This window comes from Papaver somniferum, chromosome 2, assembly GCF_003573695.1.
Source record: "Papaver somniferum cultivar HN1 chromosome 2, ASM357369v1, whole genome shotgun sequence".
Classification (NCBI taxonomy): Eukaryota; Viridiplantae; Streptophyta; class Magnoliopsida; order Ranunculales; family Papaveraceae; genus Papaver; species Papaver somniferum.
In genome coordinates, this window is record NC_039359.1 from 3,840,316 (window position 1) to 3,894,126 (window position 53,811).

A 53,811-nucleotide genomic window follows, 5' to 3' on the forward strand; every position below is an offset into this window, starting at 1 on the left:
CCACTACAATTTATTGATTCTCTTGCGGAATACAAATTATGCTTATGCAGATTCAGTGATCCTGGTGTCGGGTCAGGGATTATTTGTACAACTAAATTAAGGATAATTTACTACAAATGCCCTTGTCAAAAACTCACCATCAACACCAACTCGCCACTCCTGCTGTGTAGGTTGGAGGTGAAATTTACTTATATGCGAGTCTAAAGTCCATGTCGTATAAAATAACTAATTCTACATTCTTTGTTGGAGATGCTCTTACCATGTTTGACTTATTGTGAATCGGCCTTCAAATTTCCTTTTCACAAGCCTTTCAAGGATATTCTCCCAAATACTTTGAGTTTTATTTTTTAAATCAATAATATTTATGAATACTCTCCTATCCATTATCCTGATAAAAGCTTAATCACCCTTTGCAAAATTCATCTTCTAAAACTCTACATCATGTACCTCATCAAAGTCAAATCTGAAATGATTCCAAGTTTTCAAAGTGAGGTCATAAATATCAGTGGACTAATTAAAAGTATAATTTCGGAACAACAAGAAGATGACAACAACAAGGTACACACTTGGTATATAGTATTAGTTTGAAACCGAACCTAACTATATGGATCAACCCTAGTGTTGGATGAACCTATAGTGTATTTACTTATAATTATGAATAAAACAGTATCTATAATTACGGAAAGTAATAGTAAAGACACAACAAGATTTTGTTAACGAGGAAACCGCAAATGTAGAAAAATCCCGAGACCTAGTCCAGTTTTGAATACTCTCAAAATTAAGCCGCTATACAAAGACTACTACCAACTTCGTATAGTTGAAACCAAGTAAACTACCCCTAGTTAACTAGTTTCCTCAGTATCCCTGCGTCTACGACCAATATGGCCAATGCACGTGAATCCTAAGATAGATTCCACCATCTTAAGTTGCTTCAGCCGTTGTGAAGACTTCAAGCACTCAACTCTTTTGGATCGTTTTCCTAAACAATAAAAGAATAATCTGTTCGGTAACTGATCTTTCAATCTCAAGAATTAAATTAGAGATTATAGTTGAATCAAACAAAGGCTCTTATATTTAATCTAATAAACTCCATTGATGGGTAAGATCAACTAAGAACTAAATTATCAAGATAACGACATCTAGGTCTACAAAATATCATATTCGGATACTGAAGAATACCACCAAATGATAGTTTGTCGATCTAACACGACTATCAATCAATTGTCTATCAAAGATAAACAAGATCTAATCGGATCGGATCCCAACGGATCAAGTATGTACTCAAAGTAAATCACAAAGACATGACACCAATAAGAAAATCTTTTTGTCCTCAAATCTTCAATATCTTCAAAGTACCTACACAAATAAACTTGATTCCACTAATGATCGATCATACACAGTACATAGTCTGTTAACGATGAATGATCACGAGTCTATCATCAGATCTAAAAATAAATCTGAACAACCGTTAGTCCCTTGATCTAGTTTGAGTGACCTTATGTCAGAAGAGAAGGCTCTCATGATAGTCAAACCAGGTGTAATCAAGGTTTGACATTTTTATCCAATCAAATAAATAACCGAAAACTAAAATAGCAATGCAAATTCTAGATTCCAGCCAACGGTACTATCTAGACGCTTCTTGATCCCACAAAAGACTTAAAATTTGCAGACGTAAGAGATTTCGCCTAATTAGGTTACTTTCTTCTCCAAGATAGTATTACAAGTAATATTATTAATCGGCTATAGAAGTGACTACAAAATGAAGTGCCTTCCTCAGGATAAGTTTGTAAGAAGAACAAACTTCACTATTTATATACCAAGGTAGATCGGACACTAAGGAATTTCTATAACTGAAAATATTCTCAAGATATGCAATAAATATATAAATTTGGTTTTGTCTTATTCCAAGTAATATACAACTATAAAACCGACATCCTTCTTTGATTACAACTCAATATTAACTAGCATACAACATACTTAACTAATATATCTTCCAAAGATATTTTTGCTTGCTGGAAAAAAAAATACATATATATTTGAAAATCTCAACAAAAAGATTCTCAAACATTTCGGTTTTGTATCTCACCTTGCGTAATAAGGAATATCTTTGAACAACAAAAAATAAGATTTGTGCACATGTTCAAATTACTCATTATGTCGGCTTCTTGAACTTTACTATTTTGCAAACCAAATTTCCAAAATCACAAACCCTAAAGTGTATGTGTCGTTAAAAATTGGTTTTTTTATGGGGATTGGTTCTACCATAATTCACCATATAGGTAGGGGTAGGCTCTACCTTATTTTCCCATATAGGTAAGGATCGGTTTTACCTTAGTGAAAAGATCGAGGGTACAAGTACACCACCAACTTTTTCGTTCGGAAACTTGTACGGACTAAACTCAAATACAAGTCCGAGGGTTACAACTAAATGAATCTCAATCAAGGAATAGTAAAGAGTCTATTTCTCTTTCTCTAGCAATCAGTAGTAAAACAGAAACAAGTTCGTGAACCTGTTTATACCGTGAGAGTACTTGGACGATTCCAAAGATCAATATCCAAGATCAATCAAGTCGTATCCAACAAACAAGGATGTATATAACTTTGTTTGATTAACATACAAACTGTTATATTTCAATTATATAGATAAACAAATATAATGCGGAAAATAAATAACACAGGTAACAGAAGTTTTGTTAACTAGGAAACCGCATCTGTAGAAAAACCCTAGGACCTCGTCTAGATTTGAACATCAAACTGTATTAAGCTGCTACATAATCTATCCTACTATCAATAACTTCGTACTAGAATGTAGTTGAGATCGAACCCACAGTCATGGCGATTTAGTGATGGTCGCGTTCCTCACTCCTCTTGAATATCACAAGACTCTGATCAATTGATTCCCTTAGCTAATGTCCTTTACAGCATAAGAGTTGCTTCAACCTAAGCGAAGACTTTAAACCAATCTGTCTCCCACAGATAAGCCTATTTTGATTTCCATTTGATCATTAGATCAGGTAAGATAGGAAATCGTTTGCAGTGGAGTTAGTCCAGCAAACCTGAAAATCTGGTACTTACGATTCCCGAAGAGCATCCTAGATTATTATTCACCTCGCAAGAAAGACCTACTTGATATCAATTAAGAATATCGTGATAGAGGTAATGTCTTGTGGAATCACATAGTCTAAGACGAAGAATTTGTGATTTCTATCAATATTACCTGTTGGAGCTAGAGGCTTAATCATCAGTAGCAAGATCCGGATACACGAACTATCAAAGATAATATAGTCGGAGCGAAGTCTTTAAGTCGTTAAACCTAATTATATTTCTCAGTAAAATTGGAAACCTAGGTTAAGAGACAAGGGAAGCATTGGGATAAAATTTCCCAGCTGCTCGAGCTTTTTTTTATGTAGACTTTCATGATCGAAGGTTGCTTACGATTTAATCTAAGATAGATTTGTAATCAAGCAGACACTTTTCACCGTTAGATGAAATTCGACTTGATATTCAAGCTAAGATGACTTGGTAATCAAGTGATCATTCTTCACTGTTAGACGATTTAGCTTGAGATAAACACAAATAGAATATACACTTGGATAAGGATGAACCGTAACCAAACTGTGTACAATGGGTTTGTTCAAGAACGGTTAACCAAAGTTAGCCATACAAACATAATAAGCTTAGCCATTTTCATCAAACACTTTAAGATAACTTGATATACAACCATAACTTAATAGGTGATTAGTTATGTCTTATGTGTGTTTCAGAGAATTATTCAAATGCCAAATATCTCATATAAAAACTTTGAAATGCATCTGAAACTTAGCCAGTACCTTGGCACAGTGTCTCATGAAATGGAAGTATTTCATATAATTTAAAGCCCACTTAGTCATACGACTTAGTCTAATAGATAGAATTTTTAATACTTGAGTAAATAGGAATGCCTCAGCCTTCACATACCTTTTGCCGATGAAATCCTCCAAAGTCTTCAGTTGATCTCCATCTTCAATTGGTGAACGCAGTGAAGTATGGTACTCAACTAAACACTTCTATCCTAATCCGAGACATGACTAAAATGTAAACTACAAATCAAGTTACAGTTTTGATCAACTAAATTTGACAACAAGTTTGATATAGCAACACTTGTGAGTTCGACTGAGCGATGCTCTAACACTTAATTCCCCATATAATTAAGTAGGGATCATTACTTCCTTAGATCTTCAATGAAAATCGTACCACCAATCCACTTGATTTCTTTCAACTACGATACAAGCTTATAAGTCTACTTATTTAAACTCATGTAATCAAACATAGTTTTGTAGGCAATCAATCATAACTTTTAAGTTTATTACACAATCTAGTAATTACGAAGATTATGTTTATGCCGCAATTAAAAAGTTCAAAAGTTAATCGTTATACTTCGTAATTCAATATACCTAACTTGTAAAAAACTTGTATATTCTTCCCTGACACTTTGATCATAATAAGATGATCAAGTATCTAATACTAGAGTTTCATGTATGTAACTTCACATGTTATGTTTTCAATCTAAAAAACTTGAAAGTAACGATAGACATGAAAACAAATCAAGTCTTGTATTACTAACCTCAAGTGGAAGAATGATGTCGTCCTTGTTGTTGCTACGTCTTCGGATTCTTCGGGTTCACAGTAATACTTGTATGTCTCAACATTTCTAGGCTTCCTAGTCTAACCTAACGAAGTTGACTCTAGCAATTTAATCAAGCGACTTTTGATTTTTGATACTGAATATGACAGCCGACCTTGACATACCAACGCTTGAGGGGTTCAACTGAGAAATGCTCAAACAGTCTCCCCCTTGTCAACTTTAGTGACAAAACTCTAAGCATGAAAATCTTAGCTGGGAACTGTCAGGGATCCAAGTCTAAAGTGATTAGAGACTATCTGAAACAATTAGCTAAAACTCATAATCCTGATATCAAACTTTTGTCTGAAACTAAAATAGATGTTGCCGAAGTTATTAGTCTCTTTAAATTTCTTGATCTCCCAAACAGGATCTTTGTTCTGTTATTGGTCTTGTTGAAGGTCTCCTTTTCTTATGGAAGGATGGATTTCAACATCCTAAATTCCTCTAAAAGTATGATTCACTATATGATAAAGCATGATCCATCTAAGAAAAAACGTCTTATGTATTGTAACTATGGGTCCACCTTAAATGAAAAATAGGGAATACATTAAGAATCTAAGTTTTGTTGTTATTGGATCCTTATAGGAGATCTTAACATCACTTTCAACAATGAGGAGAAATTCAATAGGAACAATGCCTCTATCTCTACCTCTCCATCCATTATTCAATTTATTAATTATATTGGCCTTGTCAGAACTGGAAGTTATTTGTTTTTTTAAAAGGACTCTACTTGCAAGGATCAAGTCCATCTTGCATTGAAATGCAATGTAAAGGGGTCATATGCCTTTAAACTTCGAAAAGGTTGTGTGCAACCAGAAAGATTATCTCATAATGGAACGTCTATTTTTGGAAATATCTAAGAGAATAGTAAAGCTCTTTGCACAAGGTTGATAATTTGCATCTAATCTCTACTCTTGGCCAAACCTCTTTTATCATTCAAATAAAAAATGATATTGAGAAACGAGAATCCATTAACCATGAATAATGGAAGTTGTTAGAGCACTGCTCGGTCGAACTCGCAAGCGTTGCTATCTCAATAGTGAGTCTTGATTTCTAGTCTACTAATAACTAAGTATTGGACTAGGATAGAAAGTGTAGTTGACCTCTAGACTCCATGGTGTTCATCATGCAAAGACGAAGAACTACTCAAGGAACTGGTAGAACTTCATCGACAAAAAGTTATGTGGAGACTTGAACTTATCTATCACTCAAAAGTCTACTTTATCTCATATCTTGAGACAAAAGTCGTATTGCTATATAGACTGTGATTATACACATGTACTATTTACAACTGAGTTTATCTCGCTTATCTATTTCTCAAAATATGTGTTGGTAAGATTTCGTTTTTTCCAAGTTCATCTTTACTAGTGATGAAAGTCATATTAGTTTCAATCACTTGAAAATCGCTTTGACGAAAAATAGTTTGTGAACAACAACTATATAACGTTCTCTAACAATGTTTCAATGATTGAAATGAGAGTTTAGAATACATAACCATGGTTGGATATAAACACTGTGAGACAACTCATATGTGTGTAAGTCCAATATCCTTGAACCAAAGTATGCGTACTTTGCTGCTCAGGATAACCGGAACTAAAGTCCGCGTACCAGTACGCGTACTGTCGGAAGTTCACATCCCGTGAATTTCTGCTCGAGTTTGTGAACTGAAAACAAACTTATTCTAGTTACTTAAGTCCACATACCATTATGCGTACTTAAGTAGTTTATTTTCTAAAAACAGTTTAATTTGTGAACTAAGACATTTATATTTTAAGGAATGCAATCTATGCAAACCGTGGCTATAATGTTCATGAATCGATTCGAGTGATTCAAAACTGTTTTTGTTTCGATTGTGTATTGTATACTTCTATGATATCTAAGAAATTGAACAACTCTCTAACTAGTTCATTTGAGTCATTTGAACTAGTTGTGGTAAAGAAGAATATGTTTGATATGAAAGTGATCATATGGATAACCTATGGTTAACTACTGTTGAACCAACAACTTGTACACGTTTAGGTACGGTTACTCAAACCTAAATGAAGTTGCATTTCATGTGTGTATAACAATCTAAGATTCGATCTAACGGTTAAAATATTTAGCTTGAATCTAATCAGGTTTTCATCTAACGGTGAATATTGAATGCTTTGTTATCAAGGTAGCATTGATCACAAACCCTGATTTGAAGACTATATAAAGGAGAACTCTAGCAACTGGGAAACCTAATCCCCACACCTTCTGTGTGTTACTAGTTGCATAACTAGAGTCGATTCTCCTTTAACCTTAGATTTTTATCGAGACCCTGTAGGTTAACGACTTGAAGACTTCGTTGGGATTGTGAAACCAGACCCAACTATTTTCTCTGTAGTTGCGTGATCTGATCTTGTTGTTTCTATCGTATTTGAGTACAATCGTAAGATTGGCTTGAGATTAATTTCTCTGATAGGCAAGATAGAAAAATAGTCACAAACATCTTCGTCTCATCGTTTGTGATTCCACAATATCTAGTTTTACCATTATACGATTTAGATTATTGTGAGGTGATTGATAATTTTAGGATGTTCATCGGGAATATAAGTCTGGGTTATCGATTGGTTCCTGTTCACCTTGATTTATCAAAAGACGGAACAAAACTCATAGGTATTTCTGGGGGAGACAAATTTATCTATTACCGTAGACTTTTCTGTGTGATACAGATTTGTTTATTAAAGTCTTCGACTTTGGGTCCTAGCAAATCTTAGTTGTGGGGGAGATCATCTAAGGGAATCAAGTACATAGCATCCTGCTGGGATCAGAGACTTAGGAGCATAACTGTACCTTGGATCAGTGTAAGATTGATTGGGGTTCAACTACAGTCCAGACCGAAGTTAGTTTGTAGTATGCTAGTGTCTGTAGCGGCTTAATACAGTATGTGTTCAATCTGGACTAGGTCCCAGGATTTTTCTGCATTTGTGGTTTCCTCGTTAACAAAACTTCTGGTGTCTTTGTTATTTCTTTTCCGCATTATATTTTGTTATATAATTGAAATATCACAGGTTGTGCGTTGAATCGATCGATTGGTAAATCCAACCTTCGGTTGTTGATTGAAATTGATTGATACTTGAACATTGGTCTTTGGTACCGTTCAAGTGATTTCTCTTATATTCAATTAGATTCGCAAATTTATATTTGCTTGAGTAAGTATTGAATCGAGAAATTGAGATATAACTCCTTGATATACTTTTTATTAAGATTGAGTCTGACTGTCTAGTTGATTCTCTTAAAAGTATATTCGAGTTAGTCCATACAGATTGCTAAGTAAAATATTGGGTGTGGTTGTTAGACCCCCGCTTTTTCAGAAGTAAACCAACAACTATAATTTTAAGGATGCAGACAAGAACACTAAGATCCATCATGTTAATGCAAATAAAAGAAGGTCCAAAAACATGATAGACTCTCTTCATAATCAAGATGACACTTGATGCAATGACATATATAGTTTGGAATATTTTCTTACAAATGATTTCAAAAATATAAGTACTTCTTTAAATCTTGTAGTTGATAATGACTTTCTCAACAACATTCCTTCTATCATCTGATGCTGATAATGGAGGATTCGTGTTGGAATTTCAGCTTCATAATCATCTTTTATTAACTTAAAATGATCATATAACCCATATGCTGAAGAGATATTAAACATATTCTCCAAGCTAGAAAACACATATGTACAACTATTAATTCATGTAATAATGGTTCATCTTTTTACTTCTAATTTAGCTACAATATTAATATGACTGAAACCACAATCAATACTTGGTTATTTCTGAATTGATTAATATCAATGAGCTAAACAACAATATCATGTGAGCATTATACAAGTTAAGTAGAAGTAAAACAAAACATCATAAATCAAAATAAATTCAATGATTTAGCTTTCAACTTCTACTTCCTCTTGCTTGACTAATGATAAATCAGAAAATTCTGGATATAAAAATAAGAGGCTGGAATAGGGCTTAGTCATTACTTTCTTAGCTATGTGTTGTCTAACTTGTCTATCATTATATGTACGACATCTCACTAGGTGAATCATGCTTAGTCAACATGACACCTAAGCTAACATTAAGCTAATATTAAATCCTTGATTTGGCATATACTTAATCCAACTTAAATTAGAACTAATCAAAGAATAACTTAAGCTAAGCATGATGTGTTGCTAAACCAACATAAAGTCTAATAATTAATGGCTACACCTTTTAAAGATGAGGTCGATAAAACCTGAATGAGTATGGAGCCATGGAAGGAACACAGGCCAAATGGATTTCAATGTGGTTTCAACCTGACTCAACGTGAAATTTTGGGTGATGATGTAGTTCAAATAGTATAAGACTTCCTCAATTCTGGATATCTAAGCAGGCAGATTAACCAAACTAAACTTAGACTGACTCCTAAAGTAAAAATAAATTCTAAAGCTACATACTGCAGGCTCATAGCCTTATATAATATTTCTTACAAGATAATATCCAAGCTTATGGCTAGAAGAATGAAGACAATCATGGATATGATCATCTCTCCTATTCAATCAGCATATGTTCAAAGTATAATAATCTCTGAGAATATATCACTAGCTCATAAAGTTGTTAACAAACTCAAAATGACCAAGAAGCAAGGGGATACTGCTTATTTTTCTTTGAAGTTAGATATGTCAAAGGCCTTTGATAGGCTTAAATTAATTTTTCTCATTGTTTTCATGTAAAAAATGGGATTTGGGAAGGAGTGGTGTTCTCTCATCATGCAGAACATCAGTACCACACATAATTTTTTTTATGTTGCATGAAGCTACTTGCTCACTTTTTTCATCCTACAATGCAAGGTGACCCAATTTCCCCCTTACTTTCTTTCATTATTATTATGAAAAATTTTAGGTTGCAGAATCTAAAATACAGATAAAGGGTGTTAATATTGCTAGAAGAGCTCCACGAATTAGTTACTTACTTTCTACAGATGACTGTTTAATCTTCCTTAAATCTGATCTCAACAATACTAGGAATCTTCAATCCATCCTGGATAATTTCAGCAGTTGCTCTGGCCAATTAATAAATTTTCAAAATTCAAGCATACGTTTAGCAAAACCTAAGTACTGAAGGATGTAATGAGATCACCAATCTTCAAGTTAAGAACTTGGACGAGAATCAAAAATACTTAGGTATACTATTTTTCATGAAGAATATTTTTTTAATGGCTTAATTGATAACATGAAGAATAGACTCATTAGATGGAAAAACAAGATATTTCATCAAGTTGGGAGGTCCATTATGGTTAAATATGTTCTAAATTTTGTGCTCATTCACCAAATGAGTAATTTCAAGCTCCCTGATGCTCTCGGATGATACGATTAAATAAATGAACTCCCTTCAGCTTAGATTTTGGTGGGGGTAACCAGATAAAAAAAGGTGGCTTTTCACTTCTTGGTATAGCGTTTGTAGAAACACTGCAAATGAAGGACTTCATTTCAGAGGTTTATCATGTTTCAACCAAGCTCTTCTGGCTAAATATGCATGAAACATATTTACTTCAAAAAATAGCGTAAGGGCTAACTCCTTAAAAGCTACATACTTCCCATCTAGATCCCACTTTTACATTGACTATAATAAAAAGGATTCTACATGGAATTGGAAAAGTATTAGCAATAAGTTTAACTTCATTTAAAAATAAAAAATTTGGTGTCTGAGTAATGGTAAAGATATCATAATATGGAAAGATAAATAGATTATGTGCATTGATACTCTTCAAACTCCTAACACTTCGGGTGAAGACCCCTACAACTATACAAAGGTTGCAGACTTAATTGATTACTCCAATCATAAATGGAGGTATGACTTGGTCTCAATTCTCTTTGATCAACATACAACTCATCTCATTCTTTCCACGAGGATTTCAAAATGTTGTAGTGATAAACTAATCTAATTAGAAGCAAGAATGGTTGTTTCTCTGTTAAAAAAAACTTACCATACTCTCTATAATATCAAGTACCAGATAAATATGAATGTTAAGCCTAAACATCACCCCAAGAGTAAATCTCTTCTTATGGAAGCGTGTCAAAGACGTTCCGTCTGCCAAAGAAAGAGTTACTAAATACTTCTGCATTGAAGATCGATTTTGCAATAGGTGTAACCAATTGAAAACGTCCAAGCACATTATTCTGGAATGCCATATATCTAGACTCATTTAGTTCACAATTAATGTGATTAGAATATCTAATACTACATGGAATTCACTCAAGGATTGGATATATAGCTGGCTGGATAATGATAATTTTGAAGAGGATAATAAGATTCAGATAGCCAAACTGCTTGGTACTTTGGAAGGAAAGATGTATACTGGTCTTTGATAAGAAAGTAGTTAAACCTGAAAGCATTGTCAAGAAAATTCAGATTTTCGTGCATAACGCTGCTTCCGTCGATGATTCTGCGAGCCATAATAATCGAAGTAGAAGAGGTTTGAGTAATATTATTACATGGGAGCCTCCTAACCGAAACATGATAAAAATTAATTATGATGCTTCTTTTGTAATAACTAATTCCCTCCAATTTTGTAGATGACCATTTTGGGTCCAAAATATTTTTGCATAAATACACGGCTTCACTTCAAAGTAAAAGACACGCTTAGTAAGAGAAAAATACAAGAGCTCGTACCTAAAATATTAAGCTTGATATACCTAGTTAAATTACTCGCGCTTAGTAGTAATCAAATAGCTCCATTGTGATCAAAATACTTTGTAATTCATATCCAAAATCATAATACAATCATATATCATTTCCCGCTAGACGAAGGCGAAAGCCGAACCATGTAATTTTGTGTGAGTTGTTAACTTGGTTGTATTTACATTATTTTTCATACTTGGTTAATTATTTACTTAATTGTATAATAACTTATTGTATTTAGCGAGTTTATTTTCGTACACACTCCTCTAAAGAATGTATATGTAACATGTTAATTTGATTAGTCGATTAGTTAAGGGATGTTCATTACCCATCATCCATGCTTAGAATTTTGACACTCGTTACATAACTTCCCAAATTTGATTACCAACGCATATTTAACTCTTAGAGCAAGTCTTATGGTGGAATCCTTCTATCTTCCATCTTCCACGCCACCTCAGCACTTGGAACTATGGATGGAAGCGCAAGTGTAATGGTGGAATAGTAGAAACGTTATTCTTAATGAAGCTAAAAAAACGCAATTAAGAATGAAGCTTTTTTTTCAGCCGTTAGATTTCAACAACTCATTTTAAATCTATGGATAAAAAAAACGCAATTCTTAATTTTGTTTTTTTAGCTCCATTCTTAATTGCGTTTAATGCTATTCTTATTGGCGTTCAGATGGATTCCACGAAACCGTGGAACCTTGCTTGGATTTTCTGTGGAAGACCCCAACTTGGAAGCCACTAGACTTGACATTCCACGATTTTTCCACACTTGGAATAGTTTGGATTCTACCGTAAGACTTGCTCTCAGTATCAGTGCAACGGACACATCTTTACTTACCCGAAAATTAGTACATTTCAGGAAGAGAGATTGATTCATCTTCCCGTCCTAATAGAAACCAAATGATAAGTGTTAAACAACGAATGAAATAACTCGGTTTATTTACTTTCTCTCCCAATGTTACAGTTCCAAACTTGAATTAAGATTTAAAATTTGATTTCCAGGTTTTTCCTCATCATCGTTTGATACCAACGCTTCAGATTTTATTCTCGAAATTTCTGACAACTCATCACCACTGCCAGAATTAGTACCCAATCCCAGAATATCCAAGTTGCAGCTCTCATTGTTATCGTCCTTCGCACAGTCTCTAGTGCCGGAATCTGAAGGAATCACTGATGGTAGTTTAGATAACAGAACTTCAAGACTACAAGACATATTAGTAGTTGGCAGAAGAGATGGTATTGAACAAAAAGGAATTCCTCCTTCACTGTTAACATGTGGACTATTCCATCCAACATTCATGGATTTGTTTGGATATTCATCTTCAATTCTATCTCCATAACATCTTTTTCCTCCTCTCAATTGAAGCTTCTCATCCTCAATGCAGAAATCTGTCATTTGGGTATGGAGCTTGAATGTATTTGGGTATGAATGAGGAGGCATTAGATATGGTCTTTGCATTGTGAATGCACTTGGTATGCTGTGAAGGTAGCTGAATATCCTTTGTATGTTGATCACTAGATTGAGATCTTCCATAACCTGATGAAGAAACCCATTAGACCATTAGTTGAATGAGTGAGTGGGAGAATGAGAGTGAGAAAAGACCTTTTCCAGTGAGCCTAATTGAATTAAGCCTTCTCTAACTGAAATAATAGCAACAGTCTGAAAAGAAACAAAAAGAAAAAGTTATCTTAAGAATCCCCAAGGCCTCAAGGAAAATTTTGAAGTAGTGACATATGAAAAGCGAAACAGTATGTTTGAAGCAACCTCAAAATTCCATTGAGGTTGTTGATCTAAGTAAAAAATTGCTCTTACAATTGCCAATAGGCACAAAAGTAGTTGCTGCAACTTTGGCCACGTAATTTTAAAAATAAAAAGGAAGATGGTGTTCTTTGTTTCAACTTACTTGAATGCCTGAACTGAACTGAAAATCCCAAGCTCTCGGTTGCTGTTCACAACAAGAATTAAAGAGAAAAGAACATTATTCTACTTAAAGCAAATTTTACATATCTTGAAGAGAAAAAAAGTAGAGAGACTGTCAGAGTATCAAGTGGGAAACTGTGGTTTCCTGGTTTATTACTTACAGAGTCATTTGATCCATTCCAAGAAGATTGATGGTGATGATCTTTATCAACTGAGTTTTCTCTAAATACCCACTTGTGACTATTTTCCGCTGCAGTTTTTCCTATTAATCTGCAAAATGGCACACACAACTTACATATTTTTGTAATCTAAAGAAAACGAACTCACAGACTATTTAGAGATCAGTTCACCCTTCTCCATAGTTATAAACTTCATGAGACATCTTAAAGAAAACATGAGCTCCAAATCTTCCTTTACTGTAGTCACTTCCAGCTCTGTCACATTCCAAAAAGTCACAATACCCGTCTTCCCATGCTAGAATCCTGGAAAAAAAGAATCCACTCATGAAGTCTGTCTTTTGGTTCTTTGAATAGTATATCGGAGGTGTTAGCAGTTGAGTTACCAGTTCCTGTTGCTTCCTTTAGAACGATCAAGAAAACTGCCTCCAAAATCCCACCTGCAAAAGTTTAATGATAATCCAAGAATTAGTATCTAAATATGTTTATATCAAGAGAAACTCTCTGCACAATGTAGCTTAGTGATAGAGTAAATGATTGAAGTTGTTTGCTTACTTGGGTGGTGGATAATTCCTAGGCAGGATCCTCCAAAAGACTGCATAAACCCACTTTGAAGAATCTGAACAAGAACATAGATTTCTCAGTGTTTGTTGCAAGAGACAATTGAGCATGAGAGCCCGGCCTTCCATTGTTGATCCAGAGAGAGAGAGGGAGAAAGAGCTTGTTGTGGTTTAAGTAAACAGCTTCTGCAGTACTACTGAACGCATTAAGAAGGGGAAGTAATGGGACCTGTAACTGTAACTGTAATACACAGAGCCAGTATCAATTTAGGCCCACTTTCAACTGACCGGTGGTAATGGTACTGGATGCTGTGCCATTTCTTGAATGCAATTTCAAGTGTGTGCCCACGGAAAGCCATGTATGCCGAGGAGTGACAACAACAACAACAACATACATGTAAAGCAACAGGTTGCCACTTGACCAGTAGTAAATGTGGAGCCAGAGAGTAACATGATCCCTGGATTTTATCCTCCTCACTCTGTTTCACAATTCACATCATGGGTTTTAGCTTTTAGGAACCGGACCTACAACATTAAGAAAAAACCTTATCACTGATCTAGTGAAATGCAAATAGGCTCAAGAGATTAGACATTACAAAGCCCCCTTGTGTGAAGAGATTAGGGTAAAGTGTTGTAGGACTGTGTGGTAAGTGAAAAGATGGGTGAATAGATAGACAGCAGAAGGTATATAAATATGTAAAGCAGACTTGATTGATGAGGTACCCTAATAGGGAGGCAAATGGATCGAGACAACTACACAGCTAATGGACCCTAACTCTGTCAGCTCAACTGTTTATCAATAAAACAAAGAACACTCACACTCAAGTTTTCTCGATTCACACACACACATAATATTATTGAAAGGCAAGAAACATCATCACTAATTCATCTTCCTCCTTCCTCCCATTTGGTGTTAGTCACTCTCCAATTATCAACCTTTTCTTTTTCCCTTCATCAATAGATTCTATACCAGGCATCCATGTCCTATATCTTATCTCCTTGGAATAAAAACACCCTTCAATTTGCAACTGGGGCTTCCTTACTTTACAGCTGTGTCTCCCTTGTACCAGCAAGCAAGTTTGAAATTGGTGCTTCATTTTTTTTCTTGTTCGTAGTACAACTTAGTCAAGAAAACGTACACACTTCGCTCATCAAAAATAAGATTCGAGGGAAGGGTCGATTAGCTAGTCAGACAAGCGAGCGTGCTTTTAATTATGCTCGGATGGACAATTTTTACATAGTGTGATACCAACAGGATAGAGATGAGGGGAATAGCAGAAAGCGCGTCCCATATGTCGATTCCCGGTAGACAGTAACAACTCAAGCAAAAATCTTCAACGTACAATTTCAACTTTGAAGAGGGTTCAGGGTTCTTCTTGTCGCACTCAAGTGAGTGATGCTGAATCTCTAACAATTTGGGAGGTGGGGAATAAATCAATTGGATAAAAATGGGGGAAATATAAATAGAGATCATTTTTGATTGGGATGTCCGCCACAGTAGATCACTAGACGACATACATTTAGGGGAGCATAGCATGATGTGCATGCCCCAGTCATGTCAAAACTCTGAAATGATGCAACTACAATCGACCTGTACAAACATTTGGGCACTTATGATGTCAGCCGATTAATTTCTTAGAGCCAAACCTGAAGAACGCAAAATGTCTATATATGATCTTGTTCCTAGTTATGAATTTCGTTGGAATGACAAGCACCTCCAAACACAACCCCTCCGGTTCACCAGCCTAAAAAAATCCATCCTTCAAAAAGGAAAAATAAAAATAAAGCATAGTACTAGAGAAAGAGAGAGAAAACTGTCAATATCTCATGCCACATCAAAACCGTAAAATCCCCTGGCTAGGGTTCCCTTCTATTATAAAATGCTCATTGTGCATGGAACAAATTTGCTAAATCAGTATCCAACTGACTGGGCTTTGTAACATATCCCTCTATATGAAGAAGAAAGGGAAAAGCTAAAGATACCAACAAATTAATAGGATATTTTAAGTAAAGGAACCATCTATTTGTCACCCATCATGCTGCAATTGTTGTTAAGGGGCTCATAACTAGCCCATAGTTCTGAATAAATGACATGGGTGGTAACTGGATTCCAGACAACTTTTCCACCTATCTTGTACCCAAATGCTCCTGCATTTTGGATGAAAGAAGTATGTAACTCTATGCAAAGTGTTTTGTAACTGATTCATTTGATATTTTTGAACAGGCTGTTACCAATGTTTAAGGATTATACCTGAAGTTTCAATCTCTAAGAAGACGTATCGTCAGTAACTACTTTCTTTCCCGTGTACCGCTGAAAAGAGGTAAATACCCGGAGATGAGGAGTCAATGTAAGTAATTGCATAACTGTACGAGCATCCAGAATACAATAATTTGGTGCTAGAGAGACCTATTGCCTACCTGCTTGCCCAGGGAAATGGGAACATATCTGTATTTGATCATGTGCAATATTTGTCTCTTCATGGTGAGGAAAAAGAGCACCAGCCAGTAAAAGAGAAGTATTGGCCAAAACACAGGCACGTCAAATGCACTGAAGAATGTCATGACAAAAGCAATGCAGAATGCTTTTGTGATCGAATACCTAGCAGGGGAAACAAGACACAACAACTTAAATGTTAATATCCCCCCTCTTAGCAAATATTGAACTATATCAAACAACATCAGGTGATTTACAAAATAGGAGTAAACTGAATAAGTATGAACCATAACAAGTTTATAAATCAACCAAGATAGATAACAAGAGAATAGACTCAACCCATTAACTATTCTTTCACAACTGAATCCGTGTGCGTGCAACTGTTTGGATACTGCATTAAGCTACTTACCCCCAATTAACAACAAACACAAAAAAAACACCTCATACATCTCTCTGGTTTCTGAAGAATGCAGCTCGAAAGCTGAATATTGGCGACCCTCAAAGAATTTGAGCAATTGGAAAGTATGTCCAAGAATGATTATACTCTGAGACAATCTTAGAATTCAACTTGTTTTTTTTCAAATATGTAGGTAAGAGAATAGCCACTGCTCACAGAATACAAATCAAGTAGAGGTGCAAAATGTAAAACAAGCTCAACTACCGAATATGAATGGTTGCATCTTTTAATCAATAAGGTCTCTTTATATACTAACCAAATAGAACATTGGAGTTAATACGTAATCATATGGAAATTATTAACAAGTACCCTGGCTTTTCCCACCTCATCAAAAATGTGTACCTAGTTGTAAGTTTGTAACTGTGTAATCCTATCGAATGCAAATATATGAAACCACCACAAGGCACATATATGAAGGTAAAAAGTTGTATAACTCAATTAAAACTACATAAAAATTGTATAACTTCTTGTATGCAGCCATTTCCCTACACAGAAAACAAATGCCTATTGCCAATAAGTATAACAAAACTACACATCTGCAAGTATATCAACTATGGCACACTTTTAACTTATCGATTACAACCTATTTACCAGATCAATAAAACGCACTAAGTAAGTGACGCCTAAGACAGGCTACCACAATATCCTTTGTGTATGTTACTATTAAAGAATTTCCCATATCAGATGCTAAATCACAAGGACCAACTAAGCCATGCAGTTAGCATATTCCCTAATAATGACAACCGAGTTCCCTGTCAGGAAATAGGAATCAGTCAATCTGAAAATCAAACCCCTTTTTCTTTTTCTTACCGTACCTAAGGGCAAAGTTGTATGGCAAATTCATTTCCGAATCAAAAAAAATCAATAAGATTCTAATAAGAAAGCAGCTGAATTACAACAAAAAGAATAGATTAAAGCCTAAAATTAGATAGGCAAAATTACCAGAATTTGAATTCAGGGAGACGACGAACAAAGGGACGAAATTCATCAGAACATCTAGTTGGAAGTGTTGGACCATCATCACCGGTAATATCTTGAATTTCTGGATCAACTTGTGGTGATAAAAATGCAATCAAGAGATTGAGAATATAAATCCCAAGTCCATAAGAAATTATATAAAACCCTTGAAGAAAATACACACGAATCATATAAATGACAGCAACAAAACCAAATCCGATCCAGCGTCTCAAAACATGTGGTGTTGATTTATCTAATAAATATTGATATTTTATTGATACTCCATTACTCCACTCAGAAAAAAATCCTCCTGATGATTGATTTTCATCAATACCAACAGCACCAACACCAGATTCCATTGGATTCCCTCTCTCTTCTCCAACTTGTTTTAGGTTTCCTTTCTCTCTTTTATGCAGAGAAGAGAAGAGGGGTAAAAATGCAGATCTGTGTTTTATTTTGGTTTTCTCTTTGTGTTTTTCTTCATTTTTTTTTTTTTTGTTTTATTTACCTCATGATGCTCCTAATTTTCGCTGATTAATCGGTTACATTTTGTTTCTGTGGGGAGAGAAAAAAATGGTTGACTTTGTTTCAGTGCATTGACTCGTTTGACCAGACACCGACAAAATCAGTATTTATTTTTATTTTTGGATTGGTGATTCAGAATCATTATTATTTTTGGATTGGTAAATTAGAAAAAAAAGTTCAGGAAACCTTCGAAAATACAAAGATCGACCAAAAAAACAAAAAAAAAAAAAAAAACAGGAAAAAACCATCCTCTAAAGAAAATGCCGATAATACAGACATAAAGACCAAAAAAACGCCACAAACAGTCGGTCCAAACCGAAAAGAAACATTATGAAATTTCAACGAGGTTCAAGAATAATCAACTTCTATTTTCTTATATAATCTTTTAAAAACACATTATGGAAATCAGGTTGTTGATACATCCAATAAGCTATTGTATGCATGATTTTTTTGGAACTAATTTAGTAAGAGTCAAAGACTTGTTGTTAAAAACTTGATTGTTCTTTTACTTCTACATGTTCCATACGATAGCAGTTGGAAGAGCTTTATGAACGAGAAATCATATAATATGATGAGAGTCTTCCTCTTAGCAAAAGATCGAGTTTTAACCCTTATCATAACGATGGAAATACGAGAATGGCGAGGAATCATATCGAAATTTTGTATTAGCTAACGCCAGGCTAGTTAACTACTAAGTATCAACAACAACCGTTAAGGCACAACAAAAGGAAAAAATGAAAAACGTGTGAATTCAGAAGGATAGCAACTAATGGGTGCGGGGATACGCCCACAAATAGGCAGAGACACAAACATTTTCGATGAGGTCGTGATTGGTTAAAGAAGAACTTCAAAAAAGAACTACGAAAGGTAGAAGGTGCAACACTTGCAGCATCGGAAAGAGAGGGACTCTCTATGCACTAAAAGTACGACGGGCAATCCCAGAAAAGGTAAGAACGAAAGAAAATGGAGGAATATAACGCAGATATGAAGAGATTATTAAAGCATACAACATGGTAGTAAGGATAAGGAAGAAATGAACTAAAGAAAAGAAGATGAACAAATAGGGTTGTCAAGGGATTAAATTCGGTCGGATTTTCACAAATCTGATTCCGACAGGCTTAGTGTTATCAGTCTTAGATTATGGTAAAATTGTCGCCCCCTTTCTTGAGGGAGAAGGGGCAATATATATTATTATTATTATTATTATTCAATGAGAATATTCTGGGTCCTATAAATATGGCAAAATATAATTTATTACACCCCCTTAGTCTTAGCGGGAGAGGAACAAACGCTTAGACTAGTACGAAAACGAATAAATAATTGTTTAGGAAGACCCTTTGTAAAAATATCAGCATACTGATTTTCAGATGGAATGTGCAACATTCGAATGTCTCCAATGCGTACGCGTTCACGAACAAAATGAATGTCAATTTCCACATGTTTTGTGCGTTGATGTTGAACAGGATCACCATACATGTAGACAGCACTCACGTTGTCACAATACACGATAGTAGCACATCGTAGTGGTATATGTAGCTCAAGAAGTAAATTCCGGATCCAAGTTGTCTCGGCCACAACATTGGCCACGCCCCAATATTCAGCTTCAGCACTAGAGCGAGAGACAGTTGTCTAACATTTGGAAGACCAAAAACAAGGTTGTCACCCAGAAAGATGCAGAAACCAGAGGTTGATCGCCGTGAATCAGAACAGCCCGCCCAATCAGCATCGGAGTATGCATGGATGCCAGAAATGGTGGATACAGATAAAAACAACCCATGATTGATAGTGCCCTGGAGGTACCGAAGTATACGCCGAAGCGCCTGCATGTGAGGTTCTCTAGGGTCGTGCATGAATAAACATACATGTTGAACCGCGTAAGATATATCCGGTCGAGTAAAAGTAAGATATTGTAATGCCCCGGCCAAACTGCGGTATAAGGTAGGATCCTTAAGAGATGGTCCAGAGGTAGCGCTAAGCTTGGAGTTGGTGTCGACCGGAGTGGCTACTGGGTTGCAGGCAGTCATGGAAGCACGAGAAATGATGTCCTTCGTATAGAGTGACTGAGATAAAAACAGCCCGAAATAAGACCGAGTAGCAGTAATGCCCAAAAAATGATGTAATGAGCCAAGATCAGTCATACAGAACTCTCGTTTCATTATGTTAATAAAACGGGTGAGAAGAACATCAGTGGAGGCAGTGAGTATGATATCATCAACATACAATAATAAGTAGGCAGTGTCCTGTCCTGACCGATATATAAATAAAGATGGATCACATACACTACCCTGGAAACCACAACTGATGATGAAAGTCGCAAACCGTTGAAACCACGCCCGAGGCGCCTGTTTGAGACCATATGGAGATCTACGTAGTCGACAGACATGATCTGGACGGGTAGGATCAACAAATCCCGGAGGTTGATGCATATAAACTGTCTCAGCTAAGTCCCCGTGGAGAAAGGCATTCTTGACGTCCAATTAGTGAATGGTCCAAGATCTGGAGGTGGCAATGGTGAGAACTGTGCGAATAGTGGCGGGCTTGACGACCGGACTGAACGTCTCAAAGCAATCAACTCCAATTTGCTGTGATTTACCGTTGGCGACAAGACGGGCTTTGTGACGTTGTAATGATCCATCTGCATGAAACTTGTGTCGAAAAAGCCACATGGAGCGAATAACATGAGCACCAGGAGGTCTTGGCACTAGATCCCAAGTGTTAGTTTTCAACATTGCAATGTATTCATCTAGCATGGCTTTCTTCCAGTTTGGGTCCCGAAGGTCATATAGATGAGACTTGGGAAGACGGGAGATTTTGTGTTGGATTTGAACATGAAGGTTCAACCGGTGAGATGGACGGAATGGCAGTGGAGCTGCCGGGAGGAAAAGGAGGGACAGACTGTGGAGGGACAGTGGTAGGGGATATAGACTGTAGGGGGACAGTTGTAGAAGGTGTATAGGATGATGACGTTGTGGGAGACTCGGCAATTGGAGGAGTACAGGAAGGAGTAGAAGAATGTGCTGGTGAATTCCGGTCAGTGGAGAGGGGTAGGGAGTTGACGTCCGTGACAGGACTGGGTGAACCGGGAGCAGGTGAATGGAGACGGAAGGGGAGAGGAGATGCAGCGGAAAGAGGAAGTCGATAACTGCGATGAGGTGGGGTATATGGTTGATGGGAAACAAGAGATGCAGGTGGTGAAGTATTAGTGGATGGGTAGGCTAGAGGGATTTGAAACAGGGGAGAAATGGATTGGTTGGAGTGGTCTTGATTGGGAGAGTCACTATGGGAAGGGATATGGAAGGGGAAAACGTTTTCATCAAACGTTACAGGCGAGATAAAATGATTTTGTTAGTGGCTAGGTCGAGACAACGATAGCCACGATGATGAGGGGGAAAACCAAGAAAGACACATTTAGTGGAGCGAGGGGGAAGTTTGTGTGGGGAGGTAGCGGAAAGATTAGGGTAGCATAGACAACCAAAGGTACGTAGGTGATCATAGGTTGGTTGACGTTGGTAAAGAATTGACACAGGAGAGATGAAATTGAGGACAGTGGAGGGAAGAATGTTATGTAGATAGACGGCCATATGAAGAGAGTCGGCCCAATATTTATATGGAATGTAAGCATGAGACATGAGGGTGCGAGTGATGTCATTGATACGACGAATAATACGCTCCGCCTTGCCATTTTGAGACGAAGTGTGAGGGCAAGAGAAACGAAAGACTAAACCCGAAGTTTGAGAGAAATTTTGAAAAGAAGAATTATCAAATTCACGACCCATGTCTGACTGAAAACATTTTATGTCTCGCTCAAATTGGGTTTTGACAAAGGAATGAAATTCTAAAAATTTGGAATAGACTTGAGATTTGAGTCTCAAAGGATACACCCATAGGTAATTAGAAAAATCATCCAACAGGATGAGATAATAGCGAAAACCGGTCTCAACATGTGAAGTACAAGTCCATAAATCACTATGAATAATATCAAAAGGAGCGAAAGTAATAGAATTTGAGACATGAAAAGGAAGACGAACATGTTTACTAACTTGACAAGAGTGACAAAGTTTGGTAGAATGTTTCTTATTACATTGAATTAAAGAGTTGGAACGTAAATTATCTAAAATATCCTGTCCAGGATGGCTGAGGCGGCTGTGCCAGACGTCAACCGGGCACACGGTAAGAGACAGTGGAGGAGATGAGGATGAATGTGAAGATGGCACCGCAGAAGATGTGAGAGGATAAAGATCCCCAGTGCTATCACATCGAAGAAGGATCGTCCTTGAATTCAAATCCTTCACAAAAAAACCATATGGATCAAATTCAACAGACACATGATTATCAGTGGTGAATTTACGAACAAAAATAAGATTTTTGATTATATCAGGAACAACAAGAGTATCTTTGAGGTGGAGTGTTCGAGAAGAGAGATTTATAGAATGGGTACCACTGGCCGTAACTGGGATAGAATTGTCGTTGCCAACTAAGATGGATTTAACATTGCTAGTGTTGAAAACAGTGTGTAACGTACCTGGATTCGCAGTAATATGTGAGGTCGCACCAGTGTCCATATAGAACATGTCGTCCGGCGACTGCAGACTCATTGAGTTGTAGGCCTGAGCGAAATCCGATGGTTGCAACATTTCAGTCGAAGGGATAACATACGCTTGGGCTTGTCTAAGAGCGGGAGAGTGTTGGCGCTGCTGGGCTTGGCGTGCACAACCAGGAGATATCCCACGGAGAGGCAGGTTGGGCTGCCAGTGGGGGACTGTTGGGTATGGGCAGGGAGGTGGAGCCCAATAGGACATCCAGGGAGTTGGGTGTGGGCCGTGGGTCGCTGGAGCTCGATGGTTGCTGGGATGGCGGAAATGGGCCGGTGTCGGCAGGAGAGGTGGGTCTGTAGAGTTCTGGTCTTGGCGCTGATTTCGCCTGCCAGGTCCAGAACGGTGATTACGCTGGCCGGAGCTGTTGGTGGAGGAGGCGGTGGCTGCCAGTGCAATTGAAGACGTCGTGGTGGTTTCCTGGGCACGTCGAATCTCTTCGGTGCACAATTGGGAACGAGCAGCATCAAAAGTTGGCATAGACTGTTGTATGAAGGATGCAACAGTGTTTTATTCCTCCGGAAGACCATTGACAAGTTGGATAACCAACCGTTTGTCATTCATGGGAAAGTCGAGATCAGTCAAACGATCCGACAATGACTTAAGTTTGTCACAGTAGTCATCGATACTAGCACAATCAACAAACTTTAGATTGACAAATTTACTTTCAAGGGTCGCAGCACGATTACCTTTGTTATCTTGAAAAAGCTTTTATAGATGATCCCAAAGTTCTTTAGCGGTTTTACCGAATTTCAGAACCGTGAGCATCAGGTCCTTGGCCATTGTAGAAAACATCCATTGACGGCACAAGGCATCAAGTTGCGTCAAGGTGTTGTTGTCAATCTCCGTTGGAGGTGCAGATCCTTTGATGAGGAATAGGAGACCGCGAGCTTGAAGATGTAGTTCAAAGAGGAAAACCCATGAAGAGTATTCATCCTTTTTGATGTCAAGAAGAATAGGGATTAGGGTTTTTATGTTGGTGACAGCAAAGGCTGGGTGCAGAGATTTTTTATCACCTGCCATGGATGTCTAGTGTTCTAGAGAAGAATAAGAAGAAGGATCGGTGTTAGGATCGTGATACCATCTTAGATTATGGTAAAACTGTCGCCCCCTTCCTTGAGGGAGAAGGGGCAATATATTATTATTAATATTATTATTATTATTATTCAATGAGAATATTCTGAGTCTTATAAATATGGCAAAATATAATCTATTAATCAGATTTTCGAAATCCGATAATATCCGACAGAATTCAAAAATTCAAATCCGATTCTGATAGGATAAGGTATCGGAAATCCGATAAAATCCGGTACTGGGAAGTAATTGATGATCTTTGTTTGGTACTTTAGGGGTTTTGAACCTGCTGTCCTGTTAATAAAAAAAGGAGAGTAATTGAGAGGTAAAAATTGAATTTGCATGCATTAGAAATGATCGATCAAAGACTTGAAATTATAACCCCAATTTCTAATCACACACATATCCAATCTTAACAACTGAAAATTAAATCCAAATTTTTGACCTAAAAATTTTGCCCTAATTTTGCATTGAAGACAGAGACAGTGATTGAATATTTGTTTCATCATCAACCTGATTGATTTGTGTGATTGTGAGATCAAGAATCAACAAGTAAATTCGTAGAAGTTCAGACACCGAATCATTGTCTTCAATTTATTCTATCACCTGACAGAGATTGATTTTTCAGTTTTGATGTTTGGTGCTAATGAAATTTCGTTGAAGTTTTAGGAGTAAGAGATTAATCTTTTGGTTTGTTTATTTGTATTGTTTGTGAAGAGAAGATGAAATAGAAAAGAAGTAGAAGATTGTAGAAGTTGTAAAGAGTAGAGACGAAGTAGAAGATGCAGTGAGAAGAAAAAATAATTGAAGAGAAAGCACAGCCATACGTCTCGACATCTAATCCCGGGGTTGGAAATTACGAGAACACCCCTGGGTTATTGGATGTCGGATATTAACCTCCCGGATATTGCCAATCTGGTTCTGTTAGGCTAAAGAGGTAAAATCCGATAATAGTTCAAGTTCTGAAATTCGAAATCTGACACATCGGATTAAATCATATAGGATGTTGAATTTTTAGAAATGTATTTCGGACTTCAAATGTTTATTGAAATCCCTACGAAAAAAGATACAAAAAAAAGTAGCAAAGAATAATAGAGGATCATTAAAGAGAAAAAGCTGAGGCGCGAAGAACTCGCCGGACCTGGAACCTGCTAAGCTATGAAATATGTAAAATTCACGTAGAATTATTATTACTTTGTAAACATGATCCGCATCATTGCATTGATGAATTTTATATAGAAAGAAACTACGTTCCTCGAAAATATAATTTCCTTTGTTGATGACCCTCCCATGTTAATTTTTCTGAGCCCGATGAATACCCAGTGAGCACTGTTAGCCCCGCAAGAATGTGTAACGAGCGATGGACTAGAACAGCGTCCACGTGTAAAGTGGCAAACGGGAAAGATCATTTGTCTTTGTAATATTGGTCTTGGAGTTGGGATGCGCTCTTTATGATTGGCCGAGACAGAATAAATCCAAACCTCTAGGAGGATCCAATACCGTCGAGGAATAAATGTAGATGGAAAAATGACCGATGAATGTCGACAGTGATGGACTAAGTTCGACGATGTATGGTGACTCGGACTAGGTTATAACAGGTAAATTCCCCCAAATGTGCAGCATAGACGAAGTGAGAGAAACATATATCTCTCAAAATGATTTTGGAAGGTGTTGGTGCTTTTAAGAAAGCATGAGTGTTATCGAAATTTAATAATCCTGAACAATTCGCGGTACAGCTAAAGTATGTGAAAAATCGATGTCTGAATCAAAATGCAAAATACGAAAGATTGTCTAAAAGAGGGCAATATAAATACTTCATAACCAAGTAATCCTAAAAACTCAGCCATTTTATTACATATTAAAATTATTATTAACAACCTGCAGGTAAAAAAGAATAAAAAATAACTCAAAAAATACTTAGCAGAAAGAAAGCTTTGTCTCTTGAAGAACTCAACGCCGAGCTCCGAAAAGAGTTCACGCGGATCATCCAGACGATTAAAGATGCATTACATCGCCTCCGCCATACGATCCTAAAAGACCTTACTCGAACCATCAAAAATACCCTCGATAACGGATACCTACTGGACAAGTGTTTAACACTTTTTTTCCAAATCCCGAACCCTTCCCTAAAATTTTAGCTTCTCGTCTTTCAAATCATCCATCAGTAACTTAAACCCTGCACAAAACCAAACTCAATTCATATATAACCAAAATGCAAAATAGAGCATAACAATAAACGCAATACATCCCCGCTATTCCAATCAAGTTATCTTTGTGGGTCGGTGATGAACTAGAAGGCGGAGATCCACGGAAGATGGATAAACATCAGACCCCAACCAAGCAGCCGATGAAGAAAGGATCGAGTTTCTCATCCAAAGATCCTCACGTTCAATATGATAATAGTGGTTTTCCGTGGATGAGTTTCTAGAAGATACTCTTTATGTTTCCGCCAGCTAACACCACGGGATTTCATAATCGCAAACGACTAGAAGAAGACGATCAACTATCACCTTCAAAAATGGCCAGACGATTTTCGATAATGGAAACACATATATAAAAAAGAGAACAATAGGAAAAGGATGCAGTACACTCATGTATTAAATTAGGCGATGACTCGGGATTCTGCTGAAGTATAAAGATCAAGGCAACAACATTATCAAGAAATGCCTTCGTAGCCAGAGATGCAGACGATAAACGACAACCAAACGGAACCACTTCGGAACTAGGGACTTCCCCACGCCCATCATGCTTGAAATAGAAATCATTTGTATCATCCACAGTCACCTCTGATGAGAATTGATCCCCTGTAACTACACCCTCAATCTTCGTGTTCCGGTTTGTAATTTGTTTCTTAACAATCTAACCTTTCCCTAGTCAGCCTTTAACACCAGGTTCTTTATTGCAGAAGCTTCTCCAGAATGATTTTTTTCGATAAGGGAATGCATAAAGTAAGTCCGCGGATAAACGTTGAAATCAGACACGTCACTCATTTTTCGCTTCAGGTCATGCGAAGAAGAAGAAAAATATCAATATTTTAGTATCATAGTCTCTACTTCATGACATGGTGGATCGAGGATGAATATTTTATAATTACTCAACATTATTCATCTTCATATGGTTTCTTGTCAAATCCTTGACACATCAAAATGTATATTGGTTCATGATCGATCCAACAATCTCATCATGCCTATGCTCATGAATCCAAATCGTTCGAATAGCATCGTTGCCTCAGCTGACACGATGATACATCATAATCATCAATAATCCATCAGACTCAACATCTAAACATCATTGTTGTCTCAGCCGATACCTTATGCTTCGTCCATCGTAATAATGAGTCACGGAGTATATCACATTCACCATCGAGAACCATGCTTGACTAATGAAGCTAAGACTCGCGATCTAGCTAAGTTAATGATTGACCAAATATATACTTGTCTGCATAGCAGACTCACATGAGATATCAATCATGTCACATGGGGGATATTAACTAGGGTTTTGGTCTGACGGCCTATGACACGTGCGATGTAGCAGTACATTCCCGATGAGAAAGTGGGTAAGTAATGCTATCAGTTAAAGGAGTAAACATAATAGTGGTACAATAATCAACCAAGTATCCCTCACAATGTTGAACTGGTTCAACCATAATTTTCCACTTCTCTACTATTTCACTCCTCTTCAGCCTTCACCACTTACTACTACTAGAGATCAATGTGTTAACTACCTCTACTACAAATGGCGATCTATGATATGAACAATTCAACTTAACGAGAAATGTATTCATCTTATCAGACATCAGTCGTCCAACAACATATCAATTGCACACAAAATATTTCTCTCAGTCTAACATAGAAAAATCATCTTTAAAACAATTCAACACATCATCCATCAATCATTTTTCATTGATCTAAATACATTCTTATCTCTCCTCCCTACAGATCGACCCTTATTATTCCTTTGTGACCTAATTGAATCTGGAATAGTCATTTCTTGATTTAGGCCAGAGTCTTACAGATTGATCTCTCGAACTCGAAGCACTCTCGTGTAGTGCATCTGTTAAAGGTTTTAGACGATTTGCTTCATCAAGCATCTGCCAACTTCACCACTTTCCACTTTAAGCAGTACATTTTTGGTATTCATCAATAATTATGTAATTTGATTGAGCCTCGTATATATAAAACGTCAAGCGATAATTAGTGATGCATTTATTCAAATGACATTCAAGGATAATAATAAGCTTTCTCATCGCCTGAGCCATTTTAATTAAAATTATGAATTTGGTGAATTAAACTTGTGTTTGCGTTAGTACCTAAGCAAATAAGTAGACACGACAAATGAGGAAGATACAATTTTCACAGGCCCATTTAAATATGGGAACAACAATAGATTTCACGTTTAGGAACCTGATAAGCATCATACCACTAAAAGTAGAAAAATATGGAACAATGGCATAATAATTGGTTGAAGAAGTCATCTTTGAGCTTGGTAGAGCTCTGCTATCGTTGTGGCATGAAAGACACATCAGGTGCACCTGAAGTGTTGTTCATTATTGTTATTATATACTGGTCGTCTTGGAAAGACTGGGATTGATATCGAGATAATATTTATGTTCACAAAATTTATTTTACAGTTTACTGTGGATTTTACATGCCAATATAAATTCTTAAATTTATTCCAGTTGGACAGTAAATGAGAGAGAAAACCTGATCAGTTATCTCTCTTGGGTTGCTTGTTATTTTTATATTCTGCATCCAGTTCCTACCTTGATAGGTAGAGTAACGCGGAACTGGCAGTTCTGCTGATGAGATATTCCCCCCTGAGGGTCAGGGGAAATCGTCTACGATATTGGTTAATTCCAAGTGTGTCTTACCTAAATTCTCACACCAATAAGTAACTAAGGTATTAGAGACTACTCTTTGTTGTAAAGTTAACAAGAGTACGCTCGATAGATTTGGCATAAATACAGTCCTTGGAAGGCGTGCCATGGAATCGCAGTGTTGTTTCGTCTGAAAATATGTTTACAAGCATAGACGAAGACCTCTAATACGAGGTATTCCAAATCAGGTAACATTAGTATATCTAGGCGAGGAGCATATCCATAATATTTGTTTTTCATATCTTATGTACGAGAATCTCTGCATATTGTAATCTGGTACATGAAAATGCGGGGGTCTAACAACCACACCCAACAATTCGTCTGGAAATCTGAGAGGACTTACTCCAATATAATTTCTAGAGAATCAACTATATAATCAGACTCAATCTAGAGTAAAGTATATCAAAGAGCTTAATATCTCTAACTCTTAATTCAATGCGCAATCAGCAAATAGAAATCTGTGATCCCGAGTTACTTGAACGGTACCAAAGACCAATGTTCAAGTGTCAATCAATGTAAATCAACAACCAAAGGTTGGATATTCTAATTTATTAATCTTAACGCACAACCTGTGATATTTCAATTATATAACAAAATATAATGCGGAAAAAAAATAACACAGACACCAGAATTTTGTTAACGAGGAAACCGCAAATGCATAAAAATCTCGGGACCTAGTCCAGATTGAGTACCACACTGTATGTGACGGACCGGAAAATTACGCCTTTGGCGTTTTGCCCACAGGTCGTAACTTCCCCGATGCGCCATCATGAAGCTACGATCCGGGCCTTAAAGCTAGGAAAATGCACGTCCATTCGCCCTTGCAAGCATGCTCGTGGAGCATGATACAGCTAACTTAGCTTCCACACCGTTCCAACTCACCCTTGATCCGCAAAGGGTTTATTAAGAAAAAAGGACTTTCCTAAAACGGCAAAAACGGCCTTTTGAGGCCCTAAACGATGGAATTTGGCTAAATTATGGTGACCATGTGGATCTATAAATCAACATGTCTTGATCTTTGGGCCGTTTCCCATCAAAATGGACTCCTCTTGAGCTAAATTACGACACTCAGGTTTTTAGCCTATGTCGAACGCCTTGATAGGAAGTATGAGCATCCATTGAATGAAATGCAACTTGACTCATCAAGTTTGGCCACAATCATCTCTTGCGTCGAGCTACCGAGCTAGATGATATGAGAGGCCAGAATGCTGCAATCATCTCACAATTAGATGATATGAGCGACAAAGTGCTGGACCGGCAATGCTGCAACTCATTGCGGCTGCTGTTTGGGCTGCCGTAGGCTCAAAAAATTAATAAATATATTTCCCACTAATTAACTGGTAATATAGCGGTAGTAAGAGATCATTATCGCAGAGAGCTGTGTAATTGCTAGGTTATTTGTATTAGCAAAATAAAGTAAATAACAAAGAGGGTTTTGGTTTATAAGATATATAAAAGATAATAAAGAAGAAAAGATGATCAAGGAATCCTTCGTCGACCAAGCGATAACTGGATTAATATACTTATTTATTATTCATAAGAACCATTCATCACCAATCGTAGAATAACGACTAGCTCAATGTTATTCCCAAAACTCTTTTTACCACGGATACATAAACTCTCCAATATCAGATTCTATTCAACTGAACCACCAAGTAGTAGATCACTCAAGGTGTAATCCAATCGAACGCCTTAAGCTTTGTGAATTTAGGTTGATCCCAGTAGTTAAACTCTTAGAACAAGGTTCACTTGATGGTGTTGTCTTCACACACGATTGCTCCACAGAATCCCTTTGTAAGGTCTCGTGATTTCTACTTGTGTAGAGAGTTAATCGACGATTACTTATCTCATAACTTCTACTAGCGATAGAACAATCAATAAATCAATCTAGTATGCATCTCAAATAAATCTAAGAATCACTCATAAACCATAGCTATGGTAAAGACAAACGAAGATGATAAAAACTCTCAATATATTTTTATTAATAACAAAGCTTCACGCTTATAACATTGAATTCATCCTTAATCAAAAAAGGAATCTAGTTTTTCATGATTACACAATTACCCGGTTTCCCCCTAAAGGGGTAAACCCTAAAATATTAATGAAGAACAAAAGTATAATATGAGATGTTTTATTCTATGACCTGATACTTTTTTATAGGTTTACATTGCTTGGCCATCAAGTATTTAGTTCGGTTCAAGAACCCGACCTGGAATAACGAAATAACGACCCCAAACGTGCCCTTAGGCCTTCCAAGGTGTTAATACACGTTTTCCACTTGCTAAGTTCTCAAACCCAGTCCGCGAACTTCAAATTCCAGCAGATATTTTCGGAATTAAGTCCGCGAACCTAGTTCGCGGACTTCACTGTCTTCGGTATTTGATAAAAACTGTTTTGGCCACAACTTCTTCATCCAAACTCGGAATGACCTCATTCTTTTTGAATTATTTTTATCTTTAAATTATATTCAATATGGTGATGATAAATCATTAATTTGAATGAGTTGAGATCCGTCTTTGGCCCGTGTCTTGATTTTGAGCGTTTTTCTTCTTTTCGTCGCACTTCTTCCACTTCTCTTGGACTTGGGCACTTGGATACTTGGAATACTTCTCTTCATAGATCTTTTCAGAACTTTGTATCTCCTTTGTGGATGAATCACCTAATTGATACAAATAAGAGAAAACCAAAGTAATAATACGAATACATGCAAGAATAATAGCTAAAACAAGTATGGAATGGACACTAAAATCATATGAATTATGCACTTATCATCTGCCTACGTACCCTTCCCTACTCTAAAGGGATCATGCACATACCGTAATTCATCCTCGAAGGGACCTGCAACTTAAGCCAAACTCGTTTGCAAGGATGTGGCCTAGCAATAATGGTAATGGCCTCGTCCGTATAGGACGTTTAGTCAAAATGCACAATGATTATGCATTATCGGGTCCGCGGCGTGGTATTATGATGCCTAAGCATCTAATGCCCCCTTGGAAAGGCTATACAATTCTAAATGAGATTTAGGCATCATTTATAATCTTTTGGTTAAGCTATGGAGCTTACTTGGTACATAGTCCGCATATGCACCTTCAACCAACTACCCCTCCCTATATATGTTAACTTGCAATTTCTACAAGTATGGAAAGGGGACCAAATTGGCATGCCTGCTTCACTTTTCATTCGCAATGATTGCGTTCCTTCGTAATGATTGTGTTCATTCACATGATTATGTTTCTTCGCAATGATTGCTTTCCTCCACACTGATTGTATTAGTTCGTAATAATTGCGTTACTTCGCAATGATTGTGTTTATTCGCGATGATTGCGTGTGATGATTGCGTAACACTCGTTCAGCCAGCCCTCTCTGGCATGATGCACAATGATTGTGCGCTATTGGCTCTAGGCCAATAGCCTCCATAATACGCAATGATTATGCTGTGATCTCGAGTGAAAAGGCGAGGGTACCCAAATATACCTCAAGCTAAAACTTTTCCTACCTGTAAGTCCTTTCTCCGAAATTGATTGTCTATGGACTGAGTCGAGACAATACAACTAATCGGTTCACACTTCGTGTGATCGTCTATGGATACGAGATCGATACAATACAACAACGAAGTATGTTTACTTGATACAAAGGTTCGGACTTAACCAAACACAATAGGATTGCTTATCAAGTAAATAGGAATTAACGTTTGTGTAATTTACTTTAATTATAATAAAACAATTATAATGCGGAAAATAAAAGTAAATGCCACAAGCAAGATTTTTTTGACGAGGAAAACTACAAATGCATAAAAAACCCGGGACCTAGTCCAGAATTAAATACTCTCAGGATTAAGCCGCTACACAAAATTACACTAACTTCGTATAGTTGAGACCAAGTAACTAACCTTATAGTTCACCTAGTTCCGTCTGTATTCCCACACCTCCAACTTATAAATAAGTCACGTACTTGGATCAATCCCTTTGGTTCATATTCCAAACAGTAAAGGAACAAGAAATATGTTTGGTATCAACTCTATTCAACCAAGTGATATGAGTCATACAAAGGCTCTTCCGTTTATCTCAACATAAACTCCTTCGTCAAGTCTAGATCTATCTTATGTTCAATCACCCAAAGGTAATCGATTAAGATTAAGCCAACAACACATTTAATCCGAAGAACCGTGTTGATGCCGATCTACTCAGTTAATCAATCCAATTTACCACAAGGATAAACCGATTATTAATTGGATCCTCTTTTACCGAAACAAGTATTGTGCACACCAAAGATTGTAAAACCCAAGTCAGATCTTCAATATCTTCTTTGTCTTCAAATCTTCTTAAATATTCAATAAAAACCTGCACATAATCATTTGAATCTCTTGTGATCAATCACGCACAGAACGGAGTCTGTTGACAATGGATTATCACAAGATCGTCTTTAGAACTAACAATTGTCTAAAGATCCATGTCGAAACTCTGAACTAGTTTGAGTGAATCTTATATCAGAAGAGAAGATTCTCAAGAATAAACAAACTAGGTGCAATCAGATTTCAACCACCGTTAGTCAATCAAATCAATCGAAAACAAAGATAAACCGCAATTATCTAGTTTCCCACCAACAGGTCGCGTTAGAGCTTCTCAATCCCAAAGAAGACTTTAAACTGAGCGGCCGTAAAAGATTTCACCTAATTAGATTACTCTCCTCTCCGATAGGCGGCTACACACCAGTAACAACAACAAAAGAGTAAATCTGTTGTTACGAAGGATTAGTTTGCTAGAAAGGCAAACTTCGTGTATTTATAGACAAGGAAGTTTGGATGCCAAGGAATTTCCAAAACCAAAAATATTCTCAAGATATTCATTAAAGAAAAAATTCGGTTTCCATAATTCCTGGAAATGCTCTGTCCAAAAATAACGATTGAAATCTCTCGGAAAATCTAATTAGTAAATGCACATTACTAATTCTGTAATTTCCCTACAAAATGAAATTGATAACCTTAATTAAAATATTCTTAACTTACTTATGTTTCGATCCTGGGATACTCTTCTCTTAGCCGTTAAGGAATATCTTTGAACAATTATAGAAATAAACATTCACAGCGCGTGTTCAAAGCTTGCCGACATCTTTACTTTGTAAGCTCTCTTTCACAGTTACAACTTTGAAACCGATTTGCCACATTTCCAAACAAGTTTAGAATTGGTTCATCTGACTTTCAAGAACTATGTGATTGATCAAACCAACATTCAATCACAATCATGGGTTTAACGGTTCTACCTCCATGTGAGTACTACGCATAGTCACACTAGCTTCCAAAAGATTCGGTTGACTAGGTACTAGGATCGGTTCCCAACATATATATGGTATCTAACTTATATGTGTTGCACATGTCCATAGAATCGGTTCCCCTTTCTGATATAAACCTTGTTGCACCCCATACAAGGATCGGTTCCCCTTGATGTAATGCACCCCTTACAAGGATCAGTTCCCTTTCCCTTACTAGGATCGGTTCCCTTTCCCCAAGGTCAGACACAATCCGATCATACCACAGGTGATTACTTAAGATTGGTTTTACTAATAAAAGTTATACCAATACATAAGTCAGGACTTTGTGAATAGTTCTACCAAGAATACAACAAGTTGTGAGCGGTTATACTCTATCACACATATTGGTTGTTCATAAGATATGCAATGAATAACAAAACCAATAACTCCTGGAAATTTCCTTTTTGGTTCACAAACAAGTTTATGAACTTACTTCCTTAGAATACATGTAAACATTGTTCCCTAGGATGAAATCTTCACCTCATACCCATACATAATCACAATAGCATTCAAATGATTATGGCGATGTCTTATCTACAAAATTTAATGGTTAAGCAATAAACCTCGTATTGCATTCCTTAATACTATGCCTATATAGAGTTCATATATGCTACGCAGTTATGTTTTCAATATGCACGAATTGAAAGATATGTTAGGGAACGAAACAGTTCAAGTCTAATATCACTAACCTCAAGTGGAAGGATGATTGGTGTCGTTGTAGCTCCTTTCTTCTTCACATCTTCAAGACTTCTCAATACTTGTAATGTATCATATCCTAATACTTTCAAGCTAACTTATACGAAGTTTAACTCTAGTACATAATCAAGTGACTCTTAACATGAGTTTTGATTCACTAAAATATGACAACCAAACTTGACATACCAACGCTTGGTGGGTTCAACCGAGCAATGCTCTAACAATCTCCCCCTTTGTCAATTTTAGTGACAAAACCCTTACATCATATGTATAAACAAATTACAAGAATTCATTACACTTTGCTTGATTCCTGATTCAACAACACAATAAAACTGCTTACATTTAATCCTTGAAAATGCCGCTGTTGACATTATAATAACAAAGCAAATACTTCCCCTAAGGAAGATAGGTAGACATTCACTCCGCACGTCTTTGTTATACCAATCAATATGACATGTTACTCCATTTTAGTCCGTGCTTTCACTCTTTCGTTAGATAAAAAATTCAAGTATCAATGTTCTTTTCCCTAGCGATGCCAATCAATATAAAATCAATACCAACACCACCTGTTTACTCCATATATTTCTCCCCCTTTTTGTCACAAAAATGACAAAGAAACGAAAAAATAAAGGACAACACGAAAATAATCTTACAAATCTCAGAATAGACTTGCGAACCTGTAGAGTTAGGCACGAGGGTTCCACACATCATGTTCTGATAACCACTATCAAAACCGAAACTACAAGTAGTCTTATTTTGATATGTTACCAAGGAAACAATTTCCTGAAACAATTTTTCCCATTTAGTTTATCAAACCAAAAACAACTAATCACGTTAGTCCCTTTGTTAAACCGATTGTTCAAAAACAACCGCTTAATTCGATAAGACCAAAATAAAGATAAACTCCATTTTTCTCATCAGGTTCTAATTATCTATGAACTTAGACCTTTCAATTTTAATCAAACCAAACACTAGGTTAGTTAACTAGCATTTTCTTGTTTAGGCATTCAATTAGACTTGAATAACCGAAACCTCACTTTTGATAAGACAAACTAAGATCAGAATTAACTTAGTTTCTTATCCGGAATCGAATTGGACTAAACAACTCATCCCGTACACATATTATTTCGTCAAGCCATAAATAATTCATACAAACCAAAATAAATCAACTTGCATAATTATTCACCTCAACCGGAAGAAATTGAAACAACATAGACATTAAAAGCACAGCAATTGCACCGTAATTTTGTAAGCCTAAACAATTGATACCATACAAAGGCAAGATAACAATAGTTTTTCTTAACCGGAACCAATTGAATCACACACACATCAATTGTACCGAAATTTTGTAAGCCTAAACGATTGATACCATACAATAAAGCAAGATAACAATAGTTTTTCTTAACAGGAACCAATTGAAACACACATCCACACACACATCATGGAATAAATATCAATTGAACCTAAATTTTGTTAAGAAAAAGCAACAAATATATATAATATAAACTCAGGCTTTTCTTAAACATGAACATAATTAACTAACAAGATTGTTACCTCAAATTTCGCATCCACTTCTCTAATATGATAACATCTTCGTCCAGGGAGAATTGATATCGAAATAACACCACGTTGTCATCCTTATGCATAAACAAAAGAATAAAAACACACCTCAACCTTTACCAGATAAAGGTTGAAAACCGGTTGTAACAATTGCAAGCAAGAGTTGAAAACCGTCGAAACACATATGCTTTTATGTTAAACCAAAACCGATTCAACATATTGTGACTTTTTCACATACTGTTTCTATTAGAACCCCTCATGATCCTTTGATAAAGCCTACCTACTAGGGATATAACTTAATCCTGCTAAATCAAAAAGTCACCCAAACCATAAGGGTTCACAATAAATGAGATCGAATATTAAGGCAGTAAAACCGAAAACATACATCTCATAAACATACATAGCAATAAAATAAAAAGCAATTAAGCACAAGCTATGTAAACCGAAAACTATCACAAGAAAAATTACCAATCAAATAATTTTATTCATAATAGGATAGTTTTATTCATAATAGACTTTATTGAAAGAAATCAAAAACTACTGTCTATTTTTCTAGAAGAGATTTAATCTTCTTTTACTTGCTCAGAAGAGTCTTCTTCAGACATAATTACTTGTTCTTCTTTTAGGAACTCATCTATGATTGCTACAATTCCTTCCAGAGTTTCTGGATCATTTCTGTATACAAACATCAATTGTCTCTGAATACAGTCTAATTGTCTTCCAAGACGCATAATGTGAAACATGTGATATCCATTACTGTATATTTGATCATGAGAGATGCTTGATCCCTTTCTAGCTTCATACATGCGGTTAATGACTCCTTGAGAAATAGTTTTAATAACTTTCTCATCTCCAAAGTTATTTCCCATTGCTTTTTCACACAACTTGGTGATGAGACAGGGATATCCAAGATTTCTATGGAATCCTGTAACATTGAGAGATTCAATGATTTTGAATATTTGATTGATAATCATTCCACATATATCAATATGTTTCTTTCCTTCAAGGAGGTAAAAAATCATTTCAACAAAATCTTTATTCCATTGAGATGAATCTCTTGAGCAAGCACAGAGAGTTGGTACGAGCAGTTTACCGAAAATCCTTAAGTATAAGGGAACATCTTTGGTTATCATTCTTCCCTTTTTCAATTCAACATTCTTCCCAGTAATCAGTTTTGAAATGTTATCGTGCTCAATTTCAGAACCCGTGATCATATGCCCTTTTACCTTATAGTTGATGACTTTTGATATCATCTTTCTGTCAATATGAAGAACCGAACTTCCAACCAAGGTGCTAAAAGTAAGTTTTTTATGATTTATATTGTGAATATTACCATAAAATATTCTTACAACATCAGGAGAGTATTTTTCAAAAGCGAACATATTTCCCCAAATTCGATCTTGAACAAAGTTCACATAGTTGGTTTCTGAAACATCTGGATCAAATCGTTTTTCTTCAGTGAAGCTAGTACCCTTCAGGGCTTGATATCTTCCAAAGCATGTAATATCTACAAAATTTGTAACGTCATGCTTTCCTTTGGTCAAGTGTGGATTCTTGATTTTCTCAACTTCTTCAGAAGATAAGAATTGATTTGAGACAAACTTGTCTTCATCAGAGATCTCTTCTCTTGTTTTCCTATTTCCCATACTTGCGATAATATGAGAATCCCTAGTTACAGTTTTAAACAATCTTCCTCAATATGTTTGAATACATAGCAAGAGGTTATATTTTATAGGAAGAATTGTCAACAAAAACTGGAAATAACTAGTTTTAGGAAATACACTCAAAATCGGTAACCGTGGCTTGTGGGGAAACAATTCCGATTTTGCATCTAGGTCTTTCTTTTGGAAAACCGGTTTTCTATGGACTGGATCTTTAGATCGGGTTGATCCCAAGTTTTGTCCAATAGTCTGTGTACTCTTTAATTACCATAATGTGATAATATTACTTGAAGTTTACTAGAGTATACAGAGAAAATTTTGAACAAGATATGATATTTGTTGGAAATATCATCAGAATCAAAGACCACATAATCTTTCAAAAGATTACTTGCTTCATTAAAACAGTTGTGAGGTGCATGAATCAATCCATTATTAATAAAATTATTAACTGAAAACTTATTCCTTAAAGGAATACATATTTTCCAAAATCGCATCCTAGAGAGCGAAGCATTGACAGAATCATATCTGAAAATATGCATGTATATACTTTGGTAGTCCGTACAAAATATATTTAATGTTCCAGATTTAATAGGAACACAATATCCATGGTTCACACAAATCATAAGAGGAATCTTACGCATTTTCAGGATACAACCTATTACATAGGCCTTAGTACCATTGTTACTCAACAAAAAGATATACAATCCTATGTTTACCAAAGGAACATGTAAGTCACTCAAGACATACATAAACATGATCCCTAACAGATTTAGGAATAGGAGTATTACATACTCATACGTGATTTCCACCATGATTTTGTAAATTAATCAAATCCTACAACTACGTTAAATGAATCGGACATAGATTCAATTCTTATAGGTTGGATCGCACCAAGCATAGATTGTTAGATCTTTTCGTGTTTGCCTGCTCTGATACCAATTGAAAAGGCGAGGGTACCCAAATATACCTCAAGCTAAAACTTTTCCTACCTATAAGTCATTTCTCCGAAAGTGATTATTTATGGACTGAGTCGAGACAATACAACTAATCGTTCCACACTTCGTGTGATCGTCTATGGATACGAAATCGAGACAATACAACAACGAAGTATGTTTACTTGATACAAATGTTCAGACTTAACCAAACACAATAGGATTGCTTATCAAGTAAATAGGAATTAACGTTTGTGTAATTTACTTTAATTATAATAAAACAATTATAATGCGGAAAATAAAAGTAAATGACACAGCAAGATTTTGTTGACGAGGAAAACTGCAAATGCATAAAAAACCCGGGACCTAGTCCAGAATTGAATACTCTCAGGATTAAGCCGCTACACAAAATTACACTAACTTCGTATAGTTGAGACCAAGTAACTAACCCTATAGTTCACCTAGTTCCGTCTATATTCCCACGCCTCCAACCTATAAATAAGTCACGTACTTGGATCAATCCCTTTGGTTCGTATTCCAAACAGTAAAGGAACAAGAAATCTGTTCGGTATCAACTCTATTCAACCAAGTGATATGAGTCTTACAGAGGCTCTTCCGTTTATCTCAACATAAACTCCTTCGTCAGGTCTAGATCTATCTTATGTTCAATAACCCAAAGGTAATCGATTAAGATTAAGCCAACAACACCTTTAATCCGAAGAACCGTGTTGATGCTGATCTACTCAATTAATCAATCCAATCTACCACAAGGATAAACCGATTACTAATTGGATCCTCTTTTACCGAAACAAGTATTGTGCATACCAAAGATTGTAAAACCCAAGTCAGATCTTCAATATCTTCTTTGTCTTCAAATATTCTTAAATCTTCAATAAAAACCTGCACACAATCACTTGAATCTCTTGTGATCAATCACGCACAGAACGGAGTCTGTTAACAATGGATTATCACAAGATCGTCTTTAGAACTAACAACAGTCTAAAGATCCCTGTCGAAACTCTGAACTAGTTTGAGTGAATATTATATCAGAATAGAAGATTCTCAAGAATAAACAAACTAGGTGCAATCAGATTTCAACCACCGTTAGTCAATCAAATCAATCGAAAACAAAGATAAACCACAATTATCTAGTTTTCGACCAACGGGTCGCGCTAGAACTTCTCAATCCCAAAGAAGACTTTAAACTGAGCGTCCGTAAGAGATTTCATCTAATTAGATTACTCTCCTCTCAGGTAAGCGGCTACACCAGTAAAAACAACAAAAGAGTAAATCTAATGTTATGAAGGATTAGTTTGCTAGAAAGGCAAACTTCGTGTATTTATAAATAAGGAAGTTTGGACACCAAGGAATTTCCAAAACGGAAAATATTCTTAAGATATTCATTAAATCACAAATTCGGTTTTCATAATTCCTGGAAATGCTATGTCCAAAAATAACGATCGAAATCTCTCGAAAAATCTAATTAGTAAAGGCACATTACTAATTCTGTAATTTCCCTACAAAATGAAATTAATAACCTTAACTAAAATCTTCTTAACTTACTTATGTTTCGATCCTGGGATTCTCTTCCCTTAACCGTTAAGGAATATCTCTGAACAATTATAGAAATAAACATTCACAGCACGTGTTCAAAGTTTGTCGACATCTTTACTTTGTAAGTTCTCTTTCACACATACAACCTTGAAACCGATTTGCCATACTTCCAATCAAGTTTAGAATTGGTTCATCTGACTTTCAAGAACTATGTGATTGATCAAACTAACATTCAATCACAATCATGGGTTTAACGGTTCTACCAAAACAAGTTTCGGTTCTACCTCCATGTGAGTACTACGCATAGTCACACTAGATTCCCAAAGATTCGGTTGACTAGGTACTAGGATCGGTTCCCCACATATATATGATATCTAACTTATATGTGTTGCACATGTCCATAGGATCGGTTCCCCTTTCTGCTATAAACCTTGTTGCACCCCATACAAGGTTTGGTTCCCCTTGATGTACTGCACCCCTTACAAGGATCGGTTCCCTTTCCCTTACTAGGATCGGTTCCCTTTCCCTTACAAGGATCAGTTCCCTTTACCTTACTAGGATCCGTTCCCTTTCCCCAAGGTCAGACGTAATCCGATCATACCACAGGTGATTACTTAAGATTGGTTTTACTAATAAAAGTTATACCAATACATAAGTCAGAACTTTGTGAATAGTTCTACCAAGAACATTACAAGTTGTGAGCGGTTATACTCTATCACACATATTGGTTGTTCATAAGATATGCAATGAATAACAAAACCAATAACTCCTGGCAATTTCCTTTTCGGTTCACAAACAAGTTTATGAACTTACTTCCTTAGAATACATGTAAACATTGTTCCCTAGGATGAAATCCTCACCTCATACCCATACATAATCACAATAGCATTCAAATGATTATGGCGATGTCTTATATACAAAGTTTAATGGTTAAGCAATAAACCCCATATTGTATTCCTTAATACTATGTCTATCTATAGTTCATATATGCTTCACAGTTATGTTTTCAATATGCACGACTTGAAAGATACATTAGGGAATGAAACAGTTCAAGTCAAATATCACTAACCTCAAGTGGAAGGATGATTGTTGTCATTGTAGCTCTTTGCTTCTTCACATCTTCAAGACTTCGCAATACTTGTAATATCTCGTATCCTAATACTTTCAAGCTAACCTATACGAAGTTTAACACTAGTACATAATCAAGCGACTCTTAAAATGAGTTTTGATTCACTAAAATATGACAACCAAACTTGACATACCAACGCCTGGTGGGTTCAACCGAGCAATGCTCTAACATCGAGGCCACCTACCCAACTGGCCTAATGCATCATGATGATGCAACATTGGACTTTTTCTAATATGCCTATGCAATGTGTCTTCCTTGGCACCAAATATGGCCCCTGGCCAAATGCATCTCACTATGCAAAGGAAGCTTTGGATGAAGCTTCATCACAAGAAAATGGCGCGTCTTTTAGCATGCGCCATGCTAAAAACACGGGGTGTTACACTGTATTAAGCCGCTACAGACTCTAGCCTACTACCAATTAACTTCGGACTGGACTGTAGTTGAACCTAATCAATCTCACAATGATTCAAGGTATAGTTGTGTTCCTTACGTCTCTGATCCCAGCAGAATACTACGCACTTGATTCCCTTAGTTGATCTCACCCACAACCAAGAGTTGCTACGACTCAAAGTCGAAGACTTGATAAACAAATCTGTCTCACACAGAAAAGCCTTTAGATTGAATAAATATGTCTCCCACAGAAATACCCAAGAGTTTTTGTTCCGTCTTTTGATAAATCAAGGTGAACAGAACCAATTGATAAACCGGTCTTATATTTCCCGAAGAACAGCCTAGTATTATCAATCACCTCACAATATTCTTAATCGATTAGCGAAACAAGATATTGTGGAATCACAAACGATGAGACGAAGATGTTTGTGATTATTTTTATCTTGCCTATCAGAGATATTAATCTCGAGTCAATTATTTCAATTGTACTCAATACGATAGAATCGGGAAAGATGAGAACACGCAACTACAAAGAAAAATAGTTGGGTCTGGCTTCACAATCCCAATAAAGTCTTTGAACTCGTTAACCTACAGGGTCTCGATAGAAACCTAAGGTTAAAGGAGAATCGAATCTAGTTTATGCAACTAGTAACACGCAGGAGGTGTGGGGATTAGGTTTCCCAGTTGCTAGAGTTCTCCTTTATATAGTTTTCAAATCAGGGTTTGCAATCCAAGTTACCTTGGTAACAAAGCATTCAATATTCACCGTTAGATGAAAAACCTTATTCAACCAAGCTAATATCTTTCAACCGTTAGATCGAACTTAGCTTGTTACCACCCTCATTTGGGTTTATGTAACCGTACCTAAACGTGTACACCGTGTTGGTTCACAAATAGTCAATCGAAGTTATCCATATGATTACTCTCATATCAAACTTATTAATCTTAACCATAACTAGTTCAAATTACTCAAATGAAACTAGTTGAAGAGCCGTTTAATTGCTATATTCTCATAGAATTATACAAGAACTGTTAGAGCATAGCTCGGTTGAACCCACCAAGCGTTTGTATGTCAAGTTTGGTTGTCATATTTTAGTGAATCAAAACTCATTTTAAGAGTCGCTTGATTATGTACTAGAGTCAACTTCGTGTAGGTTAGCTTGAAAGTGTTAGGATATGAGACATTACAAGTATTTCGAAGACTTGAAGAAGTGAAGAAGTAAGAAGCTACAACGACAACATCATCCTTCCACTTGAGGTTAGTGATATTTGACTTGAACTGTTTCATTACCTAACGTATCTTTTAAGTCGTGCATACTGAAAACAAAACTGTGAATCATGAACACTCTAGATAGACATAGTATTAAGGAATACAATACGAGGTTTATTGCTTAACCATTAAACTTTATAGATAAGACATCGGCATAATCGTTTAAATTCTATTGTGATTATGTAGGGTATGAGGTGAGGATTTCATCTTAGGAAATAATGTTTTACATGTGTTTTAAGGAAGTACGTTTATAAAATTGTTTATGAATCGAAAAGGAAATCACCAAGCGTTATTGGTATCGTTATTCATTGCATATCTTGTGAACAAGCAATATGTGTGATTTAATGTAACCGCTCATGACTTGTCTGTGTTCTTGGTAAAACTATTCACAAAGGCCTGACTTATGTATCGGTATGACTTTTATTAGTGAAACCGATCTTAAGTAATCACCTGAGATGGTATGATGAGTTTGTGATTTGTGTATGACCGAATCTGGGTAAAGGGGAACCTATCCTAGTAAGAGGTGAAACACATCACAAAGGGGAATCGATCCTTGTATGAGGTGCAACAAGTTTTTAGTAGAATGGGGAACCGATCCTATGGACATGTGCAACACGTTTTTAGGCAAAGGGGAACCGATCCTATAGACATGTGCAACACATATAAGTTAGATACCATATATATGTGGGGAACCGATCCTAGTACCTAGTCAACCGAATTTTGGAAAGCTAGTGTGACTATGCACAATACTCATAGAACCAAAACTTGTTTTGGTAGAACCGTTAAACCCATGATTTGTGATTGAGTGTTCTTGATCAATCACATAGTTCTTGAAAGTCAGATGAACCAATTCTAAACTTGTTTGGAAGTGTGGAAAATCGGTTTCAAGGTTGTAAGCATGAAAGAGGACTTACAAAGCAAGGATGTCGACATACTTTGAACATGTGCTGTAATGTTTATCTTTTATTGTTCAAAGTTATTCCTTAATAGCTAAAGGAAGAAAATCCCAGGATCGAAAGATAAATAAGTTAAGAATCTTTTATTTTAAGGTTGTTAATTTTATTTTAGGAAAATAAGAATTAGTAATGTGCATTTACTAGTTAAAGATTTTCCAAAGAGATTTTCAGTCAATATTTTGGACAGAGCATTTCCAGGAATTATGGAAACCGAATTTGGAATATATTGCATATCTTGAGAATATTTTCGGTTTTGGAAATTCCTTGGTGTCCAAACTTCCTTGTCTATAAATACTTGAAGTTTGCATTTATAGCAAACTAATCCTTCGTGATAGAAAACTTCATCGGTTGTGTTGCTACTGGTGTAGCCGCCTATTCAGAGAGGAGAGTAACCTAATTAGGCGAAATCTCTTACGGCCGCTCAGTTTAAAGTCTTCTTTGGGATTGAGAAGCTCTATTAGTACCGTTGGTGGGAAACTAGATAATTGCGGTTTATCTTGTGTTTTCAATTAATTTGATTGACTAACGGTGATTGAACTTTGATTGCACCTAGTTTGTTTATGCTTGAGAATCTTCTCTTCTGATATAAGATTCACTCAAACTAGATCGAAGTTTCGACAGGGATCTTTAGATTGTTTTTAGTACTAAAGACGATCTTGTCATAATCCATTGTTAACAGACTCCGTTCTGAGCGTGATTGATAACAAGAGATTCAAGTTGTTGTGCGCAGGTGTTTATCGAAGATCTAAGAAGATTTGAAGACAAAGAAGATATTGAAGATTTATGATTTGGGGTTCATAATCTTTGGTGTGCACAATACTTGTTTCAGTATAGATGATCCAACTATAATCGGTTTATCCTTGTGGTAGGTTGGATTGATTAGTTGTATATATCAGCATCAATACAATTCTTTGTGATTAAAAGTATTGATTGCAAAATATTAACAATAACCTTTGGTAGTTGAACATAAGATAGATCCAAGAACCTGACGAAGGAGTTTATTGAGATAAAAAGAAGATCCTTTGTCAAACTCACATCACTTGGTTGAAGAGAGTTTCTACCAAACAGATTTGTTGTTCCTTTACTGTTTGGAATACGAACCAAAGGAATTGTTCCAGGTACGTGACTTATTCATAAGTTGGAGGCGTGGGGATACAGACGGAACTAGGAGAACTATAGGTTTAGTTTCTTGGTCTCAACTATATGAAGTTGGTTTAATTTTGTGTAGCGGCTTAATCCTGAGAGTATTCAATTCTGGACTAGGTCCCGGGGTTTTTCTGCATTGCAGTTTCCTCGTTAACAAAATCTTGTTGTGTCATTTACTTTTATTTTCCGCATTATAATTGTTTTATTATAATTAAAGTAAATTACACAAACATTGATTCATATTTACTTGATAAGCAATCCTATTGTGTTTGGTTAAGTTCAAACCTTTTTATCAAGTAAACATACTTCGTTGTTGTATTGTCTCGATCTCGTATCCATAGACGATCACACGAAGTGTGAACCGATTAGTTGCATTGTCTCGACTCAGTCCATAGACAATCACTTTCGGATAAATGGCTTATACGTAGGAAAAGTTTTAGCTTGAGGTATATTTGGGTACCCCCGCCTTTTCATGAACACAATTGAAGCAAAATCGGTTTGATTCACTCGAATTGATAGATGAACATTATAATCACGGTTTGCAAAGATTGCATTCTTTATTTTATAATGTTTACGTTCATGTACACAACCGATTTTAGAAAGTAACCAATTAAGTATGCGTACGGGTATGCGTACTTAAGTAACCGGATTTGAGTTTGTTTTGGTTTTCAAACTCAGTAGAAATTCACGGACGTGAACTTTACGCTAGTATGCGTAAGGGTACGCATACTTTGGTAACTGGTTTGAGTTGGTTTTGATTTCCAAACTCAGCAGAAATTCACGGACGTGAACTTCCACCAGTATGCGTACGGGTACGCATACTTAGCCAGTCTCCATCAACCATTTAGTACACACACAAGTATGTATACATTTGGTTCCCGGTTTTGGACTTATACACAGATGTGCAAACACACTATATGCTTATATCCAAAGATGGTTACATGATTCTAAGCTATTTATTTCAATCATTGAAACATTCTTTGAGGATGACAATAACCGTTTTCACACACTATTAGCATCAAAGCAATTTTCAAGATATTGAAATAATCATTATCGAAACATTCCAAGTCTACACCAAATGATTGTATCACACAAACCATGTAAGATGTTATTTGGCAATTTTCACATGATATAAGATGAACTTGGTCGAAATGAAAGCTTGCTAACACATATTTCGAGAAATATGTAAGCGAGTTAAACTCAGCTCCAAATCTCAAATGTGTATATAGAAAACTATATCATAATACGACTTATGTCTCAATATAGGAGATAGGGTAGAAATAGACTTTCCAAGTGATAGACGAGTTCAAGTCTCCATATACCATTTGTAGATGAAGTTACACAATCTCCCCTTAGTAGTTCTTCGTCTTCAAATGATGAACGTCGTAATAACCAATATCAACTACACAATCTATGTCCTACTCTGAGACATCTATAAATAGGCTAGAAATCAAGACTTATAGCTTTGATCACTAACATTGACAAACATGCTTGAGATAGCAACGCATGCGAGTTCGACCGAAAACTTCGTCACTTTTAGTGAAAAAACTGTCAATACATATGGATTACAAAATAAATAAAAATTTATAGATTCTCATCAAAATGCTTGATCTCCTTGGAATCTTCAACACGACTCGAAAACTTCGTCACTTCCAAGTACTTCATGATCCTAAAGGTGTTCAACTCAGCATCATAGTTGTTGAAGATCCTTGGCGATAACAATGAGAGAATAAATGCTCTCAATCATCGTAATACAGTGTCATAATATTATTACACAGCATCAAAGTTCAATTGTATCACAACTTTGACAACAATACTATGGTGATATGTATCACTCCCCCTTAGTCAATACTTCATCTCAACATGAAAACCACTCCCCCTTACATAATGATTCGTAAACCATATGTATCTGTAGTATGAAACTACACATCAATTTTCCCCCTTTTTATCAATATAAATTGGAAAAGGTACGAAAACTAGTGGGATTCTCATGAAATTTTTATAACGATACTTCATGACCAAAATAGAATGACATACCAACTAATTTATATGCAATCATAAAGCCGAAGCTAAATGCATTCATCAAGGAGATTATAAAGATACAAGATAACCCCTATAACATTCCACAGCCGCACTCTCCACAAATATTTTGCACTTAATCACAAGTAAAAGAACTCTCCCCCATAAAATGTCATTCGCGAAAGAACAACAAAGGCGACCTTGATTTTACAAGAAAAGAAGGATTTCTTTGGATAAAACCAAATCACATGAAAACATGAATTTGTATCCAAAAAATTCAATTGAAATAACCACAAGACAACCCATGGTTAGTTCAACTGGAACACACAACTGAATTAAACACAAAAAGTGATCAATTCAATTTGCCATGCTCAACATAAGAGAAGTTATGGAGCAACACAGTATATGCACAAAAATTGTGGATCGGAGATCGACCAATACTGCGGAATACACAAGGATTCATTCTATTTTCCATCACTATTTGCACAATGACATACAATAGACATAATCCTTGTAAACAAAAGTTTTATCCTTTCTTCCATCAAATAATGACATAAAAGGCTTTAACTTTTGTAAGTCAAAAGTTCATTCTATATTTTATCAATACTTTCATACCGACATAATATAGATAACTTTTGTACAAGTATGGGACAGTCACAGGTTCACGGATGTAAACAACATATCCCATAACAATTTACAATATATAAAATCATAAAGATTAAAATTGCAAAAATCATATTCCAAAAACTTAGAATTTAAATAAATAAATCTAAAAACATGAAGATGAAAAACGTTGGACATAGCTATGTGTACTCACAATAATAGCTATTGCAAACCCTAGTTATTCTTCTAAAAACTCAAGAAATAAATTCTCATAAGAATATTTACTAGACAAAACCAAAAACAACTCTAAAATCAAAGAGCAATCACAAGCGATAATCAGAGTTCCCGGTGCGGAAGCTTCACTGGTTCCAAGACCTTCAAGCTTGTGACAGACATAATTGACATCATCTTCAGACACGACATTTAGACGATCCTTAAGTCATGTCTTCATTAGAGCAAGTTCAGTGTTGACCTCAATCAATTCAGTTCTTAACCCATCTATCTCTTTTAGAGTGTTAACAAGCAAATGTTTTGCATTGTTAAACTTTTAGATAAAGTTTTGAACAACTTCATTAGGAATCTCTTCATCATCCTCAATATCAGACAGGTTATTAGGAGATAGAGAAGACGAGTCATCAGCTTCCACGAGAGTCCCTTTTTCCTTCTCCTCTGTGAGACCAAAACCCTTATCAAGAAAACCTCTTGGAAAATAACAAGTTCCTGAAGGTGATGCCATTCTTGACAAAAAGTAGCCTGAAGTATGCGTACTTTTCAACAGGTGGGATTAGTATTTAAATGGTTTCATAAAAACCTTGAGATTAGGGTTTCCAAAGTCGGTTCGTGACATGTAACAAGCATACCCGTACGAACATGAGCTTGGCCCATTATTCCTAAAAAAACTCAAGAGGAGAAGTACACAATAAATATGACTATACAACGACAATGTCTGCCTTTGTGAGAAAACTCACAGATCTTAGCTCAATAAAAATTGTATTTATACAGAAGAACAATTTTTAGAGTAAGGGTAGCACTTTGGACAAAGCAAAAATATTTAAGGATAAGAAACCATGATTTGTCAAAAACCAAGTACAAATACTTAGGCAGAAATGTTTATGAATGATCATCCAGCTAAGAACGATAACAGGATAGCATAGAAAATTAGAAAAATATTTTTCCATCAAGTATATCTGAAAAATATATCCCACTCTATCAGGATTTTTATAGAGAGTGAAAATTCAACCTTGTGATTAGTTGACACAAGTATGAGCCTTGAGCTCATCAAATGAACGTTGTTTCTGGTTAAACCTCTTTTTCCCGATCTTTGGAGGAAAACCATTATGATGTGAAAAGTTATTATAAAATTTACTATCATCAAAATAAGACGCATAGTTTTGATTCTTATCTGAATAATTTTTCCCAGAGGGAAGTGACAACATGTCAATAATATCTTTATATCCCTTAATAAAAAAAATTAGGTTGTCATTCATACCTCCATTTTTGCTCCCTTCTTCTGGTACCCTTTTCACATCATGTACAACATTATCTCCCTTTTTGACAGAAGAAAAACCATGAGTTATTCTTGACTGAAAAACGTTGTTGAGTCTGCTTAGTTCTTGAACATTTTAAGAACACCCCGAGCTGACTTTCCTGGTGGGATACACAGGGTGAGTACTAAAACCAACTGGTTTAGACATATGAATGTCATTCAACCTGAATTTATTCTTTTGTTCAATGTGACCTTTTGAATTACAAAAGAGACATACTTTATAATCACTTGAGTGGTCAGAGGGAACTGACTCAACACCATCGCCGGGAGTCTTCTTCCTTTCATGTGATGTGGACATTCCGTGGTTAGAGGAAGACACATGCACATCTCTTTCAACAAGAAGGAATTTCGATTTTGCTTCTGAAACAGAGATTTTTCCAGTTAAGACAGAAGCAGTTGGTATAATGGACTCTTTGGAACATTCTTGAATAGAGAGTTTACTCAAACGAAGTTCAGTTTCCAAAGTATCCTTGTTGAGTTTTCCCTCATGCAAGGTCTGTGAAGAACCGATAAAGGCTTTTTCCTCACGAAGGAATTTTAGAAGAGAGTCACATTCATTTACCATACCAATAAGAACATTGACTTTGTGCTTCAACCGATTGACATTATCAGCCTGGATTTTAGCAAGTTTTAAAATCACTGCACTCTCTTTGGATGCATTCCGTTCAACTTCAGAGTCAGACTCGACAGTAAGGTAGTAAAACAAATACTTGTCAATGTACGTCTGTTTCCTTGGAACACAAGGTTCTTCTATATTTGAGATTGACAAATCCTTATCTTTAATAGATTTTATAGAAACAAAGATTTTATTTCTGGCGATGCGTTTATCAGAGACAATGTCGTCCATCTTCAGATTGCTACAAACACAGACTTATGAGGTCTTTAATGTGTGTTGCCTGCTAGGATACAAATTGAAAATGCGGGGGTCTAACAACCACACCCAACAATTCGTTTGACAATCTGAAAGGACTTACTCCAATATACTTTTTAGAGAATCAACTAGATAGTCTGAATCAATCTAGAGTAAAGTATATCAAAGAGCTTAATATCTCTAACTCTTAATTCAATCCACAATCAGCAAATAGAAATCTGCGAGCCCGATTGAATATAAGAGGAGTTACTTGAACGGTACCAAAGACCAATGTTCAAGTGTCAATCAATGTAAATCAAAAACCAAAGGTTGGATATTCTAATTGATTGATCTCAACGCACAACTTGTGATATTTCAAATATATAACAAAATATAATGTGGAAAAGAAATAACACAGACACCAGAATTTTGTTAACGAGGAAACCGCAAACGCAGAAAAACTCCGGGACCTAGTCCATATTGAACACCACACTGTATTAAGATGCTACAGACTCTATCCTAATACTAATTAACTTTGTACTGGACTGTAGTTGAACCCTAATCAATCTCACACTGATTCAAGGTACAATTGTGTTCCTTACGTCTCTGATCCCAGCAGGATACTACACACTTGATTATTTTAGTTGATCTCACCCACAACCAAGAGTTGTTAGATCCAAAGTGGAAGACTTGATAAACAAATCTGTCTCACACAGAAAAGTCTATAGATTGAATAAATCTGTCTCCCACAGAAATACCCAAGAGTTTTTGTTCCATCTTTTGATAAATCAAGGTGAACATGAACCAATTGATAAACCGGTCTTATATTCCCGATGAACATCCTAGTATTATCAATCACCTCACAATAATCTTAATAGACTAGCGAAACAAGATATTGTAGAATCACAAACGATGAGACGAAGATGTTTGTGATTACTTTTATCTTTCCTATCGGAGAAATTAATCTCAAGTCAATTATTTCAACTGTACTCAATACAATAGAATCGGGAAAGATCAGAACACGCAACTACAAAGAAAATAGTTGGGTCTGACTTCACAATCCCAATGAAGTCTTTGAAGTCGTTAACCTACAGGGTCTCGATAGAAACCTAAGGTTAAAGGAGAATCGACTATAGTTTATGCAACTAGTAACATACAAGAGGTGTGGGGATTAGGTTTCCCAGTTGCTAGAGTTCTCCTTTATATAGTTTTCAAATCAGGATTTGTAATCTGATGTAGTTTTTTAAGTGGTAAATAAAGTTCGTTTAACTCGGACTTGTGTAGACTCAATTTCAGACTTAATAATAGAAAAAAATAAAAATAAAGAAAGTATATACACAAGGTTTGTCACAATGTCGAGAGATTACTGAGACTCGGGATTCCACCAAACCTCATACCATGTGGTTCAAAATTCAATTCTTAGACAATTATAGCTCTTGTTTATTGACTCTAATTCTTTGCTAAGGTAGATTTTAAAAAGATTAACTGTAAATCACTAGCATGATGCATCAAAAGAACTTAGACCAAGCATACATCATCATACGACTTCACAACTAATTAAGAAAAATCATAAAACGATTAAATTAATGCAAAAAGTCATAAAAAGAATTAAATATAATTACCACACGTATGAAATATGGCTTCTTCCGTCATCCCAGTGTTGGGGTTTATCTCCTCATATTAATCATGATCTCAAAATATGTGTTTGTTGCTCAAAAGATGATTAAAAGAGTGAAAAGTAATAACACAGACTGTTTGCAACAGTGTATTGGTGTTGCAAAACAGCTGTTACAATGGAACTGTTACAGAAAAATTGTTGCTTTGTCGCTGATTTTAAAATCCTAGAATAAGACTGCCCTGAACAGCTTAATGTTCTTCAGCTGTTAAACTGCGACACTTTTCTGCGACTGTCTATCGAGGGTCAATGTTCTTCAGCTGTTCTTCTTCTTCAACAGCAGCAGCAGCAGAAACAGAGTTTGGTAAAGCTCTGATTTCTTCTTCTTTGGCTCTCCTTAGGTTCCCAAACTCTCGACACCTCTTCTATATGACCCAAGACATCTATTTATATCAAAAATACCGATTAAATCTCTCCCAAATCTTCCAAAATCTCTTTCCTTCTCTTCACGGCCAAGTTGCGACAATTTCTTGTTTTAGGATTTCTACGCGTTTCTGAGCTTTCCTTTTTATTCTAAACTCTTCCTTAGATAGATACAAATCTTTGGGAAGGTTTACAGCGTTTTAATCACTCTAAAATTCCCTAAAACAGGTCACACACGTGACTTTCCATATTTTCTTGTTGTGAGAAAAATCCGTCGTTTGAGCCCAATCTAATCGATTTAAACACCCATATCAGATTCCTAGACCCATAAGGAGTCTATCCTATGAAAATCAGAGGTTTAATCGACCTCAAACTCCTCCAAATCACGATTGCCAAAACTGCTCTTTAACTACACTTTTTTCCCGCCAAAACCTGTTTTTGAATGTTGAAGATGGTTGCCCCTTATCCAGAGTAGGGGTGCGATTAGCAGATGCCTGGAAATGGGATGCCCCTTAGTAATTAGGTTACCCCTTATCCAAAGTGAGGGTCCGAATAGCAAATGTCCTCCCATGAACGCAAAAAACACTTTTCGAGCCAATTTCGCCGCAAAATCTTATTTTTCCAAAAACACCTACAAAGACATAAAAAGCCAAAATAAATACAAAATCGAGCACTAACAATATATACAATTGAGATTATATCAGACACAAAAATGTGTCTATCAAATACCCCCAAACCTATTATTTGCTAGTCCTCGAGCAAAAATAAAATAGAAATAAAATCCTAACTCACTGTCGCAGGCATCGTCGATTGCATTTAGCGTATGCAATAAGCCTTTAAACCCCTAGGTGTCCCTAGTGGCGGAGTGTTGTCTCCGGAGGGCTTACCAGAGGTATACCCACAAAACCTTTTTACTCCAGACCCTAGCTATCTACACAGAACCTTGGAAGGCACTAAAGAATCTCCTTGGTTGGCATACTTATTGACTACAGGAGGAAGTACCCTGATGCGAAATTCCAATTGTTGTACACGAGTTTTCACTCAAGCATACTAAAATTCATATGAAGTGACAGAGCTCTACTCAGATAGTCGCACTATGGACATCAATATCCGGAGTCAAAACTAATCACATGGTTAGATCAAGAAGATGGATATAGAAAAACATAGATGGTTTTGATGTTTACTAGGTGAACGGTGTTTCTCATATCTGTCTGAAGGCCTCCGCCAAAATGAA

General features: G+C 36.2%; 2 protein-coding genes across 4 annotated transcripts; both read right to left on the minus strand.

Moving 5' to 3' along the window:
- Window positions 1-12,158: 12,158 nt before the first annotated feature.
- On the minus strand, window positions 12,159-15,780 carry LOC113346699 (protein RICE SALT SENSITIVE 3-like). Of its 3 annotated transcripts, none has more exons than XM_026590183.1 (9): window positions 15,653-15,780; window positions 14,294-14,530; window positions 14,001-14,191; window positions 13,832-13,885; window positions 13,620-13,751; window positions 13,431-13,539; window positions 13,253-13,294; window positions 12,952-13,008; window positions 12,159-12,885 (listed from the first exon to the last, which is right to left on the minus strand). In XM_026590183.1, the coding sequence occupies exons 3-9, from the start codon at window positions 14,132-14,134 to the stop codon at window positions 12,307-12,309; spliced, it is 1,107 nt and encodes a 368-aa protein (XP_026445968.1). In that variant the 5' UTR covers window positions 14,135-14,191; window positions 14,294-14,530; window positions 15,653-15,780; the 3' UTR covers window positions 12,159-12,306. The 3 variants fall into 3 exon arrangements, with proteins under 3 accessions (XP_026445968.1, XP_026445969.1, XP_026445970.1); XM_026590184.1 differs by having other exon boundaries at window positions 14,001-14,199; XM_026590185.1 differs by lacking the exon at window positions 12,952-13,008 and having other exon boundaries at window positions 14,001-14,530.
- A 32-nt stretch (window positions 15,781-15,812) lies between these two features.
- LOC113346700 (protein RER1A-like) lies at window positions 15,813-18,338 on the minus strand. Its single transcript, XM_026590186.1, has 4 exons — window positions 17,839-18,338; window positions 16,424-16,604; window positions 16,257-16,316; window positions 15,813-16,153 (listed from the first exon to the last, which is right to left on the minus strand). The coding sequence occupies exons 1-3, from the start codon at window positions 18,210-18,212 to the stop codon at window positions 16,272-16,274; spliced, it is 600 nt and encodes a 199-aa protein (XP_026445971.1). The 5' UTR covers window positions 18,213-18,338; the 3' UTR covers window positions 15,813-16,153; window positions 16,257-16,271.
- Between the last annotated feature and the right edge of the window lie 35,473 nt (window positions 18,339-53,811).

What these genes read in the sequence shown, in the direction of transcription:
- LOC113346699 (XM_026590183.1), bottom strand. Translation starts at nt 14,134, where the DNA reads ATGGAAGGCCGGGCTCTCATGCTCAATTGTCTCTTGCAACAAACACTG. An exon ending in GGAATGGATCAAATGACTCT is followed by an intron (nt 13,295 to 13,430) that starts GTAAGTAATAAA and finishes TGTTGTGAACAG; the next exon opens with CAACCGAGAGCTTGGGATTT. An exon ending in AGTTCAGTTCAGGCATTCAA is followed by an intron (nt 13,009 to 13,252) that starts GTAAGTTGAAAC and finishes GTTTCTTTTCAG; the next exon opens with ACTGTTGCTATTATTTCAGT.
- LOC113346700 (XM_026590186.1), bottom strand. Translation starts at nt 18,212, where the DNA reads ATGGAATCTGGTGTTGGTGCTGTTGGTATTGATGAAAATCAATCATCA. An exon ending in CTCCCTGAATTCAAATTCTG is followed by an intron (nt 16,605 to 17,838) that starts GTAATTTTGCCT and finishes TTCCCCTGCTAG; the next exon opens with GTATTCGATCACAAAAGCAT. An exon ending in CCATTTCCCTGGGCAAGCAG is followed by an intron (nt 16,317 to 16,423) that starts GTAGGCAATAGG and finishes ACCTCTTTTCAG; the next exon opens with CGGTACACGGGAAAGAAAGT.